Source organism: Rutidosis leptorrhynchoides, chromosome 5 (genome assembly GCF_046630445.1).
Source record: "Rutidosis leptorrhynchoides isolate AG116_Rl617_1_P2 chromosome 5, CSIRO_AGI_Rlap_v1, whole genome shotgun sequence".
Classification (NCBI taxonomy): Eukaryota; Viridiplantae; Streptophyta; class Magnoliopsida; order Asterales; family Asteraceae; genus Rutidosis; species Rutidosis leptorrhynchoides.
In genome coordinates this window covers 336,301,834-336,373,922 of record NC_092337.1, presented here as the reverse complement: position 1 = coordinate 336,373,922, position 72,089 = coordinate 336,301,834, and the positions used below count along the sequence as shown (strand labels likewise).

The 72,089-nt window shown below is 34.0% G+C and overlaps 1 protein-coding gene and 1 non-coding gene across 4 annotated transcripts; one reads left to right on the top strand and one right to left on the bottom strand.

Moving 5' to 3' along the window:
- The first annotated feature begins 46,585 nt into the window (after positions 1–46,585).
- LOC139846915 (uncharacterized) lies at positions 46,586–52,265 on the top strand. 3 transcript variants are annotated; one of them, XM_071836494.1, is made up of 6 exons: positions 46,586–47,847; positions 49,578–49,661; positions 50,106–50,173; positions 50,437–50,473; positions 50,574–51,010; positions 51,500–52,265. In XM_071836494.1, exons 1-6 carry the CDS (start codon positions 47,331–47,333, stop codon positions 52,097–52,099), a joined length of 1,743 nt encoding a protein of 580 aa, XP_071692595.1. In that variant the 5' UTR covers positions 46,586–47,330; the 3' UTR covers positions 52,100–52,265. The 3 variants fall into 3 exon arrangements, with proteins under 3 accessions (XP_071692595.1, XP_071692596.1, XP_071692594.1); XM_071836493.1 differs by having other exon boundaries at positions 47,006–47,847; positions 49,578–49,727; XM_071836495.1 differs by lacking the exon at positions 49,578–49,661 and having other exon boundaries at positions 47,004–47,847.
- A 16,717-nt stretch (positions 52,266–68,982) lies between these two features.
- Positions 68,983–69,089, bottom strand: LOC139851108 (small nucleolar RNA R71). The gene has a single exon (XR_011760468.1). It is a non-coding gene; the product is annotated as a small nucleolar RNA R71 (small nucleolar RNA).
- Positions 69,090–72,089: the final 3,000 nt, after the last annotated feature.

Below are 72,089 nucleotides of genomic sequence, written 5' to 3'. Positions count from 1 at the left end.
TAGGTTGAAATCGTTTTTCAATCCTTTGTCCTAAAACGGCTCCCATTGCAAAATCACTTGCATCGCACATTAGTTCAAATGGTAGATTCCAATTTGGTGTTATCATGATCGGTGCATTAGTGAGTTTTTCTTTAAGAATATTAAAAGATTTGATACACTCATCTGAAAATATGAATGGAGCATCCTTTTCTAGGAGTTTATTCATAGGAGTGGCAATTTTAGAAAAATCTTTTATAAAACGTCGGTAAAAACCGGCATGCCCTAGAAAACTCCTAATTCCTCTAACATTTGTGGGATGTGGAAGTTTAGCAATTACATCTACTTTAGCTCTATCCACTTCAATTCCTTCTTTTGAAATTTTATGTCCAAGAACGATGCCTTCTTTAACCATGAAATGGCATTTCTCCCAATTAAGTACTAGATTTGATTTTTCGCATCTAATTAGCATTCGTTCCAGATTAACTAGACATGATTTAAATGTATCACCGAAGACTGAAAAGTCATCCATGAATACTTCCATGCATTCTTCTATCATGTCGTGAAAAATCGCCATCATACACCTTTGAAAGGTTGCAGGGGCGTTACAAAGTCCAAATGGCATGCGTTTGTAAGCAAAAGTACCATAAGGGCACGTGAATGTGGTTTTCTCTTGGTCCTCGGGTGCTATTGGAATTTGAAAATATCCGGAAAATCCATCTAGAAAACAATAGTAACTATTTCCGGCTAATCTTTCCAACATTTGATCAATGAAAGGTAAGGGAAAGTGATCTTTTCTGGTGGCATCATTTAATTTTCTATAATCAATACATACACGCCATCCTGTTACAGTCCTAGTAGGAATAAGCTCATTTTTCTCATTTGTAATGACAGTCATGCCACCCTTCTTAGGTACGCATTGAACTGGGCTTACCCATGGACTATCAGAAATTGGATATATCAAACCTGCATCTAGCAGTTTAATAATCTCTTTCTTAACTACATCTTGCATATAAGGATTTAGTCTTCGTTGACGTTGCACATACGTTTTATGACCTTCTTCCATAAGGATTTTATGTGTGCAATACGAAGGACTTATTCCTTTAATATCATGAATCTTCCATGCACTGGCTGGTTTATGAGCTTTCAACACAGAAATGAGTTGTGATTTCTCATTTTCAGTAAGAGAAGACGATATTATTACAGGTAATTCAGATTCACCATGTAAATAAGCATATTCCAAATGGTTTGGAAGTGGCTTTAACTCTAATTTCGGAGGTTCTTCTATCGATGATTTATATCGATATCTGTCTTCTTCTTTTAGCATTTGAATTTCTTCTGTTGTTGGTTCATATCCATTAGCTATAAGTGTAGCTAACATTTCAGCTTCATCAATTGGTTCATTACCTTCTCCTAAAGAACATTCTCCTGTTCCTTGTAATTCTGGAAATTCTTCTAATAATTCTGCATGTGCATCTATAGTTTGAATATAATAACATGTATCATCTGCAGATTGTGGTTGTTGCATTGCTCTATCAACTGAAAAGGTAACACTCTCATCCTCTATACTTAGGGTCAGTTTCTTACCGAACACGTCTATCATTGCTTTAGCCGTGTTTAAGAATGGTCTTCCTAATATGAGAGGAACTTGAGAATCTTCTTCCATGTCCAAAACAACAAAATCTACTGGAAATACTAAAGTACCAACTTTAACTAGCATGTTCTCCATTATCCCTCTAGGATATTTTATTGATCTATCGGCTAGTTGTATGCTTATTCTGGTTGGTTTCAATTCTCCAAGGTCTAGTTTAGTGTATAGTGAATACGGCATTAGATTTATACTAGCACCTAAGTCTGCCAATGCTTCTATTGAACTAAGACTACCCATAAAACATGGAATTGTGAAACTTCCTGGATCAGATAATTTTTCTGGTATCTTATTCAACAGCACTGCTGAACAATTAGCATTCATAGTAACAGCCGAGAGTTCTTCCATTTTCTTTCTATTTGAGATTAGATCTTTCAAGAATTTAGCATATCTTGGCATTCCTGAAATCACATCAATGAAAGGAATATTTACATTTATCTGTTTAAACATATCCAAGAATTTGGATTGCTCGGCTTCAAGTTTTTCCTTCTTCATTTTACTCGGATAAGGAAGTGGTGGTTGGTATGGTTTAACATAAGGTTTATCCTTAACTGTGTTATTTTCATTAACCTTTTCAACTACCGGTTCTTTTTCCTTATCTTGATCGGATTGTGGTTCTTGTGGAGTAGGAATAGTTTTATCAGAAGTTACAGGTATTTCAGGTGGTTTAAGTGTTGTACCACTTCTTGTGGTAATGGCTTTAGCTGTTTCATTCCGGGGGTTAGCATTTGTATCGCTAGGTAGACTTCCCGGTTTTCTTTCACCTATTAACCTTGCTAGGTTACTTACTTCTTGTTCCAGATTTTGAATAGAAGCTTGTTGATTTCTAAATGCTTGAGCATTTTGTTCATTGGTTTGTTTTTGAGATGTGAAAAACTGCGTTTGAGTTTCAACTAGCTTCGTCATCATATCTTCTAAATTTGGCTTTTTATCATCGGTTTGTTGTGGTGGTTTGTTTTGAAAATTCGGTCTTTGCTGATTGTAAGTATTATTGGATACTTGTTGATTGCTAGGACCTTGTTGGTTGTTGTATGGAATATTTCGGTTATAATTCTGGTTTTGATTGTAAATCGGTCTTGGCGGTTGATAATTATTCTGATAATTATTTCCAGGCCTTTGGTTTATGTATGAAATATTCTCTCTTTGTTCCATTGTTAATTCAATACTGAGACAATCTTTTGTCAAATGTGGTCCTCCACACTGCTCACAACTAATTCGTATAGCATGAATATCTTTAGTCATCTTTTCCATTCGTCTCTCGAAAGCATCTATCTTTGCGGAAATGGAATCTAAGTCATGGCTAGAATCGGCTCTAGCTGCTTTAGATGATCTAATGATATCTTTTTCTTGGTGCCACTCATGTGAGTGGGAAGCAGTGTTATCAATAATTTTGTAAGCATCAGTTTCGGTTTTCTTCATAATAGAACCACCAGCTGCTATATCTATGTCTTTTCTTGTAGTGATGTCGCATCCTCGGTAGAATATTTGTACTATTTGACAGGTGTCTAAACCATGTTGCGGACATCCTCTTAACAACTTTCCATATCTTGTCCATGCCTCATATAGAGTTTCATTTGGCTTCTGTGTAAACATAACAATTTCTGCTTGAAGTCTTACGGCTTTAGATGCAGGAAAGAATTGTTTAAGAAATTTGTCAATTAAAACATCCCATGTATCAATCGCTCCTTCAGGTAACGATTCTAACCAATCTTTGGCTTCTCCCTTTAAAGTCCAGGGAAATAACATGAGATATATCTGTTCATCCTCCACTTCTCGTATTTTAACTAGTGTGCAGATCCTATTAAAGGTACGTAGATGTTCATTTGGATCTTCCTTCGGCGCACCACTAAATTGGCATTGATTAGTCACCATGTGTAGAATTTGTCCTTTGATTTCATAATCTGGCGCATTAATGTCTGGATGAGTAATTGCGTGACCTTGGCCAGTGCGTTTAGCTCTCATTCGGTCTTCCATACTTAAAGGTTCCAGATTCTCCATAATTGAATTTGTTGAATCGGTATCACTAGATGATTCTGTTTTAATGGTTCGTTCCTCAACAATCTCTGTTTGAATGATTGGTGGCTCCGGAGGAAAGTTTAGTGGTTCAGGATCTACGAACCGTTCCTGAATATTCTCCGGATTCTCAATTGTGAGGTTGGGTTCAAAAAATGGATTATCGGAAATTTGAACTGAAGTACTTGGTCGGCTGGATGACGATTCTAAAGAAAAATCAACGGCGGTTATATTTGTTAAACGATGTCTTGATCTAGTTACAGGTGGTGAACGTATAAAAGGTGATGAACGTCTTGCTCGGTGCATTCACTGAATATCCTATTAGTTTTAAAAAGGAAAGAAAAATTATAATAAGTTATCCAATCAATAGACTTTTCTGATTTTGCCCACGTTTCGAATAGCCAAAAGATGCAGCAGAGGGGCAGGATTCGTTTGGTCTCAATATAATTGAGGACTGTTTGGCTCCAATAACCCGGTCCACGTACAAATCCAACTATTACTACGAACCAGAAAATTTTGATGTCTATTAATTTAACCACTTAAAATAAATTTTCGTAATTTTAAGAAATTTAGATAAGAAGTAGAAAAAATTCTAAGTCCTAAAAACTAGAATAGCGAGAAATAAGAGAGAAAAAGAGTTCGTCGCAAAAGGTCGAAAAAGAAAAAAAAATGGTTGAAAAATAAAAGGTGACGGAAAAATAAAAAAAAAACTTATCAAAACTTAAAAATACTTAACTAACCTAACCTTATTACTACAACTAACTTAAAATTATAATCGCAAATTGAGATTACTAATTGGAATGATAATTGGTACATAGTAAAAGGTCTAAAAATATTAAAGCTTACAGGAAAAACTAAATCCCAAATGGAAATAACTTAAAAAGAAACTAAAACTTAAAAAGGCGTCGCAAAATTCTAAAGCACCTAAATCTTAGTCTAAAGAAAAAGCACTTAAGGAATTCTACGGCAAAGCCTAAAAATCTAGGAGTAAAAATGACTATAGCAAAAACTAAGTTTAAAATTAAATATGAGCTAAAAAATACAAATATTACGCTACAACGATTAAAAAGGTACAAAATATAAAAATATACAAAAAGTTGTAAAAAGTACAATTTTTATAAAAATATTATTTTTATATTATTTATTTAATAAAACTATTAATTTTATAATTTAATAAAACTAATTTAACTAAATACATAAATAAATAAAAAGTAAAAATTAAAAATAAAACTAATAATAATAATAATAATAATTAGGTTAAATAATAATTATAATTAATAATATCCGTAATTAATGCTCGATTAGGGCTTCCTGTCCGCGTGTCAGATGGTCTCCGCGAGTTGCGGCAATTAAAGAAGAAAACCCCGCGAGTCGCGGGGTTCAGAAATTCTGTTGACAGCTTTCAATTTTTACGCGTTTTTCTTTAATTTTTTTTTTTATTTTATTTTATGTTTTTAATTTTTATATAAATGAAAGATGTTTAATAAAATTTATATTATTATAAACTAAAATAAAGATAAAGAAACTTATAAAACTTAAATATTTAACAAAATCTTAAAAATGCTTATATTTTTGTTTTTCTTTTTATATTTTTCAATAATTAAAACGTATTTTTACAAAAACGAATTTTAATAAAAGTAGATAAAAATCTTTTTTTTCTTTTTATATTAGCGTTGCGCTTCCGGCTTTTAAGATAGTTCCCCGGCAGCGGCGCCAAAAATACTTGATGTGAAGCGAGGGGTATATAAAATAGCTTATATTTTACTAGGAAAAACTATTAAATACGATACAATTTTACACAAGATATTTATTTATTTATAGAATGGATATACTTAAACCTTACTACAACACTTATAGGCAGTGTACCTAATCGTACAGTAGTGTAGTTTTTAGTAAGTCCGGTTCGTTCCACAGGGAAATCTTTAAACAAAGCTCAACGCTATATTAGTTTACTTTTATAAAAATACAAATATATATATAAGTAATATTATTATTATAAAGGGGGGTTTTTACCGTTTAATGACCGGTTTGTCGATTTTAAGATTTTAGTCGCAGTTAAAACCTAATGTAAAATATAAAATAAATACAAGACTTAAATTAAAGCGTAAAGTAAATAACGATAATGAAATTGCGAATAATAAAAATGCGATAAAATAAAATTGCGATAATTAAAAAGTACGATAATTAAAAGTGCGATTAAATAACAAATAATAAAAGTGCGATAATTAGAAGTGCAATTAAATATAAAATAAAGGAAATTAAATATGAAATAAAAGAATTATGCTTATTTAAACTTCCGTAATCATGATGTTTGACGTGTTGATTTTAGTTTTATGCCCATGGGTTAATTGTCCTTTGTCCTGGATTATTCAATATGTCCGTCTGGTTTTTGTCCATAACAGTCCATCAGTCATAAATATAAATTGCAAGTGTCCTTGTCAAATTATTATTATACCCGAAGTTAAATATTCCAACTAATTGGGGATTCGAATTGTAACAAGGTTTTAATACTTTGTTTAATGAATACACCAGGTTATCGACTGCGTGTAAACCAAGGTTTTACTACTTTGTTAACAATTACACCAATTACCCTTGAATGTAATTTCACCCCTGTTTTAATTATTCTAGTGGCTATTAATCCATTCCCGTGTCCGGTTAAATGAACGATTATTCGTACATATAAATACCCCGCCCATCGTGTCCGATCGAGTGTATATGGTAATTTATAGGGACGCCCAATTGTAAATCTTTATATTAACATTAACAAACTTTCATTTAGTTAAACAAATATAAAGCCCATTAATAGCCCATAGTCTAATTTCCACAAGTGTCGTTCTTTTGTCCAAACCCCAATTATGGTACAAAGCCCAATTACCCAATTTTAGTAATTAGCCCAACATCATGATTACTTCGTTTTAAATAAGCATAATAATAACTTAGCTACGAGACATTAATATAAAAAGGTTGAACATAACTTACAATGATTAAAAATAGCGTAGCGTTACACGGACAGAATTTCGACTTACACCCTTACAACATTCGCTAACATACCCTTATTATTAGGATTTAAAATTAAAATTAAAATTAAAATATAAATTATATATATATATATATATCGTATATATTGAGAGAGATAGAGAAATAATATATGAAATTTGATCAGAATTCGGTTTGCTTTATAGCTAGGGTTGAAAATTGGGGCTCCGCGACTCGCGGCAAAAACCCCTTCAAACTCCGCGAGTCGCGGAGATAGAAATTACAGCTCAGTCCTTGGAGTTTTCTCTGCCGACGATTTTTAATATATATATAATTAATATAATTAATTATATATTATATTATATTTATATACATAGTTAACTTGTAATTTTTAGTCCGTTGCGTCGAGCGTTAAGAGTTGACTCTGGTCCCGGTTTCGGATTTTCGAACGTCCTCGTGTACAATTTAATATCTTGTACTTTGCGTTTTGAATCTTGTACTCTTGTGATTTCGAGACGTTTCTTATCAATAATTGGAACCTCTTTGATTGTCTTTTGTTCTTTTGAGCTTTTTGGTCGTTTGCGTCTTCAAATCGTCGAATCTGTCTTTTGTCTTCACCTTTTATTATTTAAACGAATATCACTTGTAAATAGAACAATTGCAACTAAAAGCTTGTCTTTCTTGAGGAATAATGCTATGAAATATATGTTCGTTTTTAGCATTATCAGTAATCTTGTCGACGGAGAAGTTTGTGTAGTAGGACTTGTTTCTCCGGTACTTTCCTGTTGTTGAGAATGCTCCATTTGTCGTGGTTGTTGAGCTGGACTTTCCATAGATATCTGCGGCAGATATGTTTGTTTTTCAACTTTGTCTTTCTCCCAATTCCATGAAGCGTCTTCGTCAAACTCCACATCTCGACTGATCACGATTTTATTAGTCTTCAGGTTATAGACTCGGTAGCCTTTAGACTGTGTGCTGTAGCCCAAGAATATTCCCTTCTCTGATTTTTCTTGGAACTTGTGACGTTTCTCCTTTGGAATGTGGATGTAGCAAATACACCCAAATACTCGCAGATGTTTTGCTGATGGTTTCCTTCCACTCCATGCCTCAATTGGAGTCTTGTTTTCTACAGCTTTCGTTGGACATCGATTCAATATATATACAGCCGTATATACAGCTTCAGCCCAAAAACTGTTTGGAAGGCCTTTTTCATGTATCACCGTTTTGACCATTTCCATTACAGTTCTATTTTTACGTTCAGAGACGCCATTTTGCTCAGGGGCGTAACCAACAGTAAGTTGGCGTTTAACTCCTTCGTCTTCACAGAATTTGTTAAACTGTGTAGAGGTGTATTCTTTTCCTCTATCACTCCTTAGCGTTTTTATATAATGGACGCTGCTTTTTTCTACGAAGTTCTTAAACTTCTTGAATATCGTAAATACTTCCGATTTTTCACGCATGAAATAAACCCACGTCATTCCAGAATAGTCATCGATGAAGAGAATAAAGTACCTGTTTTGGTTAAGAGACGGGGTCCTCATTGGTCCACAAATGTCGGTGTGCACCAGCTCCAGTATACCTTTCGCTCTCCAAGCTTTGTCACGAGGGAAAGGTTTTCGATGTTGCTTGCCCATCATACAGCTTTCACACGTGTCAATGATTTCTTCTATGTTAGGCAAGTCTCTCATCATATTCTTTTGTTGGAGGATTTTTAGTGCGTGAAAGTTAAAGTGGCCAAATCTTCGATGCCATAGCCATGATTCTTCAACTTGAACTTTCATGGCCGTATCTCTGATATACTACCAACGAAGCGGGAAGTTGCGGTTCTCCATTGGCACTTCGGCTATTAATTTATAGTTGTTTTTCTTGTCACGAATAACACATGATTTATCTTCGAAGAGTAAAGAGTAGCCATGCTCCATCATTTGTCCAACACTTAGCAAGTTACTCGCTAAACTTGGTACTAAAAGAACGTCACTAACAGATCGAGTGACGTTATTAGTTTGAACAGTTATCGTACCTTTGCCTTTAGTGTCAACAAGCGCTCCATTCCCTAGTTTGACGCGGGACTTTACGGACGTGTTGATACTATCAAATAACTTTTCATCTCCTGTCATGTGGTTGCTGCACCCACTGTCGATCAACCAAGTATCGTCCCTCTGTTTATTTGCGACATGGCAGGCATAGAATAGCTGATTTTTGTTCTCCGGTATATCTTCACTTTCTTCCGTGAAGTTAGCTCGATGATTTTGTTTTAAACAGCAATCTTTTTCTAGATGCCCAAATCTTTTGCAGTTATAGCATTGTGGCTTCCCTTTGTGGAAACAATCTTTCTCCAAGTGGTTTGTTCTTTTGCAAATACCACATGGAGGATAGTTTTTTCTTCTTTGATCGAACCCGGTTCTGAGTTTTTCTCCTCCTCTCGAATTTTCTTCAAGATTTCTTTTCCCCCCATTATTAGATTTTTGAGACCTTATTTTGAGTTTAGACTGAAACGCACTTTCAAGTGAGTTTTCACTGCGTCGACTCAGTCTAGCCTCGTATGCTTCTAGAGAGCCAACTAATTCCGTTACTGACAGAGTCTCGATATCTTTTGACTCTTCAATAGCGGTAATGACATGATCGTATTTTTCGGTCATACTGATAAGTATTTTTTCTACGATCCTTTTATCAGTTATAGAATCTCCATAGGCTCTCATTTGATTTACTATTTCTTTGATTCTAGAATAGTAATCTTTAACGGTCTCAGTCTCTTTCATATTTAAATTTTCAAAATCTCTTCTTAGAGTTAGTAGTTTGACGGATCTCACCTTGACATTTCCTTGAAATTCTTCTTGAAGGATCTTCCAAGCCTCTTTGGCTGTCGTAGCTCCCATGATTCATGGAAAGATATACGGTGTTAAGGCTTGTTGAATGTAGCCAAGAGAAGCAGCATTTCTGACTACATTTTTGTTGTATTTTTCTTGTTCTTCCGCGGACAGAGTTTCGACGTCTTTCGGAGTTATAAACCCGACTTCGACAATATCCCACAAGCTTTGTGCCTGAAAATATGTCTTCATTCGGATACTCCAAAAATCATAGTTGTCGCCATCAAAGATGGGGACGGGAATATTGTATGCACCGACGGTAGTCATGATGTATTCGAACGAACGCCCAAAATGGCTCTGATACCACTTGTTAGAATTATAATAGATTTTGATTAGTTAATTGATGATTGTTTTAGTTTAGAAATAAAATAGTTATGGGTATTAGTTGTTGTAAAGAGGGAATGTTTTGTTGTATAGAAAAGATGGAGAGGATAGTTTTTTGAAAGTTAGAATTATATTAACTCAAACTTGTGTGTTTGTTGTGTGTACATGGATCAAGACACAATGCCTATTTATAGGCTCCATAAGTTGGCTATGAATCTTCTAGTATTTACATGACATTTATATTTACCACTAGATAACTCTAGTTACTTCCTAATTAAATATCTACTAAGATAATATCTTTTACTAAATATCTAATTCTAGACTAATCTAGATAGAAAAACATTAATATTTTAACATCTAAAGATCACTCTGGCATCCGTTTTCTGTTCTTTATTTTTCATTTGTCCTGCTGCAAGCACCTCAAAACACCATCGGATGTACTATGCTCTAAGTCAACCATACAAAAGCACGTTTAAGGAAATTATAAGTGGACTCGTTCTCCATATTCAGAAACCTCCATACTTGCAACTACAAATCGTACTCCGTAGTCCGTACTGCGTATACAATGGCCATTTCGTGACATCATCGGTGAGGGATCCATATGAAAGGACCCGTTCATATACATTATAAACGATTCATAATAGTTGATTACATCGCGAGGTATTTGACCTCTATATGATACATTTTACAAACATTGCATTCGTTTTTAAAAGATAAACTTTCTTTACAACAAAAGTTGACGGCATGCACACCATTTCATAATACATCCAACTATAATTGGCTTAATAATAATCTTGATGAACTCAATGACTTGAATGCAACGTCTTTCAAAATATGCCATGAATGACTCCAAGTAATATCTTTAAAATGAGCTAATGCACAGCGAAAGATTTCTTTAATACTTGAGAATAAACATGCTTTAAAGTGTCAACCAAAAAGGTAGGTGAGTTCATAGGTTTATCATAACAATCATTTCAATATATTAATATACCACAAGATTTCCGTTTATAAATATATGTACACTCGCAAGTGTATAAAAGTATTCTATAAGTTGTAGGCACCCGGTAACAAGCCTTAACATTCATGTTTTACCCTCTGAAGTACACCAGATCAGGTGTGTTTAAAATAACCTCGAAGTACTAAAGCATCCCATAGTCAGGATGGGGTTTGTCATGCCCAATAGATCTATCTTTAGGATTCGCGCCTACCGTACATAGACAAGTAGTTTAATGTTACCAAGCTAAGGGTATATTTCTGGTTTAAACCCACGTAGAATTAGTTTTAGTACTTGTGCCTATTTAGTAAAACATTTATAAAAACAGCGCATGTATTCTCAGTCCCAAAAATATATATAAAAGGGAGCAAATGAAACTCACAATACTGTATTTCGTAGTAAAAATACATATAACGTCATTTAACAAGTGCAAGGTTGGCCTCGGATTCACGAACGTATCAATATTTAGATTCAATATTGCAGGAAAGTACGTAGACGCAACGGAGATGATAAACACTAGATTGACCTCACGAGCATACCCATGAACCATACTCATCACCTCCATAGCTATAACCCATAATTTTCTTAGCTTCGACTCATTCAAAAAAACTATTTTGAAATCACTCGGACACCACTCCGTCGTAATATTTTATGTATACTAATAATATCTTGAAATAATACAGAGCAAATATATATATATATATATATATATATATATATATATATATATATATATAAATCGATTGAGAGAGTTTAGAGAAATATATTTTCAAGTTTCTATGAAATAATGAAACCTATTGAATTCTATTTATAACAGATTTTTGAATTATTAAAGTGAATTATTAAAATATGAATTATTAAAATGAATTATTAAAGTATGAATTATTAAAGTATGAATTATTAAAGTGAATTATTAAAGTGAATTATTAAAGTATGAATTATTAAAGTGAATTATTAAAGTGAATTATTAAAGTATGAATTATTAAAGTGAATTATTAAAGTATGAATTATTAAAGTGAATTATTAAAGTATGAATTATTAAATTGAATTATTAAAGTATGAATTATTAAAGTAAAATAAAAGTAAAGTAAAGGTAAAGTTAAAGTATAGTAAAAGTATAAAACTATATACGTATAATAAGCGTATAAGTATATATAATATTAATTTAAATCGTTATATATATTTAATAAAATAAAATATAAATATCGTTATCTTTATCATACTGGTTAAGTAATGAGTTGTCAAAAGTGGTTCTAGATATTTATAAAAGATATATACGTTTTAATAATAAAGTTCTTTTTAAACTGAAAACGTTTTTTGTACTTTTGAAACTAAATTAATAGAATATTATGGAAACCAATTCTCCACTAACTTTTGTCTAACTTTCGTAAATGACACTTTTTGTTTTTATTTATAAATAGCTTTACAAATTATTCTGAATATCGTTAAGAGGAATAGATTTTCTCAAATCATAGTGGACCTCTCAACAGAGACTTGTAATCATAATTCAATGTTTCTGATAATTCAATCATTTAATATATTTTTTTAATTTCATCGAAAATCATATTGAAACAAATACGTTCGTGTAAGGTATTATACGTTTAATACTTTATTAATATTCTCAAGTTATAATATATATATACATATACATATCTATTTATATATAACGGTTCGTGAATCGTCGGAATTTGGTCGAGGTTATAATGAATGTATGAACACAGTTTAAAATTCTTGAGATTTAACTTAACAAACTTTGCTTATCGTGTCGAAATAATATAAAGATTAAAGTTTAAATTTGGTCGGAAATTTCCGGGTCATCACAGTACCTACCCGTTAAAGAAATTTCGTCCCCGAAATTTGATAGAGGTCGTCATGACTAACAATGAGAATGTTATTATAACGATTATAGAGTTTTATCATGTTCAAGAAGAATGGATAAAATAATTCGATTAATAGAAACGTGTGAGTGAAGTTATCGTAAATGAATGAAATAAGATAATATTGATTCGTCGTATCTTTTGACGTCATCACGATTGATCTTCGAAAAGAAAATCTTTGTAATCTATATTGGATTTGATTATTCGGCGATTAAGGAAATTATGATCCTCTTCGAATTAATGCGATAATCCATTTTGATTTCTCTGTCGGATATTTCACTATAAATCCACCTCATTTGTTTTCTTACAACTCACACCTTCTCAACTCATATTTTAAAGTATTTGTCAATATGCTTCATCCAGTGCTGATTCTTGATATACTCCTCACTTTCATATCTGTCGCTCTTCTTTTTCATCTACCTCCGAAAGAATCTATTTACTTCTACTATACTCTTGGTTTTATAGTGTTTTTAGTTCTCCCGTGTCTTTATATTGCTATATGCATTGATATATACGGTTTGTGATTTCTGGGTTGTTGTTGGGTTTTATATCTTCCCTTATATTTCAAAGTCCTTGCTTCTTCTATAATCATTGTCATCCCCAATTAATGCTCTCTTTTATTTGCTGCGATTTATACCCCAATTTCTATTTCGGAGTTTTGTCCTTTCGTTTCTTATTCTTGCGATTAAGCTCCGCTTGTAATGGTCCAGAATTCGCATATATGAATTTCGGAATGAACATTGTTAATGTTCTAAGAAGGAAATTGTAATGGCACGATCTTGACTTGTCAAATTACTAGAATACCTCGAAAAAGGCCGAATCATCAAGAAATATTTTCTTGATATTTTAGAGGTTAAAGAGAATACAAGAGTTGTGTAACATAGCACATGATGATGTTATGATCTGTGAATCATCACGTTTCATTTAGAAACTCAGCATGACTTACTGTAATATAATCACATTGATCAAGTGTCATTATATTATACTAGTTCATGCTTCAGTTCACAACACTACTTCAAAAATATTCCTATTTTAAATTCGAAAGTTTCAGAATTTAGAAACTAAAATAGTTTCTTTTTTGATGTAATACAGACAGCACGAAGAGGTAAATGATTTCAGATAAGAATAATTATGAAAATATCTTCAGAAATATGGAGGATATTTATAATGAAAGATACGATGATATCTTAAAATTTCTAATATCAGAGGATGATGAAGAATATTGTCCGTAAGGGTTTAGAGTCAGGAGCAAGGTATTCGATAATGACTTCAGCAGACACGGAATCATTTAGATTCTTTGAAGATAGATTTCGTCCTTGTGATTTATCCACAGCCTTCTTCATGGTTTGCTCAATCCGTATTTTTCAGTACCAAATATTCTCTTTTTCTGAGCTTTGCCAACACACTACTCTTTATCATCAAACTTTTTACTGTTAAGGTCGTTTATAGTTTTTGCTGCTTCATCAGTATTTCGAGAACTAGTTTGCAGTTTAGGGTGTTTTTCAGAAACTCCACATTCAAAGTATATAAGTCCAGAAGATAGACACATATAATTGTTGGCGTAGACATGCTGCGAGATTTCAAAATACTGATTGCTAATTTCCCATGATTCGTATGGCAATTCTCGTTACAAGATGCAGATGAGTAAATGATGGGGTTTTGATAAATATAAAGATTTTTCGGAAAGTCAAAGATCAATGAAGTTATTAATAAGTTTACTGCTAATGTGGCGAGATATGAAAGGTTCCCCGGTAATATTGATGAAGAGGTAATCATTATAATAAGGCTTATTCGATTGAACAATTGAAGTTGGTTTGCTGGAGCTGTGACAAAACCGTCTATTTTTAGAAGGGACTGAAAAGTTATTTTAGCTAGTAAATGCCAAAGGGTCTGACATGGATACATGTTAAATTATGAATTTGGTTTCAAGATTTTTTCAGGTATGTAACTGTGGATAACATGTGGTTGGATCATCATCTCGATTGTTCATTATTTGAAGTGTCTTCAGGTATTTCGAAGGGTTTGAGCACATATTGTAATCGTTAATACATATGATGTTCTAACACAGTTTTGAAGTCAAAGTATAGCTTTGAAAGATATAGGAATCTAAGAGTGATGATACTGGTTATATTTCGAATTGAATTATGCGATTTCAAAATCAGAATATGTAATTGAATTTGAATGAGTATGATTGTTTTGATTTATATGAAAGAATGGATATTGTTGTGAAAGTAGGGAGTATAGTTGATGATTGCTGAATCAGTTTCGAAAAATGTAATATATTAATTGTGAATTTATATATTTCTCGGGTATTACCTACCCGTTAAAAAAAATTTCACAATTAATATTTTGTACAACAGAATTTTATTACAGTCTTTATGAAAATATATATGTACATATTTTCTTCAGATGTAACATAGATTTAATGAGTTAATATTAAATTAAACTCATTTGATTTACGGTTGAAACTAGAACTGAATAATCCCTAAAGACTTTAGAAATTACATAACTTTTACGGAGTATTTATTCAATAAAATTGAAATTATGAATTAATACTTCGTTATTTGTTGGTGTTTGTAACCCTTGCACCATATTCTCTAAAGCCACTACTCGAGTGCGAAGCGCGTTGACTTCTTCTATTACACCGGGGTGATTGTCGGTTCGGACGAGCGGATAAATAAAATCTAGAATTTGATGTAGTATATAATCATGACGAGAAAATCTGGAAATGAGAGAGAAAATGGTGTTTCGGACCGGTTCGCCGGTAAGTGCTTCAGGTTCATCGCCAAGAGGGTAATGTGGTGGATGGAAGGGATCACCTTCTTCTTGTCTCCAATTATTGAGGAGGCTACGAACCTATCCCCAATTCATCCAGAATAGATGATGGCTAATTGGTTGATCCATTCCGGTCACACTGCTTTCGGAGCTTGAGTGGGATTTCATATCGGAATTCGAGGGACTTGAACTAATGACGAATTCCATTTCGTTCGATTGAATAAAGGATTTTTCGATATGAAATGATTTTTCAGCTATCGGGTGGTATTCTAATTACATAGAATATCTATATATATAGCGCAAAAGATTTCGTAGATTACGGAGGAATTTACGGGATATGTCAGGCAAAGTTTACAGTAACAGATACGCTAAGATATAGATTAGCAGATACGCTAAGATATGAATTTTTTCTATACACTATTCATGCAGTCAATGCAGTAAGACGTGTCTAGACTAAGAATGATAACAGGCAATTTCCGACAAAAATGATGAGCAAAACTTTTGACATGCAGACACGGTCGAAGTCCAGACTCACTAATGCATCCTAACGACTATCAGTTAGACACACTAATGCAGACCTGGTTCGATAAGACCACCGCTCTGATACCAACTGAAAGGACCCGTTCATATACATTATAAACGATTCACAATAGTTGATTACATCGCGAGGTATTTGACCTCTATATGATACATTTTACAAACATTGCATTCGTTTTTAAAAGATAAACTTTCTTTACAACAAAAGTTGACGGCATGCACACCATTTCATAATACATCCAACTATAATTGGCTTAATAATAATCTTGATGAACTCAATGACTCGAATGCAACGTCTTTCAAAATATGCCATGAATGACTCCAAGTAATATCCTTAAAATGAGCTAATGCACAGCGAAAGATTTCTTTAATACCTGAGAATAAACATGCTTTAAAGTGTCAACCAAAAAGGTTGGTGAGTTCATAGGTTTATCATAACAATCATTTCAATATATTAATAGACCACAAGATTTCCGTTTATAAATATATGTACACTCGCAAGTGTATAAAAGTATTCTATAAGTTGTAGGCACCCGGTAACAAGCCTTAACGTTCATGTTTTACCCTCTTAAGTACACCAGATCAGGTGTGTTTAAAATAACCTCGAAGTACTAAAGCATCCCATAGTCAGGATGGGGTTTGTCATGCCCAATAGATCTATCTTTAGGATTCGCGCCTACCGTACATAGACAAGTAGTTTAATGTTACCAAGCTAAGGGTATATTTCTGGTTTAAACCCACGTAGAATTAGTTTTAGTACTTGTGCCTATTTAGTAAAACATTTATAAAAACAGCGCATGTATTCTCAGTCCCAAAAATATATATAAAAGGGAGCAAATGAAACTCACAATACTGTATTTCGTAGTAAAAATACATATAACGTCATTTAACAAGTGCAAGGTTGGCCTCGGATTCACGAACGTATCAATATTTAGATTCAATATTGCAGGAAAGTACGTAGACGCAACGGAGATGATAAACACTAGATTGACCTCACGAGCATACCCATGAACCATACTCATCACCTCCACAGCTATAACCCATAATTTCCTTAGCTTCGACTCATTCAAAAAAACTATTTTGAAATCACTCGGACACCACTCCGTCGTAATATTTTATGTATACTAATAATATCTTGAAATAATACAGAGCAAATATATATATATATATATATATATATATATATATATATATATATATATATATATATATATATATATATATATATATATATATATATATATATATATATATATATATATATATATATATATATATATATAAATCGATTGAGAGAGTTTAGAGAAATATATTTTCAAGTTTCTATGAAATAATGAAACCTATTGAATTCTATTTATAACAGATTTTTGAATTATTAAAGTGAATTATTAAAATATGAATTATTAAAGTGAATTATTAAAGTATGAATTATTAAAGTGAATTATTAAAGTGAATTATTAAAGTGAATTATTAAAGTATGAATTATTAAAGTGAATTATTAAAGTGAATTATTAAAGTATGAATTATTAAAGTGAATTATTAAAGTATGAATTATTAAAGTGAATTATTAAAGTATGAATTATTAAATTGAATTATTAAAGTATGAATTATTAAAGTAAAATAAAAGTAAAGTAAAGGTAAAGTTAAAGTATAGTAAAAGTATAAAACTATATACGTATAATACGCGTATAAGTATATATAATATTAATTTAAATCGTTATATATATTTAATAAAATAAAATATAAATATCGTTATCTTTATCATACTGGTTAAGTAATGAGTTGTCAAAAGTGGTTCTAGATATTTATAAAAGATATATACGTTTTAATAATAAAGTTCTTTTTAAACTGAAAACGTTTTTTGTACTTTTGAAACTAAATTAATAGAATATTATGGAAACCAATTCTCCACTAACTTTTGTCTAACTTTCGTAAATGACACTTTTTGTTTTTATTTATAAATAGCTTTACAAATTATTCTGAATATCGTTAAGAGGAATAGATTTTCTCAAATCATAGTGGACCTCTCAACAGAGACTTGTAATCATAATTCAATGTTTCTGATAATTCAATCATTTAATATATTTTTTTAATTTCATCGAAAATCATATTGAAACAAATACGCTCGTGTAAGGTATTATACGTTTAATACTTTATTAATATTCTCAAGTTATAATATATATATATACATATACATATCTATTTATATATAACGGTTCGTGAATCGTCGGAATTTGGTCGAGGTTATAATGAATGTATGAACACAGTTTAAAATTCTTGAGATTTAACTTAACAAACTTTGCTTATCGTGTCGGAATAATATAAAGATTAAAGTTTAAATTTGGTCGGAAATTTCCGGGTCGTCACACCATAGCTCACCCGGTTTCAAGTGCGTTCAACAGTTATGGTCCAGAATATCGTACCCAAGTTCAAATGCGACATCGAGTATTGAGCTCCTAGGAATTTGTATCATTTACGAAATGCAAAATAATCTCATTCTATGATAAATTACCTTTCCTAGTTCTCCGAGTTTCGGGATCATCTTTTTATGATGACTTCTCCAAGTTCATGCTGTCAAAAACAACATAGCTCATTTTATGTCGTATTTCGGGCTCCATTTCGAGAAATGAGTTATCACTTAGTTCAAATTCGACGGCGACATTAAGATATATGACAAGGATCCATAAAGACATTTTGCATCATTTTTGAAGTAGTAAAAGCAAGAAAAGAAGAAAATGAAGGAAAATATCTCGTATATCTTCGTGCTCCTTTCTCAGGATCTGTTTTGTTTAAAGTACAAGAAATGAGATAAGTTGAAAAGATATATGATGGTTTAAGCTACATGTCTGGAGACATTTTAACATGATGTTAAAAAACCCAATAAATCATGCTCCATTGTGCTACCAGGATACGAATCTAGATTCACTAAGTTGCCGTGACCCGTTCTCTGTTCACTGACTGACAACGGAATCCATTCACCGTTCATATTTAAAAAAATCCAGATCTGGGTCCACAAGTATAAAGAATAATTCAAATCACGAGGTCATATCAGACAACATGCCACAAACGATAATTCAAATGTGTTACGCGAGCATGGTCATCAAGTTTTAAGGAAACCATACAAGAATTATGTCAAGTAACCGTACAACACTTCAAGCAGAAGATATAACATATATATTGAAGACATACTCCAGATTCTGGGTCCACAAGTATAAAGAAAAAGAAGCATTCTCGCCGTCTAGCGTTAAAATATCATATCGACATATTTCAAGAAGAGCATGTGAAAATGAGGAGCATTTATATATATCAAGGATTTTTTATTACAACAACTTCGGCAAAAGGCATGCAAATCGTACGCAAACATAATGGAGTACACAGTAAAAAACAACATGGTATTAAGTATGTATGATATACAAATAATGGAGCACGCTGGAAGGATGCATAAGGAATTACAAAAAGCTTAACATCTGTCTATATTTATCAACAATATGCAACATGACTTATCATATCAAGTACAAGGTACAATCTCAAACCTTCAAGCAGTATTTATCAAAAGGATATTTTTATTATCAATATCATTTGAGAAAAGACACATTATAAGTCCATGGTCATATTCGTTGATCCATGCCTCATCATTATATATTCATGCCCGCTTCTTGCATAAGCCCATATGGCCGCATTTTCGTAAGCCCATCACATCATATGCAAGATATTTGCTAAAGATTCAAGATTAAGAACATGATGGGAAAGATTATATCAAACAGTAAAGGCAAATGATAATGGATTATATATGCTCTCAACGCCAACCGGAGAAGAACTGAGAAGACCTTGAAAGACAATAAATTTAAAGAAATTATATGCGTGGTACTGTATGTTCAGATAGCCTGATCAACTATCCAGAACATGAGATACGGTCGTAAACGTAATAATTTCTTTAAAAGTAAGAAATAAAACAATTATTCTTACGGCAAAATATTCATATTTTTATCCGGCCGAGGATTTTTTAGCCCAGGTGTCACATAGCTGTGTGTCATCCCTGCCCTCATAAGAGATATCTAGTCTCGGTGGCAGAAGTTCAATCGTAAATAAAAGGTTGAAAAGGCAACGGTTTAACCACCGTCACATAGCCGGCAAAGTGATCGTAGTTTAGAACCTACGGAATGTCGACGATAAATGAAATTACAAGAACTAGTTCTTTCGACTTAAAGTCGAGCAAATAAAGCTTTGTCAATAATTCAAAGTACAACTTTTTAAGCCGCACAATACATAAGCGCAAAATACACAATGAACAAGAGCATTGTGGAAAATGTTAATATATACCCGTTAAGAGTTTTCCGGCTAAAACAAGCAATCTAAGACATTCATCAGGCCGCTCTCCGTTATACGTAAGCCCTGAAGGCAGCTTTCTATGCTTAAGCCCTTATACAAATTGCGTGAGCATCACATATGCTACGTCCGTGAAAAGCAAAGTTTAATCACATAATCTTCTCATGAAGTCAAACAATTATAACATGACAAATATATACATGGCAAGATTTGTAAACATTCTAAAACAGACTCCATAATCAAAATCGAGTTATTTGGAGAATCATTAGAAAACATATCATTTCAGTGGCAGATAACAGCAACTATATGTTCCTAAGGCAGGGAGACACCTGATTTCTTTTTTATAGTTTAATGACTTCATTTTTTGGCAAACCTAAAGTCATCAAACTGGGGGGACTTAATGGTGTACCTTATGGTCTACATGCATAAAATGAAAGATGTGGAGCTTTGAGTTATGGACGTTTGGGCTTTTGAATCACCTCAATCGGAGTTCGTATGAGAAAGTTATGCCCAAATTAGTGAAGACATGCAAGTTATTGGGCTTTCCCATTAATTAAGCCCAAGAAACTCCTCACTAGCCTAAACTTTGCCTATAAATAGAAGAGCTCCCCACCTTATTTGGAAAGAGAAAAAAGGAGCAGCCATTTCACTTTCTCTCACACACACTTTCCCTCCACTCTCCACTCTCCACTCTCCACTCTCCATGACTTCAAGTCCCAATTTCTGGGTAGCATACTACTCTCTCTAGACTTTCTCTCTCTCACACACGCTTTCTCTCTCTAGACTCCATCTGTCATCCGCCCAGCACCAAAACATGAATTCTTCCTCCCAGCTCCAAGGCATGAATTCATCCGCCCAGCACCAAGGCATGACTTCTTCCTCCCAGCTCCAAGGCATGACTTCATCCGCCCAGCACTAAGGCATGACTTCTTCCTCCCAGCTCTAAGGCATGACTTCATCCGCCCAGCACCAAGGCATGACTTCATCCGCCCAGCACCAAGGATACAGGCAGAACATACGTAAGCCCTATTTTAAGATTGACTTAAGCCACGCCATGGTTTTAGACCATGATCCGCGTCTGCAGGGATTCGTCCCGAGAGTAAACGTCAATCATCAAATTACTCCTCACATTGTTCATTTTACTTTGCACTAGTACGTATATACCTACTCTCTAGTAGAGAAATACGTATTAACAAGGCACGTCTCGTTTGTTGAACAATTGTCAAAGTTGGCTGTCTTATCATGTTTTAAAGCTTTATAAACACTATAATCTGATTTTACAAGTATTGGAAAGCTATGTGAAATAATAAGATATTTTCGATTGCCATGATAATTCAAATATAATATAGCTCATGAAATAAATAATATTTTGAGTTTGATAAACTATAAAGTCGTTCAATTATCAAGACTTATACTATGATAATAAACATGTATAGAATTAAAGATCATATTGGGTCAGGTTGACTTTTGAGGTGACTTTTGTTAACTTTTTCATGTTGGTCTCGAGCATTAGGATTGTGATACACTATGTCCCGACCTAGCTTGTTAGACATTTATTGACCAACATATGTTCTCTAGGTTGAGATCTACGGTTATTTTGCATTCCGAGTTTTGGTCACATTTCGGTGAATGACCTTATGTGCTGCTAAGGTGAGTTTCATTTGCTCCCTTTTTAATTGCTTTTGCAATCTATATTTTTGGGCTGAGAATACATGCACTTTATTTTAAAGGCAATGGATACAAGTACATACTAAATTCTACACTGAGTTTGAACCGAAAATCCCTTATCTTTGGTAACTAGTAACCGCCAGTTATAAGAACTGGTGGGCGCGAGTAGTTGTATATGGATCCATAGGGCTTGATATCCCCGTCCGAGCTAGAGCACTAGCCTTTTAACGAACGTACGCTATTTGAGAAGCGTACACATTGGTTTGCGTGTATTATTAATATGATTATACAAAGGGTACAAATTATATATACGTTAAGTTTAGTTACCAGGGTGCTCAATTACGTAGAATCTTTTGATAAACGTTTCGGATGAAATAACTGAAAACTTGTGATCCACCTTTATATACAGATTATGCGCAACATTAAAAACTATGAACTCACCAACCTTTGTGTTGACACTTTTAAGCATGTTTATTCTCAGGTTTCTAGAAGTCTTCCGCTGTTTGCTTATACGTTATACAAGCTATGTGCATGGAGTCATACATGCTTTATTCGAGAAAACTCTGCATTCAAAAAATCATCACCATGTATCTTATTTGACTGTATTGTCAACGGATGTACTGTTAAAAACTATTATATACGGTGATTGTCTATACGTAGAAATCATCAGATGTCGAAAACCTTGACTTTATATATTCATTTATGGTGTGCCTTTTCAAAAGAATGCAATGTTTACAAAACGTATCATATAGAGGTCAAAACCTCACTATGAAATCAATGAATGATGTATTCGTCCAAATGGATTTGGACGGGTCATCACATCCTTCGTGGGTCGCTAACCTTGTGATGGTAAAAAAGGTCAGACGGAGGGTGGAGAATATGCGTTGATTTCACAAACATCAACAAAGCATGCCCCAAAGATTGTTATCCCTTACCCGAAATCGATTGGAAAGTCGAATCCCTCAACGGATATCAATATAAAAGCTTCTTGGACGCTTACAAAGGGTATCACCAGATTAAAATGGACAAGGAGGATGAAGAAAAAACCTCCTTCTTCACTAGCAGAGGGATTTATTGCTACCAAAAGATGCCCTTCGGGCTAAAAAATGCAGGAGCAACTTATCAAAGGCCTCGTTGACAAAGCCTTTCATAACCAATTGGGGTGAAATCTGGAAGCCTACGTGGATGACATGGTAATCAAAATCGAAAAGAATAGAACTTAATAGAAGACATCCAAGAAACCTTCGAGAAACTTCGGGCGATAAACATGAAACTAAACCCAAAGGAATGTTCCTTCGGAGTTGAGGAAGGGAAATTTCTTGGGTACTATATCACCAGAAAGGGAATCCAAGCAAATTCAGAAAAGGTAGACAGTCTCAAGCAACTCCAAACCCCAGCAACCATAAAAGACATGCAAAGTTTGAATGGAAAATTGGCATCACTCAGCAGGTTCGTATCAAGGGGAGCAGAAAAGCAGCTACCTTTCTTCAGAATTTTGAAAGGGTGCTTGGGAAAGAAGAAAATTGTCTGGAACGAAGAGGCAGAGAAGGCATTCGTTGAAATGAAGGAATATCTCGCCAAGCTCCCTACCCTGACTTCACTCGAAGAAGGAGAAACGCTCTTTATATACTTGGCTGCTTCGAAAGAGTGCATTAGTTCATTCTTGGTCACCGAGCGAGAAAGAGTACAAGTACCAATATACTTCGTTAGCCGAGTACTTGAAGGAGCATAGCTGAATTACCCAGAACTTGAGAAGCTCACCTTAGTGCTCGTCCACACAGCCAGGAAACTCAGAAGATACTTCCAAGCACATCAGATAGTGGTGCTTACCAACAAACCAATCAGACAGGTGCTCTCGAAACCTGAAAAATCGGGGAAAATGGCCAAATGGGCCATTGAGCTAGGTGAACATGACATTGAGTTCAGAGTCAGACACACAATTAAAGGATAAGTTCTGGCAGACTTCATCGCCGAAACGGATAGCATCGATGAAGAAGATGCAAAGAACTCCATTCAAGTCATCACCCCGAGGATTGAAAATGAAGAATGGAAGTTGTACACCGATGGTGCATCAAGTTCTGATGGATCAGGTGCTGGTCTGATGTTAGTAAACCCCGAAGGAAAATAGTTTACTTACGCACTCCGTTTCTGTAGTGACCCGAACTTTTCCATGTTTATATATATTAATTGAGATTGATATTTACATGATTAAATGTTTCCAACATGTTAAGCAATCAAACTTTTTAAGACTTGATTAATTGAAATATGTTTCATATAGACAATTGACCACCCAAGTTGATCGGTGATTCACGAACGTTAAAACTTGTAAAAATTATATGATGACATATATATGGATATATATATATATATAGTTAACATGATACTATGATAAGAAAACATATCATAAAGTATATTAACAATGAACTACATATGTAAAAACAAGACTACTAACTTAATGATTTTTAAACGAGACATATATGTAACGATTATCGTTGTAAAGACATTTAATGTATATATATCATATTAAGAGATATTCATACATGATAATATCATGATAATATAATAATTTAAAATCTCATTTGATATTATAAACATTGGGTTAACAACATTTAACAAGATCGTTAACCTAAAGGTTTCAAAACAACACTTACATGTAACGACTAACGATGACTTAACGACTCAGTTAAAATGTATATACATGTAGTGTTTTAATATGTATTTATACACTTTTGAAAGACTTCAATACACTTATCAAAATACTTCTACTTAACAAAAATGATTACAATTACATCCTCGTTCAGTTTCATCAACAATTCTACTCGTATGCACCCGTATTCGTACTCGTACAATACACAGCTTTTAGATGTATGTACTATTGGTATATACAATCCAATGATCAGCTCTTAGCAGCCCATGTGAGTCACCTAACACATGTGGGAACCATCATTTGGCAACTAGCATGAAATATCTCATAAAATTACAAAAATATGAGTAATCATTCATGACTTATTTACATGAAAACAAAATTACATATCCTTTATATCTAATCCATACACCAACGACCAAAAACACTTACAAACACTTTCATTCTTCAATTTTCTTCATCTAATTGATCTCTCTCAAGTTCTATCTTCAAGTTCTAAGTGTTCTTCATAAATTCCAAAAGTTCTAGTTTCATAAAATCAAGAATACTTTCAAGTTTGCTAGCTCACTTCCAATCTTGTAAGGTGATCATCCAACCTCAAGAAATCTTTGTGTCTTACAGTAGGTTATCATTCTAATACAAGGTAATAATCATATTCAAACTTTGGTTCAATTTCTATAACTATAACAATCTTATTTCAAGTGATGATCTTACTTGAACTTGTTTTCGTGTCATGATTCTGCTTCAAGAACTTCGAGCCATCCAAGGATCCATTGAAGCTAGATCCATTTTTCTCTTTTCCAGTAGGTTTATCCAAGGAAATTAAGGTAGTAATGATGTTCATAACATCATTCGATTCATACATATAAAGCTATCTTATTCGAAGGTTTAAACTTGTAATCACTAGAACATAGTTTAGTTAATTCTAAACTTGTTCGCAAACAAAAGTTAATCCTTCTAACTTGACTTTTAAAATCAACTAAACACATGTTATATATCTATATGATATGCTAACTTAATGATTTAAAACCTGGAAACACGAAAAACACCGTAAAACCGGATTTACGCCGTCGTAGTAACACCGCGGGCTGTTTTGGGTTAGTTAATTAAAAACTATGATAAACTTTGATTTAAAAGTTGTTATTCTGAGAAAATGATTTTTATTATGAACATGAAACTATATCCAAAAATTATGGTTAAACTCAAAGTGGAAGTATGTTTTCTAAAATGGTCATCTAGACGTCGTTCTTTCGACTGAAATGACTACCTTTACAAAAACGACTTGTAACTTATTTTCCGACTATAAACCTATACTTTTTCTGTTTAGATTCATAAAATAGAGTTCAATATGAAACCATAGCAATTTGATTCACTCAAAACGGATTTAAAATGAAGAAGTTATGGGTAAAACAAGATTGGATAATTTTTCTCATTTTAGCTACGTGAAAATTGGTAACAAATCTATTCCAACCATAACTTAATCAACTTGTATTGTATATTATGTAATCTTGAGATACCATAGACACGTATACAATGTTTCGACCTATCATGTCGACACATCTATATATATTTCGGAACAACCATAGACACTCTATATGTGAATGTTGGAGTTAGCTATACAGGGTTGAGGTTGATTCCAAAATATATATAGTTTGAGTTGTGATCAATACTGAGATACGTATACACTGGGTCGTGGATTGATTCAAGATAATATTTATCGATTTATTTCTGTACATCTAACTGTGGACAACTAGTTGTAGGTTACTAACGAGGACAGCTGACTTAATAAACTTAAAACATCAAAATATATTAAAAGTGTTGTAAATATATTTTGAACATACTTTGATATATATGTATATATTGTTATAGGTTCGTGAATCAACCAGTGGCCAAGTCTTACTTCCCGACGAAGTAAAAATCTGTGAAAGTGAGTTATAGTCCCACTTTTAAAATCTAATATTTTTGGGATGAGAATACATGCAGGTTTTATAAATGATTTACAAAATAGACACAAGTACGTGAAACTACATTCTATGGTTGAATTATCGAAATCGAATATGCCCCTTTTTATTAAGTCTGGTAATCTAAGAATTAGGGAACAGACACCCTAATTGACGCGAATCCTAAAGATAGATCTATTGGGCCTAACAAACCCCATCCAAAGTACCGGATGCTTTAGTACTTCGAAATTTATATCATATCCGAAGGGTGTCCCGGAATGATGGGGATATTCTTATATATGCATCTTGTTATTGTCGGTTACCAGGTGTTCACCATATGAATGATTTTTATCTCTATGTATGGGATGTGTATTGAAATATGAAATCTTGTGGTCTATTGTTACGATTTGATATATATAGGTTAAACCTATAACTCACCAACATTTTTGTTGACGTTTTAAGCATGTTTATTCTCAGGTGATTATTAAGAGCTTCCGCTGTCGCATACTTAAATAAGGACAAGATTTGGAGTCCATGCTTGTATGATATTGTGTAAAAACTGCATTCAAGAAACTTATTTTGTTGTAACATATTTGTATTGTAAACCATTATGTAATGGTCGTGTGTAAACAGGATATTTTAGATTATCATTATTTGATAATCTACGTAAAGCTTTTTAAACCTTTATTGATGAAATAAAGGTTATGGTTTGTTTAAAAATGAATGCAGTCTTTGAAAAACGTCTCATATAGAGGTCAAAACCTCGCAACGAAATCAATTAATATGGAACGTTTTTAATCAATAAGAACGGGACATTTCAGTTGGTATCCGAGCGTTGGTCTTAGAGAACCAGAAAATTTGCATTAGTGTGTCTTATCGAGTTTGTTAGGATGCATTAGTGAGTCTGGACTTCGACCGTGTTTTCTTTAAAAATGATTGCTTAACATTTTTGTTGGAAACTATATATTTTTAACATATGAATATTATGTGATATATTAATCTCTTAACGTGTTTGATATTATGTGATAGATGTCTACCTCTAGAACAAGTCCCATTGACTCACCTAATAATAATGAAGAGTCAAATGTAAATTGGAATGATTTGTGGACTGATTCACAAGTTCCCGAAGAGGAACCGGAAGAAGAGTCGGAACCGGAAGAAGAATCGGAACCGGAAGAAGAATCGGAACCGGATGAAGAAATAGAACCGGTGGGGGAAATAATAAAACGGTTAAGTAAAAGAAAATCCTCAACCAACCGACCAAAGTTAATTATGGTCAATGGTGTTTCCGCCAAGGAAGCAAAATATTGGGAGGATTACCAATTCTCCGATGAATCGGATTCCGACGAAAATTCCGATGATGTTATAGAAATTACCCCAACTGAATTTAAAAAGGCAAAAGAAAATAATAAGGAAAAGGGCATAAAAATAGAGAAATCTAATTCCAACCCCGATGAACTTTATATGTATCGTCAACCCCCGAAGTCCTTAAGTTGTAACAATGACCCGGGAACCTCTAAACCACCAGGTTTTTCTAAACCAATGTGGACAACGACGGCTCGTATTAGGGGAACATCATATATCCCTAGAAACTTGGCAAAACGAACCAAAACCGAAGAAGAAGAAACGAGCGAGTCGGAATAAGATAGTTGTATTCGTGTGGTGTAATATATGGAATATAGTGTTCTTATGCTTTATGATATATGTAAAAATTGCTTGTATTAATAAGTATTTTTTTTTATGAATCTAACTCTTGTCTATTTTACAGTTTAAAAACACAAAATGGATAGACAACCCAATATTTTAAGAGACCTACCCGGAGACATGATTGATGAAATCTTGTCTAGAGTCGGCCAGAATTCTTCGGCACAACTATTTAAGGCGAGATCAGTTTGTAAGACATTCGAAGAACGTTCCAAGAATGTCTTGGTTTATAAGAGACTTTCGTTTGAAAGATGGGGGATATCACATTGGGAAACCCATAAGTTACGATGTGTTTACTTTGACGCATATATTGCGGGGAACCCAAATGCTATTTTACGCAACGGGTTAAGAAATTATTTTGACTCAATATATCCGAATATTGGACTTCGTGATTTAGAAAAAGCGGCTAACATGCAACATAAAGAAGCATGTTATGCTTACGGATTAGTAATGTTCGCTTCTCACCAAAGTGAGAACAAGAACATCGGGCTACAACTATTAAACAAAACGTTTCCACAAGTGACGGAGTCGGTAATTGGGGTAAGAAATGAGGTTTTTAGATTATTACGGGACTGTTGGACATTATGTAACCCTCGTCCCTTTGATGACGTTACAACACGCTGTCTTATCAACGGCCATAACGGTTATGTTGCACAAGACCAAGGATGGGAAGTAGTCCTAGTAAAACCAGAATGCATGACTTGTTTCTGGACGTATGAATTACGTGTCTTTATTGCCTTTGCTGAACGACTTGTGTACTAGCTAGAATTGTCTTCACAACTATCTTGTATCAAAGTTATTGTGTGCTATATTTCATGCTTTATGTAAAATAAGCGGTATTGTAAGTTTGTAAAATATTGTATAAAAGTTTGAACGCGAAATATTATTATAATCAGTTTTTCATATAGAATTGTAGTAGTTGAATTGTATATTAGCTACTAAGTATGAACTTAACGGGTAGGTACTACCCGAATTTAAACTTATAAAATGCTAATATGAAGAAAAAGCTTTTATAAATGAGTTCATATTATGCTACGAAATACTATTAACTACTCTTAATATTCTGTATGATTAACTTGTTCCATTTAACTATTTTGAAGGAAATGGCACCGACTACTCGACACACCGTGAATATGAATGAAGAGGAATTCCGTACTTTTCTAGCTTCAAACATAGCCGCAGTACAGGCTGCGCTACATACCAACAATAACCTTGGCTCTAGCAGTACAGGAAATCGTGTAGGATGCACCTACAAAGAATTCACTGCCTGCAAACCTTTGGAATTTGATGGAACCGAAGGACCGATCGGATTGAAACGGTGGACCGAGAAGATTGAATCGGTGTTTGCCATAAGTAAGTGTACTGAAGAGGACAAAGTGAAGTACGCTACGCATACCTTCACAGGTTCTGCGTTAACATGGTGGAATACCTATCTAGAGCAAGTGGGACAAGATGATGCGTACGCACTACCGTGGTCAGCATTCAAGCACTTGATGAACGAGAAGTACCGTCCCAGAACCGAGGTCAATAAGCTCAAGACAGAACTTAGAGGGTTACGAACCCAAGGATTTGATATTACCACGTACGAAAGACGATTCACAGAATTGTGCCTATTGTGTCCGGGAGCATTAGAAGATGAGGAAGAGAAGATCGACGCGTTTGTGAAAGGATTACCGGAAAGAATCCAAGAAGATATAAGTTCACACGAGCCCGCCTCCATACAACAGGCATGTAGAATGGCTCATAAACTAGTGAACCAGATTGAAGAAAGAATTAAAGAACAGACTGCTGAAGAGGCCAATGTGAAGCAAGTCAAAAGAAAGTGGGAGGAAAACGGTGATAAGAATCACCAATACAACAACAACAACAATTACAACAATAATCGCAACAATTATCCCAACAATCGCAACATCAATCGCAACTACAACAAACGGCCCAACAACAACAACAACAACAACAACAACAACAACAACAACAACAACAACTACAACAATCATCCCAACAACAATAATAACCGCAACAACAACAACAATCAGAAGCAACTATGCCAAAGGTGTGAAAAGAATCACTCGGGGTTCTGCACCAAATTTTGCAACAAATGTAAAAGAAATGGTCATAGCGCGGCGAAGTGTGAGGTCTACGGACCAGGGGTTAATAGAACGAAAGGAACAAATGGTGTCGGAACGAGTAATGGCGGAGCAAGTAGTGTCGGAGCAAGTTATGCCAATGTAGTTTGTTATAAATGTGGAAAACCAGGCCACATTATTAGAAATTGCCCGAACCAGGAGAACACGAATGGACAAGGCCGTGGAAGAGTTTTCAATATTAATGCGGTAGAGGCACAGGAAGACCCGGAGCTTGTTACGGGTACGTTTCTTATTGACAATAAATCTGCTTACGTTTTATTTGATTCGGGTGCGGATAGAAGCTATATGAGTAGAGATTTTTGTGCTAAATTAAGTTGTCCATTGACGCCTTTGGATAGTAAATTTTTACTCGAATTAGCAAATGGTAAATTAATTTCAGCAGATAATATATGTCGGAATCGAGAAATTAAACTGGTTAGCGAAACATTTAAGATTGATTTGATACCAGTAGAGTTAGGGAGTTTTGATGTGATAATTGGTATGGACTGGTTGAAAGAAGTGAAAGCGGAGATCGTTTGTTACAAAAATGCAATTCGCATTATACGAGAAAAAGGAAAACCCTTAATGGTGTACGGAGAAAAGGGCAACACGAAGCTACATCTTATTAGTAATTTGAAGGCACAAAAACTAATAAGAAAAGGTTGCTATGCTGTTCTAGCACACGTCGAGAAAGTACAAACTGAAGAAAAGAGCATCAATGATGTTCCCATTGCAAAAGAATTTCCCGATGTATTTCCGAAAGAATTACCGGGATTACCCCCACATCGATCCGTTGAATTTCAAATAGATCTTGTACCAGGAGCTGCACCAATAGCTCGTGCTCCTTACAGACTCGCACCCAGCGAGATGAAAGAACTGCAAAGCCAATTACAAGAACTTTTAGAGCGTGGTTTCATTCGACCAAGCACATCACCGTGGGGAGCTCCTGTTTTGTTTGTCAAGAAGAAAGATGGTACATTCAGGTTGTGTATCGACTACCGAGAGTTGAACAAACTTACCATCAAGAACCGCTACCCACTACCGAGAATCGACGACTTATTTGATCAACTACAAGGCTCGTCTGTTTATTCAAAGATTGACTTACGTTCCGGGTATCATCAAATGCGGGTGAAAGAAAATGATATTCCAAAGACTGCTTTCAGAACACGTTACGGTCATTACGAGTTTATGGTCATGCCGTTTGGTTTAACTAATGCACCAGCTGTGTTCATGGACCTTATGAACCGAGTGTGTGGACCATACCTTGACAAGTTTGTCATTGTTTTCATTGATGACATACTTATTTACTCAAAGAATGACCAAGAACACGGTGAACATTTGAGAAAGGTGTTAGAAGTATTGAGGAAGGAAGAATTGTACGCTAAGTTTTCAAAGTGTGCATTTTGGTTGGAAGAAGTTCAATTCCTCGGTCACATAGTGAACAAAGAAGGTATTAAGGTAGATCCGGCAAAGATAGAAACTGTTGAAAAGTGGGAAACCCCGAAAACTCCGAAACACATACGCCAGTTTTTAGGACTAGCTGGTTACTACAGAAGGTTCATCCAAGACTTTTCCAGAATAGCAAAACCCTTGACTGCATTAACGCATAAAGGGAAGAAATTTGAATGGAATGATGAACAAGAGAAAGCGTTTCAGTTATTGAAGAAAAAGCTAACTACGGCACCTATATTGTCATTGCCTGAAGGGAATGATGATTTTGTGATTTATTGTGACGCATCAAAGCAAGGTCTCGGTTGTGTATTAATGCAACGAACGAAGGTGATTGCTTATGCGTCTAGACAATTGAAGATTCACGAACAAAATTATACGACGCATGATTTGGAATTAGGCGCGGTTGTTTTTGCATTAAAGACTTGGAGGCACTACTTATATGGGGTCAAAAGTATTATATATACCGACCACAAAAGTCTTCAACACATATTTAATCAGAAACAACTGAATATGAGGCAGCGTAGGTGGATTGAATTATTGAATGATTACGATTTTGAGATTCGTTACCACCCGGGGAAGGCAAATGTGGTAGCCGATGCCTTGAGCAGGAAGGATAGAGAACCCATTCGAGTAAAATCTATGAATATAATGATTCATAATAACATTACTACTCAAATAAAGGAGGCGCAACAAGGAGTTTTAAAAGAGGGAAATTTAAAGGATGAAATACCCAAAGGATCGGAGAAGCATCTTAATATTCGGGAAGACGGAACCCGTTATAGGGCTGAAAGGATTTGGGTACCAAAATTTGGAGATATGAGAGAAATGGTACTTAGAGAAGCTCATAAAACCAGATACTCAATACATCCTGGAACGGGGAAGATGTACAAGGATCTCAAGAAACATTTTTGGTGGCCGGGTATGAAAGCCGATGTTGCTAAATACGTAGGAGAATGTTTGACGTGTTCTAAGGTCAAAGCTGAGCATCAGAAACCATCAGGTCTACTTCAACAACCCGAAATCCCGGAATGGAAATGGGAAAACATTACCATGGATTTCATCACTAAATTGCCAAGGACTGCAAGTGGTTTTGATACTATTTGGGTAATAGTTGATCGTCTCACCAAATCAGCACACTTCCTACCAATAAGAGAAGATGACAAGATGGAGAAGTTAGCACGACTGTATTTGAAGGAAGTCGTCTCCAGACATGGAATACCAATCTCTATTATCTCTGATAGGGATGGCAGATTTATTTCAAGATTCTGGCAGACATTACAGCAAGCATTAGGAACTAGTCTAGACATGAGTACTGCCTATCATCCACAAACTGATGGGCAGAGTGAAAGGACGATACAAACGCTTGAAGACATGCTACGAGCATGTGTTATTGATTTCGGAAACAGTTGGGATCGACATCTACCGTTAACAGAATTTTCCTACAACAACAGCTACCATTCAAGCATTGAGATGGCGCCGTTTGAAGCACTTTATGGTAGAAAGTGCAGGTCTCCGATTTGTTAGAGTGAGGTGGGGGATAGACAGATTACGGGTCCGGAGATTATACAAGAAACTACCGAGAAGATCATCCAAATTCAACAACGGTTGAAAACCGCCCAAAGTCGACAAAAGAGCTACGCTGACATTAAAAGAAAAGATATAGAATTTGAAATTGGAGAGATGGTCATGCTTAAAGTTTCACCTTGGAAAGGCGTTGTTCGATTTGGTAAACGAGGGAAATTAAATCCAAGGTATATTGGACCATTCAAGATTATTGATCGTGTCGGACCAGTAGCTTACCGACTTGAGTTACCTCAACAACTCGCGGCTGTACATAACACTTTCCACGTCTCGAATTTGAAGAAATGTTTTGCTAAAGAAGATCTCACTATTCCGTTAGATGAAATCCAAATCAACGAAAAACTCCAATTCATCGAAGAACCCGTCGAAATAATGGATCGTGAGGTTAAAAGACTTAAGCAAAACAAGATACCAATTGTTAAGGTTCGATGGAATGCTCGTAGAGGACCCGAGTTCACCTGGGAGCGTGAAGATCAGATGAAGAAGAAATACCCGCATCTATTTCCAGAAGATTCGTCAACACCTTCAACAGCTTAAAATTTCGGGACGAAATTTATTTAACGGGTAGGTACTGTAGTGACCCGAACTTTTCCATGTTTATATATATTAATTGAGATTGATATTTACATGATTAAATGTTTCCAACATGTTAAGCAATCAAACTTTTTAAGACTTGATTAATTGAAATATGTTTCATATAGACAATTGACCACCCAAGTTGATCGGTGATTCACGAACGTTAAAACTTGTAAAAATTATATGATGACATATATATGGATATATATATATATAGTTAACATGATACTATGATAAGAAAACATATCATAAAGTATATTAACAATGAACTACATATGTAAAAACAAGACTACTAACTTAATGATTTTTAAACGAGACATATATGTAACGATTATCGTTGTAAAGACATTTAATGTATATATTGATGGATTTCAATACATAAACAAAGTCACAAACCCATTTTGTTACATATAAATTCGTGTGTATATGTATATATAAAGCGGAAGCAATTTCAAGTTTATGCATGTAAAGTTTAACCCTTTTAAATTTGAAATCCATTAAAGATCTAGTCTTGAAAATACACTTAAATGTAAATAGAGCTAGTTAGATGTTTATACCTACTCCAAAATGGAGGTGAAGAACTAGGATGAAGAAGATGATGTAGATGAAGAAAACTTCTAACTTGAAGCCTCAAATCTTTGATACCCACAAGCAATAATCAACACCCAAGACTTGGTTAGGATTTTAGACACTTAATTACTTGCAAAAATCAACCAAGAATCCCTTGAAGAAGCTCCAAAATTTCGGCCAAAAAGGGGAGGAGAAAGGAGAGGAAATTGCAAGTATTATTTTCAAAATGCTAGAGTCAAAGAGTGTGTTAAAAGTTGCACCAATGCATGTGTATTAGTCATAATTATATGGAGTAATCAAGGAAGGGTGGTTGGCACCTAGGAGCCTTCAAAAAAATGGCCCCCCACCCCTTCCATTTATTTTATATTTTATTACATATTTATAAAACATACATGCATTTAGTTGTAAGTATTTTATTTTATAAGCCTTTTATAAAATAAAATGCAACACATATATGTTACATACACTTTATATTATTTATAACCTATATAAATAATATACAACATGTAGTAACTTATAATTATCCAAATAATTATATCTAGCATTTATTTTAGAAAACCAATTTCTAAAATTCAAGTGTCGTGTATTTGCTTTAATGATCCGATTGTCAAAACAAATACATAAAGTGTTGATAGCTTGTTATTGGGTATGACCCGACTTGGATCACAACATGTAAGCCACATTAATTTATTATGTCTCTCGGGCACAAGAAAATCCTTCAATCTCCCACTTGCACGAGAAACATAAGGAATTAATGCAAGTGACAGATACCACCTAACGACCGTCCATCACCCCCAACATGTTATGACTTAGTGCCATTCAATAACATCATCCCTTTCGAGTTTCCATTTCGAATATGATTTAGGTGAATCTTTCAATATATCCTTTTGCCCTAGATGTCATGTTAAATCCAAGAGACATAGAATGATCACTCTCTTATAGATTTAACTTTGTCAGGCCTTAGACATCTGACTCTCAACGAATAAGAGGGACAAATTCCATCTTGACTACATACGTCCTAGACATTACACTTCGTACCATACCTGAAACCTCCCTTATGTACTACCATGTTTCAGAATAGCGAAGGAAAGAATCAAGGCACAATATTCGGTGAATATCTGAACCTAATATGTGTCTCAGGTCAGAGGATATAATGATATTCTCCTTTACTCAAGATTACATGTGATCAACCACAAAGGTTCCATATAGTAATCTTGAGAGCGGGTCTTCCAATATTTGTGTCCCACAAATATCTATGAACCTTGGTTGCAACCTTGCCCTACATTCACCATTTGAATGTTAACCAATCCAAGTTCATAATAGTCTAGACCTCACACTTGTTCCCACAAATGTGATCAACTACGGAATTTAGAATAATAATTTATTCATGGATAAAATATGCTAAATTGGAACATGACTCATAATTTAAATTAATACCATAATTATATTAATGAGTTTGAACTAATTCGTTCCGTTACAATACATAAAGTAGATCAATTCCAATCACTAGAATGTCGAAGCCCTAATGCACAAACATGTCCCTCATGTTTTGGCCCATGTAAAAGCTTCGTGAGTGGATCCGCAACATTTTGATCTGTGTGAACTTTGTGAATACATATCTTTCCCTTTTCAACCTCATCCCTAATGTAGTTGAATCTCCGCTCAATGTGACGAGTCTTTTGATGAGCACGAGGTTCCTTGATTTGAGCAATCGCACCCTCGTTGTCACAAAAGATCTCAAGAGGGTCCTGAATGGAAGGGACCACTCCTAAGTCGTCGATGAATTTCTTCATCCATGCAGCTTCCTGAGCTGCCAATGAGGCGGCAATGTACTCCGACTCTGTAGTGGATAACGCAACAACTTCCTGTTTCGCACTCTTCCAAGAGACCGCACCACCATTTAACATGAATACATAACCGGATTGTGACCGAGAGTCATCTCGATCAGTTTGGAAACTCGCGTCCACGTAACCTTTTACAACGAGTTCCTCCTCACCAGACCCATATATTAGAAACATATCCTTAGTCCTTCTAAGGTATTTCAATATACATTTAACCGCAGTCCAATGACTATTTCCTGGGTTATTCTGGTATCTACTTGTCAAGCTTAGAGCGCATGACACATCCGGTCTAGTACATATCATTGCATACATGACAGACCCAATAGCAGATGCGTATGGGACTTTCTTCATTCTCTCTTGTTCATCTTTCGTGGTAGGACACTGAGATGAACTGAGAACGGTTCCTCTTTGAATAGGTACCAAACCTTTCTTAGAGTTTTCCATCTTGAACCTTTTCAAGACCTTATCAATGTATGTACTTTGACTTAAGCCTATCAATCTCTTGGATCTATTCCTATAGATTCCAATCCCCAATATATATTGTGCTTCTCCAAGATCCTTAATGGAGAAGCAACTTTTTAACCAAGTTTTGACCTCTTGCATTGTGGTTATATCATTCCCAAATAATAATACGTCATCCACATATAGCACAAGGAACATTATGGAGCTCCCACTAGCCTTCTTGTATACACAAGCTTCATCACCATTTTTAATAAAGCCAAATTTCTTTGCCTCTTCATTAAAACGATGATTCCACATTCTCGATGCTTGTTTCAACCCATAGATTGATTTCTTTAACTTGCATACTTTTTTAGGATTTTTCGGATCGACAAAACCTTCGGGCTGTGCCATATAGACATCTTCCTCAAGATATCCATTTAGGAAAGCGGTTTTGACATCCATTTGCCAAATTTCGTAATCATAATGAGCAGCGATGGCAAATAATATCCTAATAGACTTTAGCATTGCCACAGGCGAGAAGGTCTCATCATAGTCAACCCCTTGAGTTTGAGTGAAACCCTTTGCTACAAGTCTAGCTTTGTATGTATCCAAGTTTCCATGTATGTCGGTTTTCATCTTGAAAATCCACTTGCAATCAACTAGCTTAGAGCTAGGAGGTTGCTCAACAAGTTCCCAAACTTGGTTTTCATACATGGATTGCATCTCGGCGTTCATGGCTTCCTGCCATTTATCTTTATCTATCCTTGATAAAGCATCTTTGTAGTTTGTCGGTTCATCCAAATCAACCGTATAGCAACCATCCACGAGAAACCCATATCTCTCGGGAGGATTACTAATCCTACTAGATCTTCGAACGTCTTGTGTACCTTGATCATCCACTTGATCATTTTCAGCATCCTCATGTTGAGTGCTAGTGTCAACCAATTGTGTATCATCGGCTTGATCTTGTACCTCTACAAGATCTATTTTTCTTTCACCATCACCTTCCATAAGGAACTTGGTTTCAAGGAATTCCGCTTTCCGAGCTACAAATACCGTTTGCTCGGATGGATCATAGAAGTAATATCCCATGTCATCTTTGGGATATCCTATGAAGATACACTTTGTGGATCGAGCATGTAGCTTATTTGCTACATAACGCTTAGGATAAGCTTCACATCCCCATACTTTCAAGTATGAAAGAGAAGGAGGTTTTCCAAACCACATCTCATGAGGAGTTCGTTCCACTTTCTTGGTTGGGGCCATATTTAAAATACGAGCCGCGGAGCTTAGACAATAACCCCAAAATGATAGAGGTAACGAGCTTCTAGCCATCATAGATCGAACCATATCCATTAGGGTTCGGTTCCTCCTTTCGGATACTCCATTAAGTTGGGGTGTTCCGGGTGGAGTAAGTTGTGAGATGATCCCACAACTCCTAAGATGATCTTGGAAGGCATCGCTTAGGTATTCACCTCCTCTATCGGTACGAAGTACCTTGATTGTCCTATTGAGTTGATTTTGTACTTCGTTTTGATATTCTTTGAATGCTTTAAACGTTTCGTCCTTGTGTCTTAGTAAATAGACATATCCGAAACGACTAAAGTCATCAATGAAAGTAACAAAGTATCTTTCACCATTCCTAGTTATGGGTTTAAAGGGTCCACATACATCCGAATGTATTAAACCCAATAAATCTTTAGCCCTTTCATGAGTGCCTTTGAAAGGTGCTTTAGTCATCTTGCCTTGTAAACAAGATTCACATACATCAAACGAATCCATTTCATTTGATTTCAAAAGTCCATTCCTTTGAAGTGTATGCATTCGGTTCTTGTTTATATGTCCAAGGCGACAATGCCATAAATAGGAATCACTCAAATCCCTTTTGAGTTTCTTGGTGCTAGTATGGTATATTGAGCTATTAGATGATGCATCATCATGAACCAATTCATAAATTCCATTTGAAGGCGTAGCCTTGAAATAGAATATATCATCTTTAGAAAAATGGATATCATTATCAATAAAATTAACATTGAAACCACATTGTCTTAAGCGAGAAATAGAAATAATGTTTCGACATAAATCCGGTGCATACAAAACATTTTCTAAAATAAGCTCCAATCCACTTGGAAGCTTCAAAACAAATTCTCCTTGAGCTTTAACATGCACCTTTGCACCATTGCCCATATAGAGACTTGATGTTCCCGCTTTATGATCACTTCTTTTGAACCCCTGCAAAGAATTGCAAATATGAGTTCCACATCCCGTGTCTAATACCCATGTATTAGAAGAAGTAATACTAAGCTCTATATATACCATATATATATTACCTGAGGTTTGCCCTGCATCCCTCTTGTCCTTCAACTCTTTAAGATAGACCGGACAGTTTCGTTTCCAATGACCCATCTCACCGCAACCGAAACATGGGTCTTCCTTGGGGTTTGCCTTCTCGGCTACCTTTTGCTTCTTGGCCTTGTTGATGGTTGGGGTAACCATCTTCCCCTTCCCTTTGCCTTGATGGACGGGTCCTTTTCTCTTAGCCACCTTTGGCTTAGAGGTGTTACCTTTAGACCCACCTTGATCGATTGCTAACACGGGTAAAGCTCTTTTACCCATGCTTGTTTCCGCCGTCCTAAGCATACCATGAAGCTCACCTATGCTCTTATCCATCCCATTCATGTTGTAATTAATTACAAATTGATCAAACCTCTTTGATAGGGAGTTAAGGATAAGATCGGTGGCTAACTCATTAGATATGTTAAGGTTGAGACGGTTAGCACGATCGATAAGGCTTTTCATCTTAAGTACATAAGATGAAACCGATTGGGATTCGTCCATACGACAAGCATGAAGCGCCCGAACCGTTTCGAAACGCTCAACACGTGCTTGTTGGAGAAACATCTCCTTCAATTGTGTTATCATGTCGTAAGCGCTATGATGCTCGAAATCCTTTTGGAGTTCGGGTATCATAGTCCTAAGCATTAAGCATGAGACTTGAAGGGAGTCGTGGCAATACTTATCGTAAGAGGCCATTGCCTCCACATCACTCTCATCCGGTTGGTCGGGAATGGGGTCCTCAAGCACATACATTTTATCCTCTTGTTTGAGGACAATCCGAAGATTGCGGAACCAATCCATAAAATTTGTATGGTTGAGTTTGTCTTTCTCGAGGAGAGACCGTAACGATAGGTTGTTAAAGTTAAGTGGTGCGTTGTTTATGTTGTTGTTGTTATTAGCGGCCATCTACAAAATTCAACAAAGTTCTTTTAAGTATCGATTTGGATTTAATAAACAATACCCTTTTAATTTGTTTTATTAAATATTAGAATCCAACGGTAAATCAAATTTCGGTTAGGTGACCTTTATCCCGTCATTTGATTTAGCTAGGTAGTCATAATGACAATTGCAATCCTTTTGCAACTTCTAAGTTATGGGATCATGCAATCCTTTTGCATGGCATATTAATCCCATCAACGCCTATTTGTTCCTCATGCTTCGGTGACCCTAAGTTCATGATTCCCAAATCAAGTCGTCCTACTTGTGTAGACATGTAGACTTAACATACAAGTGGTTAGGTGACCTTTATCCCACAAGCATGCAAAGTGTACTTTATTCATATTAGTTCACTCATGACGGTTAGGTGACCTTTATCCCATCATGAGATTCCTAATATGTCTAAGTGTTTCCACAAAAGGATGGCGTTTAACTTGTTTATCTTGTATTAGTAAAGGGATTTTAGGTTTTCTACATTCTAGTTTAGAAAACAAAGTGCTATACACCAACATGCATTTGGTGTGTAGTATGTTTATGAAAAACCCATTTTCATGTGCCTTTTAGTAACCAATTACTAGTTTTAACCATTTCATTACCTTTTTAAATAAACCATTTTATTCAAGTCTAATAACCAATTATTAGTGTCATTTTGTTATGTTTTATTATAACCATTTTATAATGTATTATGCAAGTGTAATCATGTGATGATCTTGTAGCAACCAAACATACAAACATACACAAACATGCATAGCAAAGTGTTCACAATCAAGAGCCATTTTGGTAGACATTTGTTTAGCCAATAAACAAATGTCACCTAAGGGGTTAAACCAAAGTAAGAGATTTTACCAAAATCTCCCACTTAATCTTGTAATCTTCAAAACTTCATCTTGTAATCTTCTTCATGAATCTTCACTTTCATTTTACAAAATCATATCCTAATACAATTTTTCTAGAAAATGAAATAACAACCTATTCTATTTTACAAACCAAAATAGAACAAATTACATACAAAATACAAGATTAATTACAACTTTTACAAACCAAAATTACAAAATAATTACAAGCCATATGAATGAATATTACACCCATGAATAATCACCAAATCAATCAACCAAACAAACACATGGCCTAGGCTCGATTGTGAACAACAACATAACATCAAACATGGCCAAAACTTGAAATCCCAAACCCATTTTTGGGACCAAATATTTCGGCCATCACCATACACCCACCAAAACTCAATATTTTTACATTCTACTTTCATGCATGTTGGTAGATTGTAAAGAAAGTGAGTTTACTAGCCAAAAACAAGAAGCATATTAACAAGACTTTGGCTCTAGATACCATTGATGGATTTCAATACATAAACAAAGTCACAAACCCATTTTGTTACATATAAATTCGTGTGTATATGTATATATAAAGCGGAAGCAATTTCAAGTTTATGCATGTAAAGTTTAACCCTTTTAAATTTGAAATCCATTAAAGATCTAGTCTTGAAAATACACTTAAATGTAAATAGAGCTAGTTAGATGTTTATACCTACTCCAAAATGGAGGTGAAGAACTAGGATGAAGAAGATGATGTAGATGAAGAAAACTTCTAACTTGAAGCCTCAAATCTTTGATACCCACAAGCAATAATCAACACCCAAGACTTGGTTAGGATTTTAGACACTTAATTACTTGCAAAAATCAACCAAGAATCCCTTGAAGAAGCTCCAAAATTTCGGCCAAAAAGGGGAGGAGAAAGGAGAGGAAATTGCAAGTATTATTTTCAAAATGCTAGAGTCAAAGAGTGTGTTAAAAGTTGCACCAATGCATGTGTATTAGTCATAATTATATGGAGTAATCAAGGAAGGGTGGTTGGCACCTAGGAGCCTTCAAAAAAATGGCCCCCCACCCCTTCCATTTATTTTATATTTTATTACATATTTATAAAACATACATGCATTTAGTTGTAAGTATTTTATTTTATAAGCCTTTTATAAAATAAAATGCAACACATATATGTTACATACACTTTATATTATTTATAACCTATATAAATAATATACAACATGTAGTAACTTATAATTATCCAAATAATTATATCTAGCATTTATTTTAGAAAACCAATTTCTAAAATTCAAGTGTCGTGTATTTGCTTTAATGATCCGATTGTCAAAACAAATACATAAAGTGTTGATAGCTTGTTATTGGGTATGACCCGACTTGGATCACAACATGTAAGCCACATTAATTTATTATGTCTCTCGGGCACAAGAAAATCCTTCATATATATCATATTAAGAGATATTCATACATGATAATATCATGATAATATAATAATTTAAAATCTCATTTGATATTATAAACATTGGGTTAACAACATTTAACAAGATCGTTAACCTAAAGGTTTCAAAACAACACTTACATGTAACGACTAACGATGACTTAACGACTCAGTTAAAATGTATATACATGTAGTGTTTTAATATGTATTTATACACTTTTGAAAGACTTCAATACACTTATCAAAATACTTCTACTTAACAAAAATGCTTACAATTACATCCTCGTTCAGTTTCATCAACAATTCTACTCGTATGCACCCGTATTCGTACTCGTACAATACACAGCTTTTAGATGTATGTACTATTGGTATATACAATCCAATGATCAGCTCTTAGCAGCCCATGTGAGTCACCTAACACATGTGGGAACCATCATTTGGCAACTAGCATGAAATATCTCATAAAATTACAAAAATATGAGTAATCATTCATGACTTATTTACATGAAAACAAAATTACATATCCTTTATATCTAATCCATACACCAACGACCAAAAACACCTACAAACACTTTCATTCTTCAATTTTCTTCATCTAATTGATCTCTCTCAAGTTCTATCTTCAAGTTCTAAGTGTTCTTCATAAATTCCAAAAGTTCTAGTTTCATAAAATCAAGAATACTTTCAAGTTTGCTAGCTCACTTCCAATCTTGTAAGGTGATCATCCAACCTCAAGAAATCTTTGTGTCTTACAGTAGGTTATCATTCTAATACAAGGTAATAATCATATTCAAACTTTGGTTCAATTTCTATAACTATAACAATCTTATTTCAAGTGATGATCTTACTTGAACTTGTTTTCGTGTCATGATTCTGCTTCAAGAACTTCGAGCCATCCAAGGATTCATTGAAGCTAGATCCATTTTTCTCTTTTCCAGTAGGTTTATCCAAGGAAATTAAGGTAGTAATGATGTTCATAACATCATTCGATTCATACATATAAAGCTATCTTATTCGAAGGTTTAAACTTGTAATCACTAGAACATAGTTTAGTTAATTCTAAACTTGTTCGCAAACAAAAGTTAATCCTTCTAACTTGACTTTTAAAATCAACTAAACACATGTTATATATCTATATGATATGCTAACTTAATGATTTAAAACCTGGAAACACGAAAAACACCGTAAAACCGGATTTACGCCGTCGTAGTAACACCGCGGGCTGTTTTGGGTTAGTTAATTAAAAACTATGATAAACTTTGATTTAAAAGTTGTTATTCTGAGAAAATGATTTTTATTATGAACATGAAACTATATCCAAAAATTATGGTTAAACTCAAAGTGGAAGTATGTTTTCTAAAATGGTCATCTAGACGTCGTTCTTTCGACTGAAATGACTACCTTTACAAAAATGACTTGTAACTTATTTTACGACTATAAACCTATACTTTTTCTGTTTAGATTCATAAAATAGAGTTCAATATGAAACCATATCAATTTGATTCACTCAAAACGGATTTAAAATGAAGAAGTTATGGGTAAAACAAGATTGGATAATTTTTCTCATTTTAGCTACGTGAAAATTGGTAACAAATCTATTCCAACCATAACTTAATCAACTTGTATTGTATATTATGTAATCTTGAGATACCATAGACACGTATACAATGTTTCGACCTATCATGTCGACACATCTATATATATTTCGGAACAACCATAGACACTCTATATGTGAATGTTGGAGTTAGCTATACAGGGTTGAGGTTGATTCCAAAATATATATAGTTTGAGTTGTGATCAATACTGAGATACGTATACACTGGGTCGTGGATTGATTCAAGATAATATTTATCGATTTATTTCTGTACATCTAACTGTGGACAACTAGTTGTAGGTTACTAACGAGGACAGCTGACTTAATAAACTTAAAACATCAAAATATATTAAAAGTGTTGTAAATATATTTTGAACATACTTTGATATATATGTATATATTGTTATAGGTTCGTGAATCAACCAGTGGCCAAGTCTTACTTCCCGACGAAGTAAAAATCTGTGAAAGTGAGTTATAGTCCCACTTTTAAAATCTAATATTTTTGGGATGAGAATACATGCAGGTTTTATAAATGATTTACAAAATAGACACAAGTACGTGAAACTACATTCTATGGTTGAATTATCGAAATCGAATATGCCCCTTTTTATTAAGTCTGGTAATCTAAGAATTAGGGAACAGACACCCTAATTGACGCGAATCCTAAAGATAGATCTATTGGGCCTAACAAACCCCATCCAAAGTACCGGATGCTTTAGTACTTCGAAATTTATATCATATCCGAAGGGTGTCCCGGAATGATGGGGATATTCTTATATATGCATCTTGTTATTGTCGGTTACCAGGTGTTCACCATATGAATGATTTTTATCTCTATGTATGGGATGTGTATTGAAATATGAAATCTTGTGGTCTATTGTTACGATTTGATATATATAGGTTAAACCTATAACTCACCAACATTTTTGTTGACGTTTTAAGCATGTTTATTCTCAGGTGATTATTAAGAGCTTCCGCTGTCGCATACTTAAATAAGGACAAGATTTGGAGTCCATGCTTGTATGATATTGTGTAAAAACTGCATTCAAGAAACTTATTTTGTTGTAACATATTTGTATTGTAAACCATTATGTAATGGTCGTGTGTAAACAGGATATTTTAGATTATCATTATTTGATAATCTACGTAAAGCTTTTTAAACCTTTATTGATGAAATAAAGGTTATGGTTTGTTTAAAAATGAATGCAGTCTTTGAAAAACGTCTCATATAGAGGTCAAAACCTCGCAACGAAATCAATTAATATGGAACGTTTTTAATCAATAAGAACGGGACATTTCAGTTTCGAATTCGCAATAACCAATAACGAAGCTGAGTACGAAGCGCTGTTTGCGGGACTGAGAATGGCGAAGGACTTAAAGATCTTCCACCTTCATGCTTTCGTCGACTCACAACTAGTGGCTAACCAAATCAATGGGAGAAGCAATAGGCTGGTCATCTTGGGTATCTGCATCAATGGGAGCTTCGACTTGCTTCGACTTTTTCTTACTCTTCACCTTTGATGAACTCACTTCACCGTGATCAGTCTTTGGTTTGCTTGATATCTCCATGAACCCAGAGCATGTAGGAGATCCAACATCCTTAACAATAGTCGATCTAGCTTGGACAGCAACAGTATACTCTTTCAACCCTTGGGCTTTGACAACATTTCTCAAAAACATTTCTGTAAAAAACATAGCAGAAAAACGTAAGCAGTTAGAGAGGTAATCAATTATATCAAAAAACACAAATGAAACATACCATGTTCCCCATACAAGAAAACGGGATTGGCAGTACCCTCTTCTCATCTGGGTGCCATCCCTAACTTAAAAAGTATAGCATCTGGGTAAGTAGAAGGAATGATGGGGTGTTTGCAAATCCTTCTAAACAAAGCATCATCTTCGGGAATGAAAGGAATGAGATCTTTGTATTCCTTAGGAACAAATGCCCTTGCGGGATCAGAAACAAAGGGATAATTTTTCGGGAGTAGAAAAGATTTTTCCAAAAAGACAAAAGAACACTTCCAGTTACGAACGTCAGGAAATTTAGAAGCAAAGCAATAAACATGAGAAGGAGCACCTCTCCTACTCTTTCGTTTTTGAACAGTAACCCAATCACCGGTATCACAAGTGCGAAAAAAGCGACTAAACAGATCGACATAAGGCTCACCACCGTAAGCCCTACACATTACCTCAAAAGCCATAAACTTTTTCATAGCCAAAAGATGAAAAATAGAAACATTCACCCTAAAATGATCTAAAATGTTAAGAAAGAAAGCAGAGATAGGAACCCTAATGTTACACTCCGTAAATAATTGGGTATACACGCCAATGTATCCCTTAGGAGGTTTCAAGATATGCTTGTCGCTAGCCGAAATAATCATATCACCGGGTTTCAAACCAAGCATTTCGATCAGGTCAATTACAAAGTCAAGCTAGCAAAACTATTCCTAGCTCGGCTGCACGCCTGTACAACAAAGGAAAGGGACAAGCTCACTTTCCTCTGCATGTTTACCAAAAGGGGAAATGTCAACTAGTATTCCAAAACCATTGGGAACTAGCAAGCTGGTATAGGAAGCCGGTCCATCCCACTTATAAATAGATTAGAATGAAGGATACATTCCACATTCAACACACACACACATAATAACACATCATGTTATATCATTTGCTTCGGTGGCGTAAAACAATCACCTGATTGTTACCTTCGGGGAATCGCCAACGAACAAAACTAAAACTATAACCACTCAATCTCCAATCTCAGTGACTTGTATATTCCCATTTCAATACTAATCGCCGGTTATTGTACAAACACCCGCCAAATTAAATCGTTGTAGATGAAACCTTGGGATTCTTCAGACCCGACTTGATTATCTTCCCATCCAGACGCTCGAAGTTGATCGCTCTGCTCGATCATTAAGAAAGTGAGAAAACCTTAGGTGAGCCTTTAGCCGACGAGGTGCCTTATCAAGACCAAACCCGAGTGATCCAAACCTAACACCACCACCTAACACAGTATTACGTTGTTGACCCTTAGTATAAAACTATAAACCAATCATCAACTAGTTATTTCTTCATATTATATATTTTTGACCTTTAAATTATAACATTTATACACCATAACCCCCTCTTGTAATAGTTGTAGGTTAGGTAGTAGGTACAATTTTGCGTTTGCGAGAATGTTTACTCTCAAAGGGATAAACAAATTCTAAACATTGACTTGTCACGTAGGCTTAAGTCAACCGATCCTAATCCTTTGTCTATATATTATCCACAGAAGATAAAATCATAACTTCTGTCACCATAAACACACATTTGCTTACAATCATTTTTACAATGGATACCAATAACATAATCACAAATCTCCCAATTCACAAAGCGGCATTAAAAGACGATTGGAAATCGGTTGCTCAAATCTTCGAAAACGAACCCGAACTAATGACAAAACCGATTAATTACCTTGGCGAAACCCCGTTAATGATAGCCGTGGGAACAAACAACTCCCATAATTTCGTTAAACAGTTAGTGGAACGTATAATCGCATTAGGCGCGACTGATCGGTTGTTTTTAAAAAGTTCGGGTGGAGATAATCCGCTTCATCGTGCTGCTATAATTGGGAACACGGTAGATGCAAGGCTTTTAGTGGAACAAAACCGAGAGATGACTCAAGTTCAGAATGATAGTGGTTATACACCGTTAGTTTTGGCTGCTTGGCATGGCAACAAGAAATTGTTACGGTATTTGTTGAGAGTGACTCGAGAATTACTATCCGAAGAGGAAGGGAGTCGTAGTTTATTTACCGGGGTTGCTGGTGGTGATCTTGTTAATCTCACAATTCAGGCTGGATTCCTAGGTAAATAATTTGTGAAGGATTTATAAACGTATGATTCTATGACATACACGACGTTAAGTCTCCACCCTTTCAATTCATCTCATAAAAAACAAATATTTAAAAATTATCATTATTTATTATTCATTATTATATATTATCAGTTTCAGTTTTCTCTCAAACATTTTACATATTTTTTTATTTTACATGCATGATTTAAAAATATAAAAGAATTTTATATCTTTATTCATATCTATTCGTGACAGTGAACAATTACTTTGTGACATCCGAAATGTAATGTTTGGACAATAGAATTTAAATTTAAGGAATAGTTAATAAATTTGAACTTATATATTATCATTTATATTTAATTTATAAAAATTGATTTATTCTAATATTTACTATGTTTATGTGTACATTAATCAAAAATTCTAACATTTAAAAAATTATGTGTTCGTTGAATGTAACTTAGAGCACTAGGTGTGGTTGATGTCACCTCGGTGTCGGATGCCGACATCCGTCCAACTGACGGTCACCCCACACCATTTCAGTGTTAGTTTCGAAGTCTTGATGCCAAAGTCTTGTGCAAGACGTTGGGAATTTGGTTGAGAGTGGGCCCAAATTCAAAAATTGATCCGTTGCATACTAACACTTCCCCTATTTCTTCTCTCTCCAAGACACTGAACTGACCATCTTCCCAATTCCTCTGTTTTTTCACCAATTTCAGTTTACAATGTCAGTCCAGTCAGCGTCCAGTCATCAGCAAGACACTGAACTAACACTGAACTGACGCGTCACCACACCCAGTGCTCTTAATGTGATCATGAGAACATACATGATCAAATCCCTCGTGAAATACTAAAATACGCACATTCGTCTGTTTGTCGGTGATTAGCTAAATAAATCGTTTATATAAGTAATTAAACAATTTAACCGAATTAACCTAACACGTTTATTAATCGAACTGACTGGTTAAAAAAGTTAATCAACCGGAATATTAGTTATGGGTAGTTTTAGCACATAACCGCCCTAAATTGTCTCATGCTAACCACAGGCTTGTATTAGAGCATGTGCTACCTGTACAAGGCCCCTAAATAAATACGCCGGGCACAGGGCCCCTAAATAAATAGGTCGGGCCCAACTTTAACGAGGTTTACAAAGTCCTATATAGGTTCATAGGTTCAGTAGTATTGTTATTCAGTTTTGGACGTTAAAAAAAAGGTTCAGTAGTATTGTAAAATGTTTTTGTTTGACACTATTTAAAAATAGTTGTACCATATTTATTACGGAGTAGAAGACAAATTATAAACAACATTTTTTACGCCAATATTATTTTACAACTTGTAAGAGAGTTTTGTCAAAAATAGTTCTACTTTAAATTTCCATTTTGTATGTTTCCTTCAAAAACTAATTTACAATACTACTGAACCTAATAGTATTTTACAACATTTTTTTACGCCAATAATATTTTACATCTTGTTGTATAAAAATAGTTCTACTTTAAAGTTTTGTCACTCAAACTCCATTTTTAGAACAAAATAGATGACGTAGTAAAATTAAAAGAAGATATACATGTTCTCACTAATCACATATACAAAAACAAGATACCCAAAATATTCGTGTTTAGTGCCCCATATATGATTGGCACAGGGCCCTCAAAACTAACGGGTCGGCCCTGGCTAACCGTAGTCTTATTTACATAATTACATAGAACATATGTAAGCCTTTGTCGATCCCTCTCTACGTATATGCAGATATTGCATTGGAATTGATTAAGTTGCATCCAGACATTGTGCTAGAAGAGGATGGGGCGTCTAGAACGGCTTTGGAAGTATTAGGTAGAAACCCGAAATTTTTTTTTAACGGAAACACACTCGGAATATGTAGTCGTCTTATTTACATACGTAAGCCTTTTTCGATCCCTCTCAACGATAAATTATTTATGCACTACTAATACCAATTGTAGCTTACTTACTTAAATATGTGTTGATAAGAAACTGTATATCTAATAAAAGAGAATTGCTACAAACCGGGTACATGATTACAAGACAACTGGTTTTTATTATAAATGCGATTCAGAAAATCAATTTGGAAACCCCTGTTTCTCCTTCTACTTTATAGAAGTAGGTGTGCCAAACCCAGTTTTAATACCATCGAAAAAATATACAGTTCCGATAATTTGTTCCCTAGAAGCTATATATACTTTTGAAATATAATTCTAAGAAGTTTGACAGTTTGACACTCTGGGTTTATTTTGAATTATGCTTTTTGATTAATACAAGTGATGCCAATGAACAAGTGGAGTCAAGAAGAAACTCGAGACAACATTTTCCCAAAGGTTTACAAAATGGTACGCATGCATCTCTAGATAACCTAGTGGTTATAGTTCATGATATCCTTACTTTACTAGAGGTCTTAGGTTTAAACCTTATTAGCATCTTATCTCAGTTGCAGAAAAGGTTAGAATCAGTCACAGAATAACCCGGTTAGATTGTGTACGTCCGAGTAAAAAATCTTCCCTTTTGGGTAGCCTAAATAGGGAAAACATTATCCGTTTATAAAGGTATATATTTTATCTTCATCCTTTTGAACATTAATTATCTTCTTCTACAGTTTGCTAATGGTTTTTGGGGTGTCCTCCGGTACCTTGGTATGAACAATGTTAATCGTTTTCTATATTTTTATATCCGTTTAATTAACATATCAGATTAACGTTGGACATATAATATAAAATGTTTCTTTTACTCTAGCTCCATGGCTAAAGGACATTCATGATATTAAAGTAAACGATTACCTGGCGAAGCTACTCACAAAACATATATGCACAAGAGTTATAGCAAAGGTCGATCACGACTTAACCTGGAAGATTTTAGGATCAGCAACGTCTGCTTCAGTCCAACATGGGACACCCGAAGTCATCCGGGAGTGCATATCCGCTTATCCGGATATAATTTGGTACAAGGATAAAGGGTTTCACTTGTCTCTTGAAGCTATTGCGCAGCGTCAAGAACAAGTGTACAACGTTATATGGCATTCATCTATTAACAACGTATCACAAGCTTATATGATTGATCTAGAAGAAAAAGAGAACTCGTTACATAAGGCCGCTAAGTTGGCTCCTCCACATCGATTGAACATTGTTACTGGAGCAGCTTTACAAATGCAACGTGAGCTTCAATGGTTTAAGGTAATTAACCATTTTAACTTAGCCTAGTGGTTGATGTCTTGATATCCTCAACTAAGGCCTCTTGTTTAAACCTCGCTAGCAACATATTTTGGGGTAGCTAGGGAAAAGGGTCAGAAATGTTCACGAGATAACCCGTTTACAAGGGAGATTCTAGCGCTTGTGTGTGGGGTACTATGACCCCACTATTTGAAATTTTTTTATACAATGTACACTTCAAATTTTATAGGACACCACTAAATTTAACTGTAAGATCTCATATATTTTAAATTTATAATGTTTTGGAGATAAACAACCAATAAAGTACCTTCATATATAATTAGCTTTGAAATTAATTTTAGGACCTTATTAGATCTTGATCCTGAATTCGCCACTTGCTGTTTAGGTGCATACATCTGATGATTACCTACTCACTTTCTTTTAGATGAAAATCTAGAGAAATATTGTTTATAAATGATTTTTGAAACAGTTTTACTCACTGAATAAATGTAGGAAGTGGAGAACATTGTAGAACCATCATTTAAAGAAGCTTTAAACAAAAACAAGAAAACCCCAAAAGTGGTTTTTATTGAGGAACACAAGGAATTACTTGATGAAGCTCAACAATGGATGAAAGACACTGCTTCTTCATGTACCGTCGTAGCAGCACTTATAATCACAATGGCTTTTGCAGGTGCTTTTACACTCCCAGGTGGGAACGAAGAAGATGGAAAACCTTTGTTCTTAAACAAAGCAACTTTTATGATTTTTATCATATCTGATGCCATTGCGTTATTTTCATCAACTGCTTCGGTGCTGATGTTCTTAGGGATACTTACTGCGCGTTTTGCACATGAAGATTTTTTATACAACCTGCCAAAGAGAATGACAATTGGACTTGTTTCCTTTTTTCTGTCATTAGTCGCTACTATGATTGCTTTTAGTGCAACTCTAGTACTCGTGCTCGAACATAAAGTGTCGTGGATCGTAGCGCCACTTGTTGTTGTGACATGTATTCCTGTGGGTGTGTTTGCCTGGCTGCAGTTTCCGTTACTCATAGAGCTTGTTTACTCCACATATGGACCAAGCATTTTTCGTCAAAAGAAAGATTAGTCAATCTTTTAGATAGATCATGTACGATTTATTTGTATTTCTGTATTGCAGTATATGTTCATGGGAAATGCTAATGACAACCCTTAGGGCTGTCTTTAACAAATAAAATCATGCAACTTTTGGTTGTACATTTGAAATAGTCAATAACGCAAATAATTACCTATAACTTACAAAGAGTACCACATTTTCAACATAAATTATTTATTAAAGACAGCCTTAAGGGCTGTCATTAGCATTTTCTCGTTGTTCATACGCATTCTCTTTTTACCTTTGTGTTGATACGTCTAAAAGTAAGGGGAACGAGTCTCTCTCCCATAGTAAATGAATGAATATCTATTTCTTCAACTTTTTAATTCAATTATTGCAATTGAGTGTTAGATTTATTTTTCTTCCATATTATTATGCCCTACCTATTTTTGCATTATGATGTATCTTATTACAGTATTGTTTACTACTCGTACATATGAGTTACTAGACTTATATTTATTTAATTTATTATTTATTACTACATAATAAGTCTTATTTATGACCATATTATAATATGTTTTGATCGGAGACTATTGAAATGTCACTTCTTAATGTATTGGAGTTGATTCCTACCTTGACATCTCTTATGGGCTTATGTTTACCTGGATAGCTAACAATCACAACACATAACTTACTCTAATTTCATTACTAATGGAGGGGATTAAATAGAAGATCAATCATCCCAAATTGTTTTTATGGCTTCATCCTCGTCTCTAATTTCAAGTATATTTATGCTTTAATGTTTATATTATGAATTATATGATAACTTGATTATGATATATTCAACACACTGACTAAAAATGGTGTTGCTAAATATCATCCCTGTTTGTTTATGGGTGAGTTTATAGAATGGAATTATGATATATAAATGAACTTTGATTTCATGTTTAAATATGTCCAATTTTTGTTGTTATATTACCCCTTTAAAGTGAGTTTAGAAAATTAAATTTTCGTGTATATAAACTTTGATCATGGACAAAGATATCGGCGCATAGGTGAATTTTACTTTAAAGAGGATGGTAATGGCATTAAATTATCATAAAGATGTCTTCCAATTCTTCCAATAATGTTTTAGAAAGAAAAAAAAAAAAAAAAGAGTTGGATGATGATATTTTTCTCTATAAATTCGAGGAATTTATATTCATATTCATAATAATTCATATTCATATTCATATTCATATTCATAATAACTAGTCCCAGCAGCCCGCGCGTTGCGGCGGGAGATTTCGGCCTGCATGTTCGTATTTTACGTAGCAGTGTGTATGTACAGAGTGACAAACGGCCCATGTGTTAAGACCCGTTTAGATGTCGGTGTGGTTAGCGTTTTTGAAAAGGTATATGTTTCGGACGTAGTTAGTCTCGTTTTGTTCGTAAAATTATTTTAAGTTTAATGGTGGTAGCGGTCAAAATTAATTCGTGATGAGTATGGAGATAGGGCCCGTTGAAGTTTACGGTGAGTTTTTATTTTTGATTTAAATTAAAAAACTGAAGTTACGATTTTAACTTATGCAGAATTTAAGAGCCCTAGATAATTGAGGGGGGTAAAGTAAAAATTCAACTGTGAAAGCAATGGGTGAAACGCCATTTATTTTGGTTGGTACGACATCAACTTTCATTCCTTTTAGTATATAAAAAAAATAATAATAAAATAAAATAATAATAATAATAATAATAATAATAATAATAATAATAATAATAATAATAATAATAATAAAATAATAATAATAAAAATAATAATAATAATAATAATAATAATAAAATAAAATAAAATAAAATAAAATAAAATATAATAAATAAATAAATAAATAAATAAATAAATATAAATAAATAAATAAATAAATAAATATAAATAAATATAAATATAAATATAAATATAAATATAAATAATATAATAATATAATATAATATAATATAATATAATATAATATAATATAATATAATATAATATAATATAAATATAAATATAAATATAAATATAAATATAAATATAAATATAAATATAAATATAAATAAATAAATAAATAAATATAAATATAAATATAAATATAAATATAAATATAAATATAAATATAAATATAAATATAAATATAAACTAGTCTGGATCCGGCCCGCGCGATGCGGCGGGGGCTTTCGGCCTGCGTATTCATATTTAACGTAGCTTTACGGCTCATGTGTTAAGCGTCGTTGTAGATGTCGTTGTGTTTAGCGTTTTTTAAAAAGTGTCCGTTTCGAACGTAGTTAGTTTCGTCTTGTTCATAAAATTATTTCGAGTCTAACGGTCATTTCGAAAAAATTTAACTCGCGCCGAGCAGGAAGATACGGGTTTTCGTTGTGTTTAGCGTTTTTTAAAAAGTGTCTGTTTCGAACGTAGTTAGTTTCGTTTTGTTCATAAAATTATTTCGAGTCCGACGTTGCTGTCGAAAAAATTTAACTCGCGGCGAGCAGGAAGATACGGGCTGTCGTTGTGTTTAGCGTTTTTTAAGAAGTGTTCATTTCGAACGTAGTTAGTTTCGTTTTGTTAATTAAAATATTTCGAGTTTAACGTTGTGGTCGGTGAAATTTAACTCGCGGCGAGGAGGAAGATACGGGTTGTCGAAGCGTTTGGGTGGAGGTTTAATTTTAAGTTTGAGAATTTATGTTTTACCCCCCCTGAACTTCGGTGTGTTTTTTGTAAGTTAGTTATAGTTGAGGGAGGTGTTTTGAGTTTTTTGGGATTGAGTTTAAAAGATTGTCGTTTGATAAAGGTGGGGTGGCCAAACGACTACACAGCCCACCTCTTTTAGTAATATAGGCAGGTGGTAATATAATATAATATAATTCTAATCTGCTTGTTATATTGCACACAATTAATACTGTACAATTTAATTAGATAATTTGTCTTGAGAACATTATACTATTACTCATTTGTATTTAACAACAAAAGTCGAGACACCCTTAAGTTAAGCTTACTGTTTCTTTGATTAGACTTGAATTATGTAATTTATTTGGGCTTTTAATAAACGCCAAAGAAGTCCATGTGAAATCAAAGTGAACAGTAACCATTACTTTATAAACAAAGAAACCCATATAAACCATCTCCATTTAGTTAAATGGCTACCGCTTATCTGGATGCCCGTGAGATCTCGAGTTCGAGTCTCACCTAAAAATTACACTATTCATAATAAAAAAACGCCATCATCATCATCATCTTAAATCATTATCCATCTTTGAAACTTGCATCAAAAACACATCTACTACAAGTCTCTCTTGTAGCATTTCATCAAAAGCTCTTCAAATCACTAGAACTTTTCTTTATACCAACTGTAAGTAAACTTATATTTTACTTATTTTATCATCCATTAACTTTAATCTATCATGTTATGCTTGAAATTGTGTTTGGAAATGCATTACTTGTTGAATGTTGATGCTGAATTTTTTATAGCTTTAAATCCGAGTTTGAGTTAGCCATAACCATTTGAAAATCTAACTTTTGAGCTTAAAGCTTTTTCTTATGTTAAAATATTGTTCAATACCTTTCTTTTTATATAAGAAGCATTCATAGATGTTGACTAGAAGTGCCTCAACTTGTTGACAATATTTTGCATGTCTTGTTAATTGAAATTCTTGACCATCAGTTGAAGATAGTGTTCTTGACGTTTTTGTATTAGTTTACTGACCAAACATGCTTGTGACTTGGGTAGTAATCTCAAGGACCTAAAACCTTCAACTTCAGCCACCCAAAAAGGTGAAGTGAGGTGAGAGCTAGATATGCCCAAAATTAAAAGACATTCATGATTGGTAAGCTGAAAAGTGAATATGCATTTCTTGATTTTGCAATTTCATATTCAAATGATCATAAAGTCATTATTTGTTTTGTTTTAAATTTTTCTAATTCTTATTTACTTATTGATCGTCTCTGTGAAAAGTATGTAAAATTAATTTTGAGTTTAACTATGTTTACCAAAAATGTTTTGTTGAGTGTGCTCGGTTTTGTTGTCCAGAAACATATGTGAAGCATTTAGCCTTTTACTATAATTTTCACTCCTAATTTGAGATTAGTGTCTAAATGACTTTTAAAGTCAACAAAATTATCTAACTCTCAGAAGTGGATGTTTTACATAAAGATATGAGACATGTGAGATATGCTCTCCCGAAAGACGATCTTTGTGTTTTGTCGTTTGATTTTTGATTTTAAAACCATACTTATAAAGAGTTTTGCATTCTAGAATGATTGGTAAACATTTGAGTCATGAGCTTTGGATATGACTTGATTCCAGATGTTAAACAACTCTTGGCTTTGGATTTGCTTGATTTGAGTTTGTGGTTTACTTTTTATGAACCAAGCGAGTTGAGTTGACCAACAAACATAAAGTCTGACCACTACTGCTAAAGTATCAAATTTAGGTGGCTTAAACTTTGAGTTTGTAGGAGTGGTTATATTGGTTGGAAATTTAATTCAATAAGCTTTATCTCAGTATTTGGATGGTTTTCTAAACCTTTGTATTTTATGAGATATGGCCAAAATAAAACTCGATTCCAAAACCGTTTTCGAACCTTTGTAGTTTACTTTCATTTTCAAATGGACACGAAAGACAATTACTGGCATAATGATGATACGTTACGACTTTAATTTTTTTATTAAGTGTCGTATAGACTTTAACTGTCCTCTTTTACCTTAGGACGCACACAGAACCTTTCACGTTCGTACCATTTGCTTATTAGCTAGCATATACTTTATTTCTCGACAGTTTTCGAAGTGAGTCTTTATTGCCCCATTTTTACTATATTTTTATACTTAGGGTGAGATAAAATGCACGTTTTGTTTTACATACTGGACACAAGTGACACAAAATTATTTTATGCTTGAGTTGATAATCATAAATCGCTTAGCTCAGTAATGGTTGGTTACCGGTTTGGTAAGCACGAATCATAATGATTGATCTATCGAGTTTGACAACTCCGCCCGGGTTAGTTGCTCTAAAACATATGAACTCATCAACATTCGTGTTGACGTTTTAGCATGTTTATCTCAGGTACATAGCTTAAGCTTTCACATTGCATATGAAGTCAAGCATTGTCGTGTCATTGGATTGCTCGACTTCTTTTGCTTTTGTGAGAACTTGATACATTCATGTTTCTTTTGTAACTAGTACTTACTTATCATGTATTGTAGGTTGATACACTTTAGTACTTATGTTGTAAACACTATATTTATACTTTTGAAAAGCTTTAAATGAATATATCTCTAGAAAACGTTGCACCTTAGAGGTCAACCATTTTCTAGGACATATGAAGTCATGTCTTGTCTCGGGGACCGAGTTGGAGACACGACACACGTGATATGAAAGAAATAATTAAAAGTCACATCATGACCTTTTTTTCAAAATAATACTCTGTAATAATTAAAATTACCTACATATCCTCGATGCTACGACATAAAAATCTAAACTTTAAAGCGTTAAAAGACACTGCCATTCCCTCAATCTCTATATAGGTAACTAGGCTTTATGAAACACCGGACATATATTTTTTTTTTTTTAAATATCGCTGCGGAAGACTGACATTAAATTAAACACAACCATAATTATTCATTACAATAATCCACACATATTAGGTTATTAAATTTCCAAACGGCGTTACATAAAATACAATAATTTACCTTTTACAAAAGACACATCAGAGTACACAGAGTCAAACACGTCTTCACCAACACCGCATGTCAAAACCAAAAGCAGAACCTAAACCTGCAAGGGTGTAAATGTGGGGAGTTAGCGTACCGCTAAGTGAATGTATAATATCTAACAGATATCGCATAAGCACCACACATGCATCAACATCACTAACATGCTAATAAACAACTAGCATACAATAAAGACAATAGGAGGATCGACGACTTGTGCGGGCACATGACCTTAGCTGGTCAGGCTAGTGTATACCGACAGTCCATCCTGCTGAATTAGTATACAGACAACAGGATATGAACCCAACCTCCACAGGCCCAGTTGACCTCATACAAACTCTACCTCCACAGGACCGGTTTCGCGTCCACAAGCTCCACAGTCCCGGTTGGTGTCAAGCACAGTGCACACATAAGATCACATAGCGAACACATACATGAAATATCTATCTAGCATGGTAACCATTATCTAAACATGGTAATAACATCACAATAAGGCATGGTAATAGAGTAAACCATAGTAGCATGTCACGCTACTTAAACTCTATCCAGAGATAGACCCACTCACCGATTACCATCAACTGCTCAGTTGTCTAACTTTGAACTTCCTCCTTGTTCTTATCTTGTGAGAACAATATAAACCAAGTCAGTAAAGTGTTCCAATCAAAATTAGACACACGGACAACATAACAGCTATAACACAACACTTAGTAAAAATTTCACTGCTAAAGACCATCGGTCGACTGTCAGAGACAATCTGTCGACAGTCGCCACACCATCAGTCGATGGCCTCCCTGTCATTCGAATGTCTAGAATAATATACACTTATCGAAGGACTCTCACCATCGGTCGATGGTCTAGAATGTCGACCGATCATCAACCACCATCGGTCGATGGTCAACGACCATTGGCTGACTGTGTTCTTCAGCAGCACCTGCTGCAAAAGTGACGGGTTTCAACCAAAATCCACCAAATCTCGATCTTGGACTCGTTTTTGACCTCAAAACCAACTACATCTTGTACACAAAATGTTTTTGAGACATAAACCCACAAATTTTACATCAAAACAACAACAATTTTGCACCAATTTGACACTAGAACACACTTTATCAAAACCTAACTCAAAAACTCATTTAAACACTGATTTTGATATGAAAATGCACGATTCTTACCTTGTTTGACACACTGAAATCACAAGCTACTGATATCCAACAAACAAGGATCAACAACAAGATTTGGAGATTAGGGTTTCAGATGGAGAAGAAGTTAGGTGCGGTGTGTGTGTTTGAGGAATTTTCTAGAGAAAGAGAGAAATGAGAAGTAAGCAGTTGTTTACCACACAAAGTGGGTTAGAACCCCATACCCCACATCACACGGGTATCTACCAGTTATCTGATATCTCTTGTACTTCATTAGGCAGCCTTAACGGAGTCCAAATTAAATAAACAAACCTGTTCCGAGACCCTTATCACAAACTGGTCTCAACACAATATGTATATATTAAAAAGCACTTAATTGAAATAAAGGCACATAAGACTCGACACAACCCTAAGGGAAAAATAGTCCACTTACAACTAGTCCGAGTTTTGGTCTGTTACACTTTAGAGCATGTACATTGCACAAGTGATTAATTAAGCGTTCAAAACATATGGTTCAGGATCGTCCCAATAACCTTTGTACATGAATTATTCAGCAGTAAAAAGGGAAAAAAAGTTTAAAATTCCAAAACATTCAATGTGCCAGGTCTCTATAAACCCAACTCTAACTGCAGTATTGTGTATTGAAGTTTTTGCTGCTACAGATTTCAATACAACCTTCAACAAATTATTACTTACATTCATCATACTAATACCTTTTACGCCATTGTAACTTCAATTATATTCATTTACTAAATCTACTAATTAATCTCCCTTTGCTGAAGGGTTGTCTCCTTCCTGAGTGGCACACTGACATATCCATAAGAGTTTACTTATTTCAAGAGATTTAATGTAATATCACACCCCAAAACGTAAAGTTGCAGTATAGACCCCAACTAATATAAACATCAAAACCTCTAGTATTAAAGGTAGTAGTTTTGAAATTGGTTGCAGAAAGCGGGTTGAAACCTATCATCCCATCAAACTCAGTTATTATCAGTGTAAAGAGTTGGTTTGTCAGGCTGTGGTTGAAATCAATGTAAAGATAAATTAAAATGCCTAGATTAAATGAAAGTAACGGGATCAACACAGTTAGTGAGCCCCCAAAGCTTCCGTTAGCAGACTACTAAAGTTAATGAACTTTTGAAAGCCCTGTTAAATATAAAAAAGCTAAAAAAAAGCAATTAACACTCCCATTCAAAAAATAAGTTATCATTTATTTGCTTAAAGTAACAAAATAGGTGACCAAAACAGTTGGGTGGCAATATCAACCCATATAATAATACATTCTATTAGCAACATATAAGGGGTAAATTGTTCAGTTATAACATCAAGTTATTATACCATTATATTAAGCATTCAAGTATTTACATATATGATGTAGCACTTCAGAAAGTTATATGTATTTAATAATTTTTGGGCTATTTGATTTTGGCCATTTAATTTGAATATTCTTATTTAAGGCATAACTTAAATATTTTTACTTGCACATTTAACCTTTTCAGTTTGAGCTAAAATAATTATGTGATACATTTGACCACTTTGAGATGAATAATTGCCACTCATGCCTAAAACAGTAAGAATGACGACCTTTTTTGAGAAGACATCTTTCAACCGTGACGTGATGAAACAAATGGAATAATCCATCCCAATAAGTACCAGACGAGAACTACTTGTGGTTCAGAAATAGGTGGCAATTTCGACCCATTACTTATAAACCGGACAATTTAGATTGTGTTTTTCTCACAAATGGGTCAAATTTTAACACATGATGTAACATCCCGTTTTTCCCGTACACATTTAAAGGTACAAACTTAATTTTTAGTACGCTTATAACTTGTGCATTTATATGATTAAAAGACCTAAGTGTTAGAAATTGTGTAATTATATATATATATATATATATATATATATATATATATATATATATATATATATATACACACACATGAATATGTATGTATATATATATGTGTTTAGAATATATGCATATATAGTTATATGCATGAGTCTTTGTTCATGATTAAGGCTTGTGAGACTAAAGATGAGGTTTAGACGTGTATAGGAAGCGTGAACGAAGTGTACAAGTTGGATAAATTGTTAAGTTGTGTAAAGCTGTAGAATGGCTCAGTTGAAGGCCATTGCCGCGCTGCGGAAGCCTTTGTCGCGCCGCGACATTGAACTCAAACCAGAGTCAGGAGGCATGTTAAGAAGGGTCGAGTTTCCCTTTATATGTCGCGCCGCAGAGAAGAGGGTCGCGCCGCGATAAATAACTAGAGTCTGAGTCAGGAATGATTTAAGAAAGCTCGTGAAATACGTTAAACGCCGCGCCGCGACAATTGGGGCCGCGTCGCGACCCACTGGGTGAACTGGTCCCGGATTTTGTTTTTAAAATAAGTGGTTCAAGGGCAAAATTGTCATTTCACGTATGGATCTGATTGGAGCATTAACCTCAACCACTTATCTCATTTAATTCATTTTCCCTTTTCCTTTTCTTTCCATTTTCTCTTCCAAAACATAAAACCCATTTGGATTAAAAGTGAGATTCGAAGGTGAAGACTTGTGATTCGATCTTTGGAGCAAATAGGAAATTTGTTCTCCTCGTTCTTAGCTACGACTTGATAGAATTGGTAAGTCTTAACTCCATGTTTTGAGTTTTAGTTAAACTATGGCTAGGGTTTGGTCATTTGAGTCTTGTGAGACCCATTTGGGAGTTAAATGGGTGAATTTGGGTAATATGGATGAAAGGAAACCCTAATAGCTATAACCTAGGGTTTGGTCTTAAGAATTGAGGTTGTAAGTGTAAAATGGTGTTGTTAGTCACTAACACACTTGTTTAATGTTGAAAGACTTGTAAATGGGTTAAGTATGACATAAAATTATAAGTCTAAGTGCTATAATGGGCCAAATGGGTAATGGTTGACCTAATTGGGTGACATGGGTATGAATTACCCTAAGTTTGTGTTAGTTAAAGTTAATAGACTTTAATTCACTAGCTTTAGTGATTAAAGTTGAGTCTTAGCCATTTATGGGCGGTTTTGATATAGTTGAGCCATTTAATGCAAATTGGGTCATTAAATGCTCAAGAGTGAGTAAGGTGGTTAATTCCACTTGTTGTGTATTAAAAGTGTACTTAATGTATTAGGTACCTTGCTCGAAGCATACGGAAGTGTTAAATAACCACCGACGCGTTAAGGTGAGTGGAATAATTATATATGTATGTATATGATTTATTTACTTGTGGGGTATGGGTTGAAGTTCGATGTTGACGATACCATATCCTAGAGTATATTGTTTGTTTGGATGAGGGTTAAAGTTCGATGTTGACGATACCTTATGTATGGATATAAAGTTCAATGTTGACGAAGCCATACCACTATTGTAGTGATGTTAGTTGATGAGGGTTTAAGTTCGATGTTGACGATACCTCATATGTGGGTTTAAGTTCGATGTTGACGATACCACATTTATTGGGATGAATGGGGATTAAGTTCGATGTTGACGATACCATTCGTAGGGCTAGCCTTGGGAATTGAGTATTAACGGATGTTATGAACATCAATGTTTGCGTATTGTGTTATAGTATATTATATTAGTGATTATATGATATTGCTATACTAGCGTGTGCTATCGAAGGGTTAGCGTTATACTTTGAGATGGTATGCTAATGGTAATGCTAGTATGTATGCGGAATTGTGTAAGTTTTTGCAAGTAAGTTATATATGTATATGTATAATTATTGCATTCGCTAAGCTTTAGCTTAGCCTCTCGTTGTTTATCTTTTTATAGGCTCCGGCGTGGACAAGGGTAAGGGCATTCGGTTGGATTAGAGATCCCGCTTTATTTGTTAGGGGACGCTTTTAGATTTGTATCTTTTGGAAGTTGGCCTAACGTTTTGGGTAGTTTAGTCCCAAACCATGCTCGAAGTGTCATTTGGATTATAAACTATCATTTGTAGTGGGTCGAACTTGTATTAAACTTACTTAATGGCCTTCGTGCCTTGTAAACATTTAAATTGTGGTACGTTTTAAATGGAACTTGTGGAATGGTTCACATATTTTATTGGCGCATAAATGTGTAACATTTTAAAAAAAAATAATAATTTATCGTATGGAAATACGGGTTGGGTTGTTACACATGACTAAAGGGAAACATGCCAAACAGATTATAACTCGACATGCGTATGTTGTACAAAACAAAAATGTGTATGGCATAGTACATGATGGTAATTCATCCATAGATGTAGCAATCCAGGGCCAAACTTATTGAAGTATATCTTCCCTTTCTCTTCCCTTTATCCAACCCGACCATTCATCATCTTCAAGACCAACTTCAGCACCATCAAAATCAAACACAATTAAACCCCAAATAGAAATACCAAAAATCAAACATCAAATCAACACATATTTATCGAAGAAACGTATAAATGCATAACTCCATTTTTTTATAAAAGGGGATCACCCGGTGAATATTATAAAATAATAAAAATGTTACACAAATGAAGATTAGTGATTAACAGAACAGGCTCTGTAATCCAAGAACAGACCAAAATTACCAAACATTGTAAACGCAAGACTCAACCAAGAAAGGTTTACATGAACTCAAAAACATTCCATAAGAAGCAAACACGCATAACTCAAACTAGCATCCATCTCTTCCTCAGATTGGTAACTTGAACCGAGTCCTTAAATTTCAAGGACATTAATTTGAGCCTGATAGTAGTGAAAATAGCCTGGAAGAGCTGCTCATCTGATATTTGCAAACCCTTGAAGATGCGCTCGTTCCTCTCCTGCCAAATATAATAAATAGTAGCCGCAAATAGAAGCCGAGCAACCACTACCCTGCATGTTTTGCGCTTAGCTATAGGAATTAGAAGCTGAATGGTACCCTTCTAATCATCACTATGCACTTGAAATTGAAACAAAGCCTTGATCTTTCTCCATACTGTAGTAGCGTATGAGCATTCAAAAAAAAAGGATGGTCTTGAAAATCCTGTTGCAATTTACAAAACACGCATAACGGCTATTGATTTATATTTGGGCTAACATCCTAGTGGCGCAATTCATCTAGGAGTACCCCACACTAGCGTATACCATTCCACCCTTGGAGATCGAGACCGAATAGTATCCCAGACACCCTTCACCGTAAAATCTTGAAGATTGCCATTTTCTGTTCTCCATAGAATCCTATCTTAAATCCTCTGTTCCAAAATGATTCTCGGTCCTTATACATATCAATAAACAATTACAGTATAAATAATACAAACTAATCCTGTAACATAAATCTTAGATTCACATGTCACTGTTGGTTGCAGATTCACAAGTCACCAAAGTTACAAGTGAATCTTCGGGGGGAGTGGTGGTTTTCGGTGAAAGAGCAGCGATCAATATAAGAGAAAATGAAAACGACATCATATGATGATTAGGAGGTGAGATTTTGATGATAGAGACATCACCAAATTCACCCATCGTCGCATCAAAGACTTCTACGATTTCGTAACTATTCTCTTTGACGAATATATTGACGAGCACCTGTAATTATATGGCAGACTATTCTTGTTGACAAATATATAAATTATGATGAACACCAGTAGTAATAATGGTAACGGTAAGTTAACGAAAAGATATTGATTATCGGGTCACATGATTCAACCTATTTAAATACCCAAACCTCACGTCGTATCACCGACAAATGATCGATAAAAGGTATCCTTACAAAGTTGTAGCTTGTAGCTTGGCTACAAATATAAACCGTATTTTATTACTCCGTAATTATTAACATTAACATTTTGAGTGTGAGAGAGACTCACATGTAACAGAAGACTACATAACTTTTGATGCGTAAGTTGTCAGTTCAAAGGTTTGGATTTGCGTTTTTTATGTTGAGGCGAATATTTTTCTTAATTTGAATACGGTTGATAAAGTTGAAGGGGAATGGTGACTTGAAAGATGAGATTTATAAGTACCGAAATTACATTTATGTGGCTAACGTGATGAGATTTAATGGATTTTTAAACGGTCATTAGTGATATGTACCAATGATAATGCTAAAAACGAACATATATTTCATAGCATTATCCTTCAAGAAATACAAGCTTTTAGTTGCAATTGTTCTAATTCCAAGTGATATTCGTTTAAATAATAAAAAGTGAAGACAAAAGACAGAATCGACGATTTGAAGACGCAAATGACCAAAACGCTAAAAAGTACAAAGTACAATCCAAGTGGTTCAATTTATTGATGATCAACGTCTAAAAATGACAAGAGTACAAGCCGCCAAACGCAAAGTACAATATATTAAATTATACGAAAAGGCGTTCAAAAATCAGGAACCAAGACATGAACCAACTATCAACGTGCGACTCAACGGAGCTAAAATTACAAATCAACTATGCACATAAATATAATATAATATATAATTAATTATGTAAATTATATATATATATTATATTTATATATTAAATAAATAACGTCGGCAAGCTAGGATCCAAATTCTGGATGAGCTGGAAATCGAAGCTCCGCAGTCGCGGAGCTGTGAAGAACAAAGTATCCGCAGTCGCGGAGCAAAACAGGAATAGAATCCCCCTATAAAAGGACATGCAATTCGACGATCATATTACACCTTTTCTTTCTTTCTTTCTTCTGTAAAGAAATATATATATATTTTAATTATAATTTTAATATTAAGTTAATAATAATAAGGTTATTATAGCGAATGTTTTAAGGTTTTGTAAGTCGAAATTCTGTCCGTGTAACACTACGCGATAAATACTCATTGTAAGTTATGTTCAACCTTTTAAATTAATGTCTTGTAGCTAAGTTATTATTATGCTTATTTAAGCCGAAGTAAACATGACGTTGGACTAAATATTAAGATAGGGTTATTGGGCTTTGGACCATAATTGGGGTTTGAACAAAAGACCGACACTTGTAGAAATTGGACAATGGGCTATTAATGGGCTTTATATTTAATTAGCTAAATGATATCTTGTTAATTTAATATAAAGGTTACAATTTGACGTATCTATATATAACTACATACGCTTGACTGGGTACGGTGGGCGGGATATTTATAAATACTAATAATTGTTCATTTGACCGGACACGAGGATGGATTAATAGTCACTGGACTCATTAAAACAGGGGTGGATTACATTCAAGGGTAATTGGTGTAATTGTTAATTGTTAACAAAGTATTAAAACCTTGGATTACGCACAGTCGATAACCTAGTGTATTCATTAACAAAGTATTAAGACCTTGTTACAGTTTAAATCCCCAATTAGTCGAAATATTTGACTTCGGGTATAAGGTTAATTTGGCGAAGACCCTCGCACTTTATAATTATGACCGATGGACTATTATGGACAAAACCAGATGGACTTATCAAATAATCCAGGATGAAGGACAATTAACCCATGGTAATAAATTAAAATCAACACGTCAAACATCATGATTACGGAAGTTTAAATAAGCATAATTCCTTTATTTTATATCTCATCGCACTTTTATTTACTGTCATTTAATTTATCGCACTTGAAATTATCGCACTTTTAATTATCGCATTTTTATTTATCGTCATTTATTTTTACGCTTTACTTGTATTTTTAATTATTGTACTTTTATTTATCGTCATTTACTTTACACTTTAAATTAAGTTCTATTTATATTTTAATATTTTGTATTAGGTTTTGACTGTGATATAAGACTTAAAATCGACAAACCTGTCATTAAATGGTAAAAACCCCCTTTCATAATAATAATACTACTTATATATAATATATATATATATATATATATATATATATATATATATATATATATATATATATATATATATATATATATATATATATATATATATATATATATATATATTACATACAAATATAGTTTTAAAAAAAATATAGCGTTAAACTCAGCTAGCTCCCTGTGGAACGAACCGGACTTACTAAAAACTACACTACTCTACGATTAGGTACACTGTCTATAAGTGTTGTAGCAATGTTTAGGTATATCCATTCAATAAATAAATAAATAAATAAATAGCATGTGTAAAATTGTATCGTATTTAATAGTATTTTGTAGTAAACTATAATAGTATTTCGTACTACACCTTGCACACATCAAGTATTTTTGGCGCTGCTACCGGGAAACCAAAAGCGAAACGCTATATAAAAAAAATTTAAGTGTTTAATATATTTTTGTCAAAATATAATAAGTTTTAAACATAAAAATACAAAAATATATATTAAAAAAAGAGAAATATATATCTATATTTGTAAGTGTCAAATTAAAAAATTTTTATTTTTTTTAGTTACAAAAACTAATAAGTAATTTTTGTTAAAATATAAGTTATACTTAAATTATATTTTCTAAAAATTAAAATCAGAAAAAGAAAATAAAAAATCAAAGTAAAAAAATATATATATATCAAAAACTGAAACTGCATTTTTGAACCTGCAAGCATTCTGAACCTGCATTACTCTGCAGTTGAGGAGCCTTTTAGGCACAAACAAACGGCAGTCGCGGAGCTGTCTGACAGGTCAAACCTCAGACTGCATTTATTACGAAATTAGGGTTATTTAATTAATTATTATTATTAATTAGGGTTTAATTAAATTAATAATTAGTTTTACTTTTAGTAAATTTTGTATTTTAAGTTTTAATTAGTTCTCTTAATTTATAAATTAGTACCTTTTTAATAAATAATATAAAAATAATATTTTTATAAAAATTGTATTTTTATAACTTTAAGTTTTATTTTTATATACTTTGTATATTTTAATCGTTTAATTCGTAATTTGTATATTTATCATTCGTAATTAGTACTAAACTTAGTTTTTGCCATAGTATTTTATATTTCTAGATTTTTAGGCTTTGTCGTAAAATCCCTTAAGTGCTTTTTCTTTAGATTAAGATTTAGGCGCTTTAGAATTTTGCGATGCCGTTTTAAGATTTAAGTGCCTTTTTAAGTAATTGTCGTAGTTCCTTTAGAATTTTAATACCTTTAGATGCTAAAATTTTAGTTTATAAGTTTTAGATTTATTTTCGACTTTTATTTTTCGACGTTTGTTTTTTGACTTTTTACTTTTCGACGCGCTTTTTCTTTTTCATTTCTACGCTCTAGTTTTATGACATAGATTTTTATCTTCTTCAAAATTTCGACGAAAAATTATTTTAAGCGGTTAAATTGATAGACACCAATTTTCTGGTTCGTAGTAATAGTTGGATTTGTTAGTGGCGAGTTGTGGATATCCGATTTAAAGGGTCCTGACTACCTGCTGCGTCTATTGACTATTCGAAACGTGGGCAAAATCAGAAAAGTCTATTAATTTGATAGCTTATATAATTTTTATATTTATAACTAATAGGATATTCAGTGAATGCACCGAGCAAAACGTTCACCACCTTTCATACGTTCACCACCTGTAACTCGGTCAAGACATCTAGCCAATATTGTTGCCGTTGATTTTTCTTTAGAATCATCATCTAGTCGACCAAGTACTCCAATTCAAATTTCCGATAATCCATTTTTTGAACCCGACTTCATAATTGAGAATCCGGAGGATATTCAAGGACAATTCAGAGATCTTGAACCACTAATCATTCAACCAGAGGTTGTAGAGGAAGAAACCATTAAATCAGAATCCTCTAGTGATTCAGATTCAACAAATTCAATCATGAAAAATCAGGAACCCCTAAGTATGGAAGATCGAATGAGAGCTACACGCACGGGCTAAGGTCATGCCATTACTCAACCAGACATTAATGCGCCAGATTATGAAATCAAAGGACAAATCCTGCACATGGTAACTAATCAGTGCCAATTTAGTGGTACACCAATAGAAGATCCAAACGAACATCTTCGAACCTTTAATAGGATATGTACTCTATTTAAAATCAGAGAAATTGAGAATGAACAGATCTATCTCATGTTATTTCCATGGACTTTAAAGGTATAAGCCAAAGATTGGTTAGAATCGTTACCCAAAGGAGCTATCGATACATGGGATGTTTTAGTTGAGAAATTTATTAAAAGATTCTTTCCGGCATCTAAAGCCGTGAGACTTCAAGGAGAAATTGTTACGTTCGCGCAAAAGCCAAATGAAACATTATATGAGGCGTGGAAAAGATTCGGAAAGTTGTTGGAAGGATGTCCTCAACACAGTTTAGACACTTATCAAATAGTACAAATATTCTACCAAGGTGCCGATGTTGCCACACGAAAAGACATCGACACAGTGTCGTGACCCGTCCTAATCCACCTGGACGAATACATTACATTTGGTTACATCGCGAGGTTCTGACCTCTATATGATACATTTTACAAACATTACATTCATTTTTAAAAGACAAACTTTCATCACATCGAAAGTTGACAGGCACGCATACCATTTCAGAATATATCCGATCTATAATTCGCTTAATAATAATCTTGTTGAACTCAATGACTCGAATGCAGCGTCTTTTGAAATATGCCATGAATGACTCCAAGTAATATCTCTAAAATGAGCAAATGCACTGCGGAAGATTTCCTTTATACCTGAGAATAAACATGCTTTCAAGTGTCAACCAAAAGGTTGGTGAGTTCATAGGTTTATCGTAAACAATAAAATTCATTATTTTAATAGACCACAAGATTTAAATACAGTACACCTCTCTTGTGTACAAAACAATTTTTCATAATGCTTGGCAGAGTTGGTTCGTATCCTTTTCTCCCCCGTAGGTTGCCTCGCGATTTTTAATAATCGTACACATATCTCGTGCACAAAAACTATTACACATAACCTGTGTATAAAAGTCATTCATACGAACTACAAACACCTGGTAATCGACCTTAACAAAATGCATCTAGAATATCCCCCGCATACCGGCATTCCGCACGGTCATGCAAAAAAACATACAATCAGGCCACTCTTTTAAATATGATGGTTGTGTACACCTCACAAATAGATCATATCTTTTAAAGCTGGCAGTTGTATACCTATTTCGAAGTACTAAAGCAGTTCAAATTCTCTGACTGGGGCTTGTTAGTGCCCATAGATCTATCTTTAGGATTCACGTCAATTATTAGATTACCAGACTATAAAGGGGTGATATCCAGTGTACTCGTAACTCAATCGTAGAATGTTTTTAAGTACTTGTGTCTATTTCGTAAAACAGTTATAAAAGCAGCGCATGTATTCTCAGTCCCAAAAATATATATAAAAAGGGAGTAATGAAACTCACAATACTGTATTTCGTAGTAATTATGCATATGATGGCATTGAACAAGTGCAAGGTTGGCCTCGAATTCACGAACCTCCATCATTCGTATATATATTAAAACATATAATCGTACTGAACAAAGTTTATTTATTATATCCTAATTTATATATTATTTATATTTTTTATTTGCGTATATATTCAAAATGATTAATATTTATATAGTTATATTAATATATCCATATTTATATATATAATTGTTTAGTGTTATATTTAAAAATCAATAGTTTGTTATATGTAAGTATTTATATAAATAATATTAATAGGTTTGATATATATATATATATAGTTATATAAAATATTAATATAATTATAATATATTTAATAAATATATTTTATACACAAAATATTCTTTTGTTTAAAAAGATAGTTATGATAATACTAACGATTTACTAATAATAATAATAATTTTACTAATAATAATACTAATAAAGATTTTGTTAATACTGATACTTATAATAATAGTAATAGAAATCTCATTAATGATGATAATCATATTACTTAATAATAATACTTATTTTGATAATAATTTTAGTAATAACAATAATAATAATTATAATTATAATTGTAACTAGGGTTATGATAATAATAACAAATGGTAACTAATACTTACATTAGTAATAATAACAGCCATAACTAATATTCGTAATACTTAATAATAATAATAATTCTGATACTTAATGATAATAATAATAATATCCTAATAATAATAATACTTATGTCAATATTACTAATACTAATAATAATAACACTAATAATATTTAATGATGTTACTTGGTAACAAAAAGAAAAACTACCTTAGAAGCTTATTTAAAAAGATTTGTCCCAAGCCGGACTCGAACCCGCGACCTCTCGATTAAACCCAACGAATCTAACCCTCCCTCTGTCCATTACATATCAGATTTATATAACCCTTCAATTCATTTAACCCAAACACAACATCATCATCACCATTGTTATACTATTTAGCCCAACTGAAAAACATGGATCTCGGCCCAATATTACACCCCATTCTACGGCCCAATTAGAAAACGAAATATGGTAGCCCACTAAGCCCACACTATCCAAATAGCTTTTTATTAAAAAAATATACTTGTAGTCGCCTGGTTTCGAACTCACGACCTCCTATAAACCATCACACTACTCAACCATTGCACTGCCTTGTATCTTTCTGTTTTATTTTAGATTTTAAATCTACCTATACTATGTTTATGTTTCCTTCTCCTTTATCAAAATTAATTGACTGTGACCCATCATCATCTAACTCAAGCATCATTATCATCTTCCTAATCATTCACACATCGTATATTCATTAACACAGGATCGTCACAATCGTTAATATCATCAAATAAATCATTTTTCACAATCACCGCATTCATCACTATAACATATATCCCACATCATCGTTTAACATCACATTCTCACGACTGTGATCATCTCCATCTGGATCATCACTATCCTAACATCATAATCGCCTTAACATCTTCTTTTATCATCGACCCCATCAACATCTTGCTCGTAGCTTCCACTGTTCATCACCTTCAACATCACGTCATCATCATTTTCTTCTCGATCACATCATAACATCATCATCATTCTCACTTCGATTAACAGCAAAAGCAGCAGCCAAGCTGTTGCACTTCGACAGAAGCAGGAATAAATAAACATCGAGCAGTAGTAGGAATGAAGAGAAAGAAATAAAAGAAGGTGGCAGTTATTGAGGTTGGTCTTGATAGAAAAACAACTCGACAGGTGGTTCTTTTGGTGGCGGTTTTAAACAGAAGAATATAAGGTGTTTGTTGGGTTGTAAGGTGTTTTGGGTTGGCGAATAGAGGCTTGGTTATGGTGGTGATTAGAGTGGCGTGGTGATGGTTCTAATTGTTGGATGTGTTGGGTGATGAAGATA

Excerpts from the sequence above, each read along its gene's own strand:
- LOC139846915 (XM_071836493.1), top strand. The coding sequence starts at position 47,331 with ATGGATACCAATAACATAATCACAAATCTCCCAATTCACAAAGCGGCA. Across the intron at positions 50,474-50,573 it reads GGGTGTCCTCCGGTACCTTG|CTCCATGGCTAAAGGACATT; the intron begins GTATGAACAATG and ends CTTTTACTCTAG. Across the intron at positions 51,011-51,499 it reads GTGAGCTTCAATGGTTTAAG|GAAGTGGAGAACATTGTAGA; the intron begins GTAATTAACCAT and ends GAATAAATGTAG.